Below are 72,089 nucleotides of genomic sequence, written 5' to 3'. Positions count from 1 at the left end.
AGCTAAAATATTGGTGTCAACAATAATATGATCAATTTCTCAAACACTGTATACTAAAACTCCATTATTCCAGGCATTATTAGCTGGAACTGTTGATGACAATGTCAAATATTGCACTTTTTAAAAAATATAAAGTATGTGGTAACGCTCCTATCCCTGTTCATTTTTCTTTCAATATCTTCATCATTTTGGAAGGATCACGCTTTGAACAAGCAGCAGATGTTAATATGGGAATATAGAACATCTCAATTTTCTCACTGCTAACTCAGCTTACTGAGCCAATTTCACAGTTCTCACATTCCTGAGTCCTAGGAGAAAATGCTAATTTAGATTGTTAAAATTGACATGGGTTAGGGTATAAAGGGTAATTAGCATAAAATCCCACACAAAGTGTTCTTAGCACCATTAATCAACACCCACCTAGGCATACACTTTTTTAGTCAGTGCTGATGTTTAACGGAGCTGAAGAATATCTAAAATATTCTCTTCTAGTTAAGTAATAAGAAATGCAGAGTTTGTCCTCGAATTGAGTGTGAGGGTTTTTAGGGAAAAAATACCTAACATGCAGTTCAAGCATAACTTGCATTTCACACTTAAGAATTATTTAAAGCATATAAAAGGATTCTCTTGAGGAATACGCCTCTTAAACACTTGTGTTTCTGACATACTTATCTCTGCGCTGTGCTATACATGTGTTGTTATTGCTAAAGATGCTGATCTGTTTTCTTTTTCCTCCCTCGCCACTTGCAAAGACTGTTGCCTTTGGCAACATTGTTCCCACTCTCAGCACAGGACCCTGGAGGTGTCAATGCTGCTTTCTTTCACCACCCCTAAACCCAGATAAGCCATGCAGGTCTAAATCTGCTCAAGACAGAGGTGTTCTTAGTACCTACTGTATTAAAGCTTCTTTTTGTTTTATCCTCTCCTTGCTAATGAACTAGAGGCAAGACATCTGTCTTCTACTTAGATGAATGATTCAAAGTCACTCAACTTTTTGTCTGGCCCTTAGTTTCCTCATTGGCAAAAGAGAAAAATGGCACAAATAACAAAGATGATAAGTATAACAAAAATAATGTTTAAATCACAGGGGCGTAAGGGTCATACATTCCTAGGAGCCCGTCCATATATGTCTCTGGGGAGACTATCTTTGGAAAATCTATCTTGGAAGCCTTATGGAGGGAACAAGATGGAAAACATGTTATATTACCCCTGGAGGCCATTTATTCTGCATAAGAGAATGCTGCTTCGTATAAGACAGGGGTTAGTCACAGGAGATAGAAGCTGAGCAGAACAGTCTCAAGAGAGAGATTGTTTTAAAAAAAATCCATAACCACAAGATAAGTGTTGTAATAAATGCTGGTGCTATGAGAACATACAGCAGGACACCTAATTAAAATAGGGAAAAGGAACTAAGGGGAAGGACGTGTAGGCTTTGCCTGGGTAAGGAGGAAAGAAAAGAGAATGTTCCTGACACAGCATGTTTGGGAAGAAAAAGCAGCATGGCAAATTCTAGAAGCAGAAATTTCAGTACAGTGGAGGCAGGCAGAATAAAGTGGAGGTGACCTGAGTTGAACCTGGGATGGTAGGCAAGAGCCATGAGCTGAAGATTCTTTTGCACCGTGGTAAGGAACTGCATGGATCTGAAAACCAATAAGAAGTCACTGAAGGGTAGGAAGTTTGGAAGAGCACATTATCTTTCCATTTTTGAAAGGACCACTTCAACTGCAGTGAGAGGACAGATTGGATCTCGGAGGAGACTCAAGGCAGGAGATCAATGGGAAGGCTCTTACAGTGACCCCGTGAGAAAAGCCTGCAGATGGAGGGAAAGACTGGGGTAGGATGGAGAATAGGAATTAGTCATAAGAATAGCTCGCATGTATGTTTTCCGTGTAGGGTCTTGTTATGCATACAAAATTCTATAAATATAAGTATTATTTTATTATGTAAAAAATGAGGAAATGCAAGTTTAAAGAGAAGAGCAGCTCAAACTCAGGAGTTCCAAAAAGGCAAAAAGCTGGGATTTAAAGCCAGGAAGTTCTAAGAGCTCCAGAGCTCTGTCTTGGATCTGCTTTACAGATAAACTTAGGAGGAAGAGTTGACGGTGGTCTGTGATCTACCGGTAGAACTGGTAAAAGGTAAAGGAGAAGGAGGTCACCTGTGTTGTGAGGCAGTGAGGGAGGCTGTTCACTTGGATACTGCATCCAAGAATAAATGCATGATTGGGGAAGGGCAGAAAAGAGGAGCAATTTGACCAGATTAGTGGACACCTTGAGTTTGAGGTGGCTGCAGGATATCAGAGTGGATGAGCAGCTGGTAGGGTGGATCTAAGTCTGGAGAAATGGAGTGCACTGGCCGCTGAGGCTTTGGGGTTAGCAGCCTATCAGTATATTCCTTGGGTGTGAAGTTGTAGAGAAAGAATCCATGGAGAAAGAGGATACAAAGCATGAGAAGGAGCAGTCATAGAGTTAGGAGCAAAATCGGGAGACTGTGTTGTCAGAAAAGCCAAGGAAATTGATGCTTCCTGACAGGGGGCAAATAAAAACATCAAGCACTGCTGGGAGGTTAATAGGATATGGACTGAAAAAGAAGCTAGTTCATTTTGTAACAAAAGGGCTTTTTCCCGAAGATTCAGGACTTGGTGAAAACACGGTACAGTGCCCATACAGAGGCCTTCAATGCCACTATTCTTCTAGAGATGATACAATGACATCATTCTACAGATTACACATGCAGACAAGGGGACTGCTACTGGGTGTATTAATCTGTCCTCACCCCAGGATTGCATAATTTATAAAGGAAAGATGTTTAATGGATTCCCAGTTCCACATGGCTGGGGAGGCCTCACAATCATGGTGGAAGGTGAAGGAAGATCAAAGTCATGTCTTACATGGTGGCAGGCAAGAGACTTTGTGCAGGGAAACTCCCAATTACAAAACCATCAGATCCTGTGAAACTCATTGACTACCATGAGAACAGTATGGAAGAAACTGCCCCCCATGATTCAATTATCTCCCATTGGGTCCCTCCCATAACATGTGAGAAATATGGGAGCTACAATTCAAGATGAGATTTGGGTGGGGACACAGCCAAACCATATCACTAGGCTATCTACTGCTTCTGTGGTCTCTCATGTTCTCCTTATTTGTGCATCTGATTTGACTTAGCTAAACAAATTCCAGTGCCCTTGAACTTGAGCTTAAATAGTTGGTGAAGTCATGTCCTAAATCCTTTATGATTTACCAAAGTTGAACACTTAAGGTTAGAAATTTATTATAAAAGTGATGCCTCCTGTCCTATCCAACAGCATGCTTTTTCTAAAGGAGAAATTGTGACTAGAAGCTTTCTTTAATGGAGAACCCCTCCCAAGATTACTAATTTCATTTCTAGAAACCATGATAAGCTTTTGTTTTATAATCATACCATATTTAGAAATGGATATTAAGAAGGTTTTTTGCTTATTGTGTACCTTATATTTTTCACGTTTTCACACTGCTAATGTCTTGCTCTAAGATGGTCCATAGGGCAGAATCTTGAGGTGGAGGAAAGAAACAGTAAGGAAAAACCATGATTTATACAAAACACTACTGTGAAATAGTCTGATTTTTTTTAAATATCTGATTTTTTAAAAATTGATTATAAGACAAATAAAACTCTATAGCAGCCTTCATGTACTTGGCTCTCAATAATTAATAACTTATACAAAGTTCCGTGAGGTTCATTAGTAATATTTACTTACTAACGGGAAATTATGCATTTGTATGACTTACTTCAGGTCACTTAAAACGTCAGTAGCATAGCCAGAAAGGAAATCAGGATGAATGTATTTCCAGCCACTGGAATTACAGTTTCTCTCAGTCTGAATCTTTCCATTTAACTCTGTTGCACAGAGGATTAACCATTTTACTTCTCTCAGAATAGGGAAGATAAGATTCATCTTATTTCTGCTGTATTTGAAATTACACAACCAAATTCAGTTTCACAGAATATTATTAGGAAGGAAACCAACCCTATTTGCTATATAAGGAAGTCTCTCTGCTTGCAAATGTTCACAAGATGAATGTACAGATGAAAGACAAGCAATTTATTTGTATTTGATACTGAGAATGGCAATTTAAACTTCAGTGAATTTGTCCTTTGAAGAAAATGCAAAATATAGGTCAAATATCTTTAGAACTGTATCCACATAAATAAGTAAATTGTGATCAGACCAATTTTGAGTTATGGGACAAGTGTAGTAATCACACATTTCATCGTAATGTTAGTATTAGTGTGTGTAGTATATACGTGCATATATACATATAAGATTCAGAAACTGCCTTTCAGTTTCCATTATTGATTGAATGAGTTATACCTGGAATACCATTATACTGCAAATCAGTCAGGCCTTAATCCTTCTAAATGGAGCATGAACAAGCTGAAACTCTAGATTTGGAACTATCCACCACACTATTTTATATCATAAGTGAATAAAAGCAATAGTTTTTTTTAAGGGTAGAAAGAAAAAGAAATAAGTATCGTATTATTTTTGAGCTGGAAGGGAACTTAGATAAAACATAATCAAAATCCTCCATTTTACAGACAAGTCAAAGAGGTCCCCAAGTAGTGATTTCCTGTATTTACCATTTACTGTTTACTACACATTGGGTACAATGTACACTGCTCAGGTGACGGGTGCACCAAAATCTCAGAAATCACCACATCAGTGTTCCCCCAAAACTATTGAAACAAAAATTTAAAAAAGAAACAGATAGAAAAAAGACGACTTCCCAAGTAGCGTTTTCCTGTATTTACCACTTACTATTTACTACACATTGGATACAGTGTATGCCGCTCAGGTACGCTCAAATCTCAGAAATCACCACGAAAGCACTTTCCTATGCAATCAAACATCACCTGTTCCCCCTAAAACTCTGGCAACAAACAAACAAAAAAATTAAAAGAGAAATTATAAAAGAAAGAAACAGACATCCTCAAGTAGTGGTTTCCTACAAATATGATGATTCCTAAGTGTCATGGAAATTCCAATAAAGGAAAACAACTATGGAAAGCACACTGAATCGAAACAAATAATCAGTAAAGAAATATAGGGCAAATAAAGTAATGTGTTATTGAATGATGCTAAAAAAAACAAAGTATGCAGTTTTTCAAAATTCAGGACTCCATTTCCAACTTGGAAACCTGAGAAGAAGAGAGACGCGAATGTGTGGTTGAGACAGTTTTGATAATACCACAATGAGGTGCACAGCCTGAAGCACTGCTCTTTACTACTAATCAACTAGATATATCTTGTAACAGCTAACCTCAGAAGCTTTTTGCTATAATTATCATACTTTACAGTCTAATTTATTACAGCGGTATTTAAAACAATTTTTCGATTTCCATTTTAGACAGGATATATTTTAAAACATCTTCTGTTTTTCAAGTGCTTGGCAAAAAACTGTTAGTCTGCATCTCCATCCCATCCAAGTATCTCAATTACTTTATTCACTAAAGACCCTCTCCCTAAATATCATAACTACCAACGTGGGGAGGTGTGGACCCTGTGTAGAATTGAAAGCCATCTGTTTGCTTTTCAACTTTGGCCTCCATCAAGGATAATAAACACATTTTTTAGAAGAAATTATCATATTCTAGCTTTCCTTGTTGGAAAAAAAATGTTGCTGTATCCCTTACCCCATTTTATTTTATTTTTCTTTATAATTAATGTACTTAGAGTAAAACAAGTCCCCTCCCTCAATTTCTTTATCTCCTCCTCCTTCTCTTCTTTCTCCTCTTTGCCTTCTCTTTCTCCTCTTCTCTTCCTCCTTCATAGTGGAAATCACAATCTCCATTTTCCAATAATTTTGAACAGCAGAAGAATTTTACATGGAAAAACACATGATAAAAATTTTTATATTAACTTTCCTCTGATATTTGCATATTAACCTAACCTGGTGATATATGTACATTTATCTTATGATTTTAGGATCCATAGAACAAACACATTCCCTTCTACTGCTTAATTTCATAGTCCACTCTCATAGATGTCCCCATTACTTGAGCTTGTGTCCGCTAGAACCTTTCCTTCAAGTTGAATATGAGAATTTACCCAATCTACTGTGCAAAAATAGTCTTTAATATCAAAAGAAAAATAATGAAAGGAAAAGAGAGGATTCTTACCAGAATTAAATTACTATCTATCTATTTTGGTTTTTTTTTTTTGTTTTTTTGTTTTTTTGAGATGGAGTCTTGCTCTTGTCACCCAGGCTGGAGGGCAATGGCACAATCTTGGCTCACTGCAACCTCCGCCTCCCAGGTTCAGGCGATTCTCCTGTCTCAGCCTCCTGAGTAGCTGGGATTACAGGCGCCTGCTCCAACGCCTGGCTAATATTTTGTACTTTTAGTAGAGACAGGGTTTCACAGGCTGGTCTTGAACTCCTGACCTCAGGTGATCACCTCGGCCTCCCAAAGTGTAGGGATTACAGGCATGAGCCACAGCACCTGGCCTCATGTACCATCTTAAAAGAATGTGTGATGCATAGTAAGTACTAACTAAATATTAGCAATTTACCGTTTTCAGAGAGTAAAGATTTATACCGTGGTTCAACTAAAACCAATTTCAGAGGCGTATATGGGCTAAACGATAATAAATGTGGGTAATCACTTAGGCTTGCTTAGTTCCTCAGGGAAGAAACATTAGTAGACTGTGCAAACTTAGCCATGCACTGATTTGGCAATAACATTCCCATGATTATATAACCCTATATTTAGAAAAAAAAAATAGAACAACTTTTAACCTAGCAATTGCACTTCCAGAAATGTGGCTCAGGGACATAATCATATTCATAAAGACATGGCTGCAGGGGTGGTCATTATGAGATTGTTTATAGTAGCAAAAATGTTAGAATGGCCAGCAATAGGAAATACATTTAATAAACTATGGTATAACTCTGCTAGAAAAATATTTAACAACATGGAAGTATCTTCACAAGTTTACTGTAAAATGGAAAAGCAAATTATAAAACTTTATGAATATAAGATATCAGGTTATTCTTCAGATGTCTCAATCTTTCTCCTACCTGACTTATACCACCTTATTCAACAGGCAGGTCACCTTCAGTCCTCATCTTACCTGATTTCATAGTAGCAACTGACACTATGAACTGTCTCTTGAATATCACTTACTTATGTTGGTTGTCTAAACACATGTTCCTGTCCTTGTCTCCTACTATTCTGAGCACTCTTTCTTCTTACCTTTGTCAAGCTTTGCCTTCACCACCCACATAAAATGCTTGCATGCTCCCAGTCATAGTACTGGGCTCTCCTAGTTTCTGATTTCATTTCCCACCTTTCAGTGTTACCTTTTACATCATTGGTTTTCATTTCTATCTATATATACAGATGATATTTATATATAAACTTCATTTCAGACATTCTGTTGAAGCTTAGATCATATGTCCAACAATGCAGCTGTGTTACTTTGATTATTTAAAAAGCAAATCAAACTCAAACTCAGCACATCTAAAATGAGACACATTATTACTCCTGGAATCACCCACTTCAACCTGGTTGTGACCTGGTCCCCTTTCAAAGATTCCTAAAGGGAACTGCTCTAAATGGAACTGCTATTTATTAACTTATGCAAGACACAATAATTGACGCTGTTTTTAATATCACCCTTACCTCCAATAATAAGGTAGCACAAGTCCTATCTATTTTCTCTTCTGACAATCTATCCAGTGAGTCCATCTCTTTCCAGCATTGTCTTCTCCCTTGTCTAGGTAACCACAAATCTCACCTGAACTGCAATCAGAGATTCTTAAATGTCTTCACAATTTCTGCTCCTCCTTATCTCCAACTCATTTGTACAGAGGTCATTAAGTCAGTTCCTCCTTAATTACTACAGTGACTTTTTATTGCACTTAGCTAAAGACAAATTATTGATTCGTAGTGTACTAAGTGCAGCCCCGGTCCCATGTTCTCCCTCTTTCTTTTCCAGCGACTCTGGCCTTCTTTTACCCTCCTATATTCACCAATTCTACAGAACTTTTGAACAGGGGACAATTATAATACCCAGAGATGCAATACTAGAGCCATAATCTCAAAGGTTGAAATCCTGAAAGAACAAAATCCTGAAAATATAATTCTGGAAAAAATAATAAAAGAATTCTTTAAAATATACTTATTTGTACTTGTGTAGGGGGATTTGAGAAACATATAAAAACATGGGCCACTTTGCACAGTAGAATAGGTGATAATAACATAGACAGTTTTTCGTGTATAAGTACTCAGGTCAACAATAGTCACATGAGTATAACAGGTATGAACAGATTAATCATATCCATAAAGAAATAGGCCAAAAAGGAAAATGTATAAATACATGTCACTATGGCTGGTAGTTGGGTGCATCCAGCTTTATAACTGCGGTCATCTAAAATACCATGAGGAACAACTTGCTTTTTGATGAGATCAATCAAAAAGCGTGATAGATCATCATCACATATGCAGTCATCCAAAAAGCTGAGATCTTGAGAAATCTTATTTTTCACAAATGCTGATGTACAAAAAGGACATCTCTTTATTTATTGAGGAAGTTTCAACATTTTTAGATACATGCACAAGGCTTACACCCAAAGTAAATGTTGTAAGAATGCACTTTTATGGAGTCAGATTTGCAAAAAAATGCACAAAACAAATTAGAACGCACTAAAAGTCTCTACACAATTGATATCTCCAGTAATAGAAATGATGTGAACATGAAATACACAGGATAGGACGATGGAATACACAGCAAAAATTAATAATGACAATTAAAAATACTGTGGAAAAATACTGAAAAAAGAAAAGAAAAAAGGAAAATTTTACATATGAAGAAGCGTATTACAGGGATTAAAACAGACTATGAATAATTGCACAGAGGTACTGACGTGGATGATCATTAATAAGATTTTGAATTCTTGCATCTTGATGAATATCTCCTTTTTTTTTTTTTTTAATTTTAGGGCATGGCTCTCCTCAGAGGATATGTTCACATCATTTTCTATATGGCACAGCTCATTCTGAACTTCTGTAATTTGAGATACACGGACGTGAGCAATCAGTACTACATGTTACCATTTTTTCTGCCATACTTTCATGCTGTTTGGGCACATGGAAATCCATTTTTCATGCCCTCACATAGAGGCCACCAATTTGGCAGAAACAGTAACGTCTTCTTATCCTGCCATGCACATAGTTATTTCTGAACCACTCAGTAACTTTTCTGGCTTCTTCAGGTAAATTTGTCTCTAATTTACTAAAACTTCTGGAATTCCATCAGCTGAGAGAAATGCCAGTGCAGGCAAATGACACATTTTTAAACTGAAGCTTTCATTGTTACTGTACAGTGTGGTCAATCTGCTCATCTGAATTTTCCATCAGATGCATTGGGTTGAATGGAAAAAGCAAACTTTATTGGTAACAGCTTGAAATTCAGTTCGTGAAGCCTTGATCTCACTTGATTCCAAATCTATCATTATGGCTTAGCGATTCAATTAAAATCCATTTTTCTTCTGCAAAGTCCACCAAACCTTCAAATAAGCTTCTAAAAAGTTCTTCACTTTTTCCAGTCATTAAAACATAAAGGAGGGGAGCTTTATAAGATTTTTTGATCCATTAGGATCATGAACTCTACATAGTTGAGAAGAAACAGTGGGGATGGTTTTGAAAGTACCAATCCATTAGGCAAAGTGAAGCATATGCTAATTTTGTTGTTGTTGTTGTTGTTGTTGTTTTTGAGATGGAGTCTCGCTCTGTCACCCAGGCTGGAGTGCAATAGCATGATCTCTGCTCACTGTAGCCTTCGCCTCCCAGTTTCAAGTGATTCTCCTGCCTCAGCCTCCTGAGTAGCTGGGATTACAGGCATCCACTACCATGCCCAGCTAATTTAGTTTTGTATTTTTAGTAGAGACAGGGTTGCACCATGTTGTCCAGACTGGTCTCGAACTCCTAAGCTCAGGTGATCTGCCCACCTCGGCCTCCCAAAGTGCTGTGATTATAGGCGTGAGTCACTGTGCCCAGCCAGCATGTGCTAGTTTTTTAACATTAGCTTTAGTGGTAAATACAAGAAGTTTATCTTCTTCGACAGTTACATTCCTAATCAAGAAGAGTTCACCATTTAATGTGTTTTGCAATCCTGAAGAAACCTCAATATCAGTAAGTGTCTTTGGTTCAGAAGATCACTGAGTATATCTAATTATTTCTATTCTCTGGGGGAGGTATTTTTTGAAGGCAAGCATGGTGCCCTGTGTGGAGGGTCAGAAGTTGTATGTGATTAAATAATTTGGCAGGAGAGATATCTTATGTTTTTCACCTGCATTTTTTTCCTCTTCCCATGGTCTTCAAAACACCCAAGGCACTTGTGTTTGGAGAGTGGTTACAATCCAGAAATTTTGTAAGCATATGCTGTCCATTTCAAGGTATGATTATTGCTAGGTCATCACAATGAAGAGATTTTTTGTTTTCACAGCATCAGGCATAACTAACTTTTAAACTTTTATCTTTCACCATTAAGTAGCCTTGTACACTTAACTTACCACAGCCTTCTTACAGGAGACTAATTTCACAGATCTCTTCCATTGTGTTGTAAGAAATACAGTAAGAAAGAATGCTATTCCACTTCCCCAATACCAAGTCTGTATAGTCAGGTGTCTCCAGGAAGACAGAACCAATAAGCTGTTGAAGCGGCGTTATTGTCTGGGATAAATAACTGAGGTTTAACTTCTCATACCAAGGAAATCGAGGACCCAGACATACAAGAAGTGAGTTTAAGAATGGAGGTTTGGCTGGGCGTGATGGCTCATGCTTGTAATCCCAGCACTTTGGGACGCTGAGTAGGGTGGATCACAAGGTCAGGAGTTCGACACCGGCCTGGCTAACATACTGAAACCCCATCTCTACTAAAAATACAAAAATTAGCTGGGCGTGGAGGCAGGCGCCTGTAATCCCAGCTACTCAGGAGGCTGAGGCAGGAGAATCGCTTGAGCCAGGGAGGTGGAGTCTGCAGTGATCGGAGCTCATGCCACTGCACTCCAGCCCAGGCCACAGGGCAAGACTGTGTCTCAAAAAAAAAAAAAAAAAAAAAAAAAGGGTGGAGATTTAATAGGCAAGAGAAAGAGATGGGCTCTCTCTCATGCAGAGAGAGAGGGGGGCTCTCTCATGGGGTTTCTAGTTCCCTGGTGAATTGCAGGGGGTTTTACAGAAGAGCTTGAGGAGGTGGTGCCTGATTTACCTAGGGCTCAAAAAATTGGTTGGACCAGGAGTGTCATTTACATAGCACTTGAAGAAGCTGGCCACTCCACCCTAATCGTTTATTATGCAAATAGATCCTCTACCCGGCCTGCACCGTGTTGCCTGTTTCTTTGTGGTTGACAAAGAAAAGGGAAGAGAAAACCTCCTTGAACATGCCTGACCCCCAGGTAGCCTCTTCCTATTGGCTCAGCTGCTGGCATTCACCCATGCAAGCTTCCAGCTGACTTTACAGGCTGCTGTTGGTTAGAAAAGAATTTGGGAGCTGCTTATGTTAATAGGGAAACCTTACCAAGGACTCTCTTACCCTGACGAGCTACCCAAATAATTTCTTTCTAGCTCCTGTTTCACTATGTGTACAAAAAAATATGAGAGAGGATTTATTAAAGGAGTTGGCTCATGAAATTACAGTGGCTGAGAAGTCCCACAGCAGGCCATCCGCCAGCTGGAGACCCTGGGATGCCAAAAGCTGCAGGACCCTGGGGGCTCCTGGTGCAAGTCCTAGACTTCAAAGGGTGGTGAGCCTGGAGTTCTGATGTCCAAGTTAGCAGAAGAAATGTCTGCCCCACCTCTCAGGGACAGACCAGTTCACCTTCTGTATTTGTTCTCTCCCAGCCAACAGCCAGTAGGATGGTACCCAAGAACACTGAGGGGACACCTTCCCGACTTAATCCACTTGGATCCATGCACTGATCTCCCCTGGAAACACCCTGTGATGGTGAATATTGAGTGTCAACTTGATTGGATTGAAGGATGCAAAATATCCTTCCTGGGTGTGTCTGTGAGGGTGCTGCCAAATGAGATTGACATATGAGTCAGTGGACTGGGCGAAGCAGACCTACCCTAAATCTAGGTGGGCACCATCTACTCAGCTGCCAGTGAGGCTAGAATAAAGCAGGCAGGAGAAGATGGAAGAGCAGACTTCTGGCCTTCATCCTTTTCTCCCGTGCTGGATGCTTCCTCCCTCGAACATCAGACTCCAAGTTCTTCAGCTTTTGGACTCTTGGACTTACACCAGTAGTTTGTCAGGGGCTTTCAGGCTTTTGGCCACAAGCTGAAGGCTGCACTGTTGGCTTCCCTACTTTTGAGGTTTTGGGACTCGGACTGATCTGCCACTGGCTTTGTTGTTCCTCAACTTGCAGACAGCCAATGGTGGGATGTTACCTTGTGATTGCGTGAGTCAATTCTTCTTAATAAACTCCCTTTCATATATGCAGATACCCTGTTAGTTGTGTCCCTCTAAGAGAACTCTGACTAATACACACCTTCACAGACACTCCAAACAATGCTTTCTGAGGTTACTAGACATTTCTTAATCCAGTCAAGTTGACACCTCAAATTAAGTCCACAAGTCTACACCCTGTCAACTTGGCACCCAGAGGCATCTTTTTAAACCATACTTAATTTACGTAAATAATAACCAAAGGAATAATTCCACGTAACATGATGCAACTATTCTGTGCTTGTGATTTTTGAGATTTTAGATGTTAGGAATTTTAGACTTTAGGGATTTAGATCTTTTGGGATTTCAACATTTAGGATTACAGAGTTTGAGACTGTGTATTTTAGCATGATGATCCAAACCTCATGTCCTGAACCCCATCAGTCATGAGATAAAATAAAACATTTATAAAAAGTTTAAAGTTTCTATCAGATAATGACTACTTAATAGCTATTTTTAATAGTTGAATATTATTTTGAAATTATTTTTATGCATTCTACCAATTTAGATGTTTGTAGTCATTTGGCATATTTTTATTAGAAATCTAATAAAATTAACATATTATATTTTTTTAAATTTTAAAGACAGATTATGTGTAATCATATTAAATAACAGAATCTGGTCATTTCCAATATTAATAATTATTTTTTTATGTGGGCCAAAGATGTGATTTGGTTGTCAGAGGTCTTAGTGGGAGTTATCGTGAGGAAAATGGGACCGAAAAAAAGAGGAGTAAATCAGCTCAATTTCAAATGTTCCTGGGGCACAAAATTGATCATTAGATCATAAATTCAAAGTGAAAGAAAATAATGACAAGATCAATCATATTGGACATATTGCCAGGCGGCTCAAAAACAGAAGACATTCAAAATCCCAGTACATAAGGTTGAATGAGTAATTGTGCCAAGTGTCATATGAGTGAGATTCCCAGAGGAACAAATAAATAAATCCAAAAAATCAATATGCCATGAGGTTGACATTTCACATACTGATTTCCCTTGCTCCCTTTCCCCATCTTTGCTACATAGAAAGGGATAAAAAATGTTCTCCAACAGATGTCCACATAAGTAGGGATGGACTCTCTGCCAGTCGAATTGGAGACACCAGATACTGTCAGTGTGGCTGGACTAACTAGATGCCAACCACATGCATACAATTGGAAAGAGGGGACATGGGAAGACATCTGGTTAATAAGAAACAGAAACCCAACTGAATAAATGTTAGTATTTTTTAATGAAGAACAGTGGTAAGAATATTTAAAAACTCTCAATTTTCCAAGACTCTATGTATTCACTTCTTAACATTCAGGTTGTCTCAACAGCTCTCAATCTGATTGGTCTCGCCCACTTTTATTCTCTACAAAAGAACGCCCTCCTTTCCTAAAATAGCTGCGGTATTTCTCAGTGGCTGCATGACTCTAAAAATTCTCTTTTCATGTTTCATAACTACTCTGGATGTTTTCTTCTGCATTTTGTTTCCTCTAACAGCCCTCTTTGGTAGCATCTTCTCCTCTCCTCACCCTGTCCCCTCGAACCTCTCTATCCATTCCATCTCATGATAGAATGTCAGTATGACCCAGGGGTGCTGGGCCAGTGTGGTGACTTGGGTGGCAAAGGGAAAAACACATAAAGAGATTATTCCCTATTTTATTTTCCCTCTTTACCCTCAGTATAGAAATCCTTGATAATAGTAACTAGTAATTGGGATGTGTGTCCCCGCTCAAATCTCATATTGAAATGCAATCCCCAGCATTGGAGGTAGAGCCTGGTAGAAGATGATTGGATAATGGCGAATGGATTTCTCATAAATAGTTAGCCCCATGTCCCTTGGTACTGTCTTTGTGATAGTGAGTTCTTTGGAGATCTGGTAGTTTAAGAGTGTGTGGCACCTTCCCCCTTGCTTTCTCTGGCTCCTGCTCCCACCGTGTGAGCCAGCTGCTCCCCACTGGCCTTCTGCCATAATTGGAAGCTTCCTGAAGCCTCTCCAGAAGCCAAGCAGATGTCAGCACCACGCTTCCTGTAAAGCCTCCAGAATCATGAGCGAGTTAAATCTCTTTTCTTTGTAAATTCATCAGCTTCAGGTCTTTCTTCATAGCAATGGGAGAAAGGACTAATAGAGAAACACCACCCCCTCTACCACCTTCCTCCTCTTTATTTGAAAGCTTTTGCTGACACTTCCTTGCCAGCATTTGGTATTCATGATAAAATGCTAATGAATCTTATCTTAATCCTTTGTGTGACCTAAGTCCATTTTTAGGGAGAACAAACATTCTTTTCCACCTAGGGTTGTTCTGGTTTACGTCCATTGGCCCAGTGCAAGTATGTAGCCCCTCCTTTAAGTTTAAAAAGTGACCTGTTTTGGAAGATAAGTCATATGGACTTTGTGCTTATAGGGGAGAAGGGAAAAAAATTCACAGGGAGGAATGAGCATAGGAAAAAATGATCATTTGTATCCGTTGTCTGATTTGCATTGTTAGCAGGAAACAACTCCACCACTTAAAAAAGGCAAGAAGGGCCAGGCATGGTGGCTCATGCCTGCAATCCTAGCACTTTGGGAGGCTGAGGCCAGTGGATTTTTGCCTGAGCTCAGGAGTTCGAGATCAGCCTGGGCAACACAGTGAAACCCCGTCTCTATTAAAATATAAAAAATTAGCCGGGCAGGGTGGGGGGCACCTGTAATCCCAGCTACTCAGGGGGCTGAGACAGGAGAATCACTTGAACCTGGGAGGTGGATGGTGCAGTGAGCTGAGATCACACCACTTCACTCCATCATGGGTGACAGAGCGAGACTCTGTCTCAAAAAACAAACAAACAAAAAAAGGCAAGAAGGAAGATTAGAGTAGAAAACAAACAAACAACTCCCCCACCACCCATCCACCATACACATTAAGAGAATTAGGTGCTATGTCTGTATCCAGACAAGGAAGGGACTCCTGTCCAGTAGTAATAGTTGCAGCAGTGGAATGAAGCCTGGCAAGTTAATTTCTACCTGGTGGGGGAAAAGCAGGGGCACTGGAAAAACACTATTCAGGACCCTCAAATCCCTTAGATGACTACAAGGAGAGGCAGATGTGTGTGGTGGTGGTAGGGGCACAATAGAGGGAATAGGAGAGCAGCAATTTTTGGCTGGGCTGTAGGCAGTGATCCTTTTTCTATTCTTCCCTCTCGCCATTAGAATTCTGGGTCTGCTGTTGCAGAAACATTGTTATACATGGTGATTATGTTCTATAATTCCATTAGCAGAGTACTAAGCTTCAGATACATTGGGCTTAATTAAGCTTTTATGGAAAGGCCTGGGGAATTAAACACCATGTATAACATTGTTCATTTGAAAAAATGTATTCCCAAATGTAAACAACTGCTCAACAAAGAAACTTCTGGAATATGATTTCTTTGAAAGTTATAGATTAGAAAAAGCCTGATCAATTGTTTTCAAACCAAGCTGCACATTAGAACTATCAAAGAGTTTTTAAAAAAATGCTGTGACATGGGCTCCACACCTGGAGATTCTAATTTAATTTGCCTCGGGTGAGGTCTGCAGATAAGTAATTTTACAGAGTTCCATGCAGAAGGGTTGAGAACCACTGGACTAATAAATGGGTCTTGGATTTAAATTTAAATAAGTAGGTCAGGAGGATTTGTTTTCATTACAAAGGGGCATTTTTTTCCTAATGTAATTCACTTTTAGTTCCTTAAATATTATTCAACCTAAGCAACCATTTTAGTTAGGCCTTTTCAAAAAAGACACACACGGTGTAAAAATAAATACACCTCCAAAAGAACAAACAAATAAATAAATACACCCTCTTACCAAACATACAGTTACCACTGACTCTTTTAGAAACTTACTGTACACTGTTAAAAAGGAAATAATTCTCAACATATTGACAACAGAAAATTTCATAAGAAATTATTTCCATATATTTGAAAGATTTCATGCTTTCTCAGTCCCATCCTGCAGGATCCTAGCAAAATTTTAGTGTAGATTTGAGTCATAAAACCCTCCCTGAAGGTCCCCTGAGCAAGGTTTTGCTGCTCCATTGGAGATCAGTGTTGTGGAGATGAAGTTTATTAAGCATATGAACTCCTCCAAGTTCAAAATGAAGGGCCAATTATAAGAGCCAGACTTTTGCATAGACAGGATTAACGGTGTTATCTCCATTGGTAACATTCAGGCAATTCACGAAATCCTGTGGTCTCCCCTAGTCCTCTACTTGCCATAAATGTGGGGCTACTAGAGCAGTCTCACAACCCTACAGGGAAGCCCTCCAGCCCACTGCTCTTGTTACACTGTCATGCAGTCTTCTTCTGTCTTCCTTGTTGGCTCACTCTCTCATTCTTCACCAAACAAGTGTATTTGAATATCTTTTGAAAATTTTGCCAAGAAAGTAAAATTTCATGTAATGAAGCCTATGTTCCTTCCCCATCTCCACTGACTTCCATTCAGTGAATGCAAAAGTATGTATGTACATTTTTGAGGACTGTAAAATAAGAGGAATGTGTCACCACTATGAATAGTAAAAATCTTGATCAGATTTCTTTATCCTCCACACTTAGCCCTAGGCAAGGTAGGGAATAAGTGAACACATTCATTTTCCTTGTGTATAAACAACCACGGTATGTATGCACATTTTATATATCAAGTTATGAAATTTATTACCTTTACATACATAAATTATATTTTAACCAAACTCTAAGAAAAAATGCTATGTGCTCAGTGGTCCTTATTTGCAGTTCATTATTAATATGACTATAAATTATAAATAATACATAGATAATACACAGAAAAATAGTTTAATTTCTATTACCCCTAAAACAAAGCAATAGTTACTTAGTGGTATTTTCAAAGACATAATAAACTGAAACTCATGTATGCAATATTTTGGTTTCAGTTAGGCAGGTGATTAAGAAAAATGATTCATTCATTTACAAATTTCTGGCCAGGCACAGTGACTCATGCCTATAATCCTCGCACTTTGGGAGGCCAAGGTGGGTGGATCAATTGAGACCAGACCAGCCTGGCCATATGGTGAAATCCCGTCTCTACTGAAAATACAAAATTAGCCGGGTGTGATGGCACATGTCTGTAATCCCAACTACTCAGGTGGCTGAGACACAAGAATTGTTTGAACCCAGGAGGCAGAGGTTGCAGTGAGCCAAGAGCATACCACTGCACTCCGGCCTGGGCAACAGAGTGAGACTCTGTCTCAAAAAAATAAAATAAAATAAGAAATAAATACAAAACTTTCTATTGCACAACTACTATGTGGAAGGCAAGATTTCATGAATTGAGAGTAGAGAGGTGAATAAATCAGACAAAAATCTTTGCCCTCTCAGAGCTTATATTCTAGTGGGAACTTACAATTTTGTGTGTGACATATAATGTACTCTTGAAAAACTATGTCTAAATTTTTTTTCTTGAACATTTTCTTCAACATTCATCCAAGCTAAATTTGTATCCTTTCAACTGTAGATATTGAAAAGAATGAGATGGCAGTAAAGGGTTTGGTCAATGAAAATAGAGGAATTTATATGGGATGGAACATTAGAAGGAGTAGAAAGTCAATGGATTAAGAAACCATTCTCACTATACAAAATTCTCTGATCTGAAGAGTTGCCGGGATCAAAGTTGTCTGCTCAGAATTAAAACAATTAAAATCCTGCATATTTTTAAAGTGTGTTTGCTCATTTTTTATCCATGTGCATGCTTTTAAGAGTTCTACAGTACAAGTACCAGTGCCGCACTCTGCCTTGCATGCTAAATTATAACAAGAATAATGGGATGGGGAGAATAAATCCTTCCAAACAGACGAATCTAGGCTGGAACAGTGAATATGAAGAAGGCTTTGAAGGGGAAACAAATGGAAAATTAGATGGGAAGGAACCTGCAGAGAGTAGCACACAGCAGTCAAAGATGAACTGAAATAACCTTGCCTAAAAGATCAAAGGGTAAGAGCTGACTGCTGCCAAGGGCCAGGCTGAGGTGAAAGTACTGCCAGACAGAACCAAAGACAGCGGAGCCATCAAGCCAAGGAGAATAAAATGGTTTTGTGTGATTCTGAAGGAGAGAGGAAGGTGGTGATTATGAAATGCAAACCCTAATGAGATTTCCAAATGTAATTGTATTTCCATAACTTTAAACTTGCCACCACCTGCCAATATCAGCCTTGAAGACATCAACCAAGAAGCTAAGAGAGACCATCATCCCCCAATTTTAAGCCATGTGTGACTTACCATTCATTATGATAACCCTACTCCTGGAAAGTGACATCTATATAAAATAAAATAGACTTTTTGAGTTTCCTAGCAAAAATGGAGAGATATATGTATATATATTTTTCATGCTTCTCAGTAGCTTAAAAAGTTTAAATTGTAAAACATATCAAAGTTTGTGAGAGGCCTTCAGTAGAGCGAGTAAAACTTTCTCAGAGATAAAACACCTTTCTCCCCAAGACACTTAATACTGGTTTCCTAGTCAAAAGGGATAGAAAATATATTTAAGATTCCACTAGTATATGTAATTAATACTACCTGTATTTGATTGTTGGGATATCATGGACCTGGATGTTTTAAACAAGTGGGTAGTTCGACACCATTGAGGAGAACAAACTGATTATGTCCTCTATTGGTTCTCAGTATTTCCTATGGGCCCATATCTCCTACTGAAATAGAATAGTCGGACTTGCAGGCCCAGGGTGGTGGCTCACATTTGTAATCCCAGCACTTTGAGAGACTGAGATGGGTGAATCATCTGAGGTCAGGAATTCGAGACCAGTCTGGACAACATGATGTAATGCCCTCTCTACTAAAAATAGAAAAAAATCAGTCAGGTCTGGTGGCAGGCACCTGTAATCCCAGCTACTCAGGAGGCTGAGGCAGGAGAATCACTTGAACCCAGGAGGTGGAGGTTGCAGTGAGCTGAGATTGCACCACTGCACTCCAGCATGGGCAACAAGAGAAAAACTCCACCTCAAAATAAATAAATAAATAAATAAATAAATAAGAAAGGCATTCAATGAGATTTTAGCCAAAGAGTCAACATTGTTCTCAATGACAAAGAGATGGAAGAAACATTTCCATGTATCAAATAGAAACTTAGAAAGATCTGTGGGGTTTTCTCAAAGATATGTCAGTAACAGTGTGATGGGAACTTCCTCACAAGGTCATGATTTGCCTTCACTTGTTCAATTTTTTTCTCTATGACTTCCAAGGTGTTCCAATGTGAGTTATGTATTCCTTTTATAACCCTGATCTCATTAGCTATGGCTCCTTAGGAGCTGGGACTGCCAGCCATTTCAGACTCAAAGAGTCCTGGATTCACTCTCCCACTTACTACTTTCGTAAAATTGAGCCATGTCCTTTAAGCTCTCAAAATCGTACTTTCACCTTCTGTGAAATGGAGATAATCATAGTTACTAACTCAAAGTATTGTTACAAATATTCACTGAATGTGGCCTGCACAGTGCTTGGGATACTCAATAAACTTTAGCAATAATAATTAATAATAATAATACTCATTATTCTTATTGGTTGCCTCAGCACTTGTTATAATATCTTGCACTGAAAGTTAATGTGTAAAATGGTGGTATCTCCAGCAGTTCACAGGTTTCCTACTGCCCATAGAAAACCTAGAATAGATATATTAATAAAATGATAAACCAAATAGTTGGATCCTTGGTTGATTTTCTTCCAGAGGATTCTTTCCCAACCCTCTTCTTCATAAATTAATAACTGGGCTCAAGCTTACTCAGTGTATTGCATTTGCTACTAAATATATACACAATAAATGCATTTCAAATAAATCTATTCTGTTGAGCACAAGACTAAAATTATATTGCATCAATCTACTAAAATAAAAAAAAAAATCACAAATGACTCCATAATTAAACAAAGCAAAAACTACTTTAGTGTTAATGGTGCATCAAACATTCATTTTTGTGATAAATAATAGAACCCTGTTTATACTCAGTTAATCTAGACATCTATATTGACGCAAAACTATTTGCAATTTCTTTTTTTTTTTTTTTTTTTTTTTTTTTTTTTTTGAGACGGAGTCTCACGCTGTTGCCCAGGCTGGAGTGCAGTGGCGCGATCTCGGCTCACTGCAAGCTCCGCCTCCCGGGTTCCCGCCATTCTCCTGCCTCAGCCTCCCGAGTAGCTGGGACTACAGGCGCCCGCCACCGCGCCCGGCTAATTTTTTGTATTTTTAGTAGAGACGGGGTTTCACTGTGGTCTCGATCTCCTGACCTTGTGATCCGCCCGCCTCGGCCTCCCAAAGTGCTGGGATTACAGGCTTGAGCCACCGCGCCCGGCCTATTTGCAATTTCTTGATTAATTTTGACCTCTCAGAATCTGTGATTCCTAGTTCCTGATTTGGATGTGAATAAAGCCTAACTAAAAAGTCTAAAGAAATATCTTTTGTCTCCCAGCATAGCTGAGTATTAGAGCTATTTGCAACTGAGCTGCTTATTGCAAAATTTTGACATAGTTCATTTTCTTAATCTTTGTAGTTTGGCTGCTCCCCAAAATTATGCTCCTTATTAACCATCTCTGCACATGTTATAGTTTTTAAAAGCATATCATGTTTTTATTCCTTGCTTTCCATAGTTGAATGTGGTGTTATATACCCTCTAAAATATAGTTTTCCTTCAGTTAGGGTAGGAATGTTTACTAACATACTTTGATGGTCAGGAAACTGAAACACAGTTTCTTCCAACACATAATGATTTGAGGAACAGAACATGTGAAGATTAGTACCACTATAGAGACATATTTTTTCAAATTAAATGGCAAGGATTACATATTAATTACATTGATGGAAGTAATTTTCTGCTCTATGTTAATTTGCTGTGACTCTACAGTTTATAAGGAATATATGGTTATCTTATATATTGCCATAGTTAAAGTCTCTCAATAGAATATGGAAATATAATAAATATTTAGATTTTATTTTTTATTCTGCTGGCAAGATCATGTCACATTATTAACTTTTTTTCTCCAGTCAAATAAATGCACAGAAATTGCACAAGGTTCTTACCCACTTACCCTTCCTGATTTTTACACCCAAGACTCATTTCATGATGATTAAGTTCTTGAAAGACAGATTGACTCTTTATAGAGTAGAGGCAGCTGTGGCAAATATAGGCTGTAGCACTTTAAAGCTTATAGATTTAACAATGGACTACTCAATCAAGAAGAAGGAATTTCACGTATGAAGGTCTGACTGCATCACAGATCTCTTAATTGGGCCAATTCTTGTCCTATGGAAAATACACCTTCATATGAAGATTAGTTCGAAGCTACCAAGGTCATCAAATAATGATGCTTGGCTGGATTTTCTTGTGATTAAATACTACGTTAAACAAATGCAAAATAACCTTGAATCCTTCTCAGCTGATGAAGAGTGATAGATGGTTTTGAAGGTGTCAGGTTCAAGACTGTGGTGATAGGTTCATTCCTCCAAAGTGTTGATTTGGTTCTTTTCTCTCGTTAGATGTATAGAATGATAACCCAGCTGTGCCCTAACCATATGTTCAGACTCACACAAAAGTCAAATCAGCTTTCTTTTTCTAAATTACTTCCTCCCTTGATGTATGGACCTTATTTATAACCTCCCTTTGTGTAGTCATAACACTATCACATAGGGCTTAGTTTCTGAAAACCATAGCAATTGCCTGAAAATTGATTTGATGTCTTTTGCCCATCCCTCCCTTAGGTCCCTGAAGACATTTTAATATGAGCCATGACATTATGATGGATGAAATCTGGCATTTTACTGTAGCAATGCTACTCCCATGTGGAAAATAACAGCTTGTTCAAAAGCTGGTCTTTCAGTCAGATTTAGAATATACAGTAAGCCACATTTCCAATCTTTTCTCTTTTCTTTGCCTTCAAAATTTCTTTCCTAAGCCTCTTTGTGTTGATTATCAAATTATCCAAGTATCACAGGTTGAAGCTAACTGAAGTTCACATAATAATAACAATAAACGTCACCGAAAGACAAGGTTAATTGTGAATAAGAAGTAACCTGAATATTTGAACATAGAGTAAAATAATTATTCAATACAAATGCCCATCTGCAAAATCACCAACCTTCTGTTGATTTGTGAAGCAATTTTATATTTTTAAGAGATAATGTAAGACTTACAAGAAACTGCCTCCCTAATGCCAGGTAGGACAGATGGAAAAAAAGAAAAATCATTAAGTTTATTCTTTAACAAACCCTATGTCCTTATTTGTAAATTATAACTTTTTTTTCTAAATTTATATTAACTACCACAGTCAGCTCTTTAAAAGCTAATAAATACAAATGTATTTACCGATTTCCTAATTCAAAGGGAAAGAAAATACATTTAAGATTCCTCTAATGTATGCAATTAATATTACTTATATTTGATTGTTGGGATATCATGGACCCGGATGTTTTAAATATAGTGAGTAGTTCTGACACCGTTGAGGGGAACCAACTGTGACTATGTTCTTTATTTGTTCTCAGTATTTCCTATGGGCCCATATCTCCTGCTGAAATAGAATAGTTGGACTTGCAGGCCTGGGGTGGTGGCTCATGCCTGTAATCCCAGCACTTGGGGAGGCCAAGGTGAGCAGATCATCTGAGGTCAGAAGTTCGACCCCAGCCTGGTCAACATGGTGAAACCCATCTCTACCAAAAAATACAAAAATTAGCTGGTTGTGGTGGTGTCGTGGCGAGCACCTGTAATCCCAGCTATACAGGAGGTTGAGGCAGGAGAATCGCTTGAACACAGTAGGTGGAGGTTGCAGTGAGCCGAGATCGTGCCACTGAGCTCCAGCCTGGGTGACAGAGCGAGACTCCGTCTCCTAAAAAAGAGAACAGTTGGACTTGCAGAAAAGATAGAAATATATCGTAATAAAAACATTAGTATTTGGATACAGGTAATCAATGTTGATGCACTTCACCCATATAACTCAATATTTATTTAATGACCTACTAGAAGCAGGTGATTGATTATTAATGTGAAGAAAGTGATACTGGTTAATGAGTATTGAATTCAGAGATCCAAACTTCCAGAGTGCAGCCCTGTTGTAGATCTGTTTCATGTCAACAGAGGATAGAATAGCATTTACATTCCCCACACTCATTCATGATTAAATGATAAAATGAGGCAAGCATTGTCAATAAACATATACCTTGTGAATTATTTAGCCACCTGCATAATTTCAACATTCAGAGGAGATTGAACTGAAGGTGAAATGTGGCTCATGCCATGGGCATTTTGTATTGGTCCAGTTTACTTTGTGTGCATTAATTTGACTTAATTTACTTTTCAGTTTTACTTTTATTTTGTTCACTTTTTGTAGCTACCTCCTTCAAATTCCTTTGACAACCTGAGAATGTCTTGCAGTTGAACGTAATATTAATTACATTTCAAAGCAAACCTTTATTCATTTGGGGGCAATCTGTGAAACAGAAATCTGTGACTGAAGCTGCTGCCAAGCCAATTACTGCAAAATAACTCAAATATGTCTTGACAGATTGCATTCTTCCTATTGTTAGATTGTTTATTTTGTAGACCAAAAGGCTACATTCACTTTAATTAAAATGATCTTACTCACATAGTTAAATATATCAGCCCTTTCCTGGGTCTATATATGGGTTTACGTATAGACAGGGTGTGCAAATGAAAATCTCTGGGATTTTATTTTAACTGCATAATTCTGGTTTTTTTTTTTTTTTTTCTATGTGTTTCTAGGCTTTCTTTATGTCAAGGCATCCTTTGTATGAACAAGTTGAAGGAGAAAGAACTAATCAGCACTGAAGACCAAAGTGCAAAGAAATTATTCAGTGCTCAAATAAATCCACCCTAGGCACAATCACATTGCATCGCACAGGCAGAAGAGAGTCGTGAATTGCAACAAGTTAAGTTGGAATAAGCACTTGATATTCAGATGCTTATCAGAACGATTCAGATTTCTTAGTACAACAAGACTGAGAATTTTTATTTTTATTTTATTTTTTTCTGAAGTTCCTGAAACACTGTTGTATGAGGTTTCATAAATATCCTTTTCTCTTCAGTATGAAATAACATCGGTCAATATATTGATTTACAGAAGAAAGAAGAAATGTTAACCGCTGTGAGCTGTATCTTTTGAACATATAATGAAGCGTCATCACATATTTGTGTTTTTGTAGTTTTGCGATTCAAAATAAAAAAGATGGTTTTGGCCAGGCGCTGTGGCTCACGCCTGTAATCCCAGCACTTTGGAAGGCTGAGGCAGGTGGATCACCAGGTCAGGAGATCGAGACCATCCTGGCCAAGACGGTGAAACCCTGTCCCTACTAAAAACAGAAACATTAGCTGGGTGTGGTGGCAGGCACCTGTAATCCCAGCTACTCAGGAGGCTGAGGCAGGAGAATCACTTGAATCCGGGAGGCAGAGGTTGCAGTGAACCGAGATCATGCCACTGCACACCAGCCTGGAGACAGAGGAAGACTCTGTCTCAAAAAACAAAACAAAAAAGGTCTCATAGCCCCAAGTATCACCATCTTTTAAGTTTTTCTAAGAATATATTTAGCTTTAAACATATGAAAAACACATTTAAACACATAAAGAGTCTGTAAAAAAAAAATTACTTTATGCCAAAAGACCCCCTTTGTCTTTAATAGCTACTAAATGATTATTTAATCTTTCACTTCAGGGGGTTTTGATAACATTTAAGGAGAAATTCTGCACAGTTAATTTGGCAGGGAAAGGAATCTCAATGGTACATGTTCAGGGAAGTTCGAGTTTTAAACAAGTGTGATACCAGTCAGGGGAAGCATGATGGCAAATGTGTGAATAACACAAAGCAGCCAAGAAAAACATGAACTCAGCAAACTTTTCCCACTCCAGTTACACTTGCTGGAACCTTCGCTCATAGTCAGGCTCCCCTTTTTTTCAGTAGAGTGGGTGAGAAGTCTCAATGCACATTGCCAGGGCTTTCAGCACTGTTGACCAATGCAGTCCCCAAGTTCCCCGCCTTGAGTGAATTTTGACAACGCTGCATCTGCTTGCTACATGCTATGGTTTGAATATTTGTCCCCTCCAAAATTCGTGGTGAAACTGAATCCCCAACATGGCAGTATGCAGAGTCTTTAAGAGGCGATTGGGTCAGGAAGGCTTTGTCTCATGAATGGATTAATACATTTGTCAATCAGTGGATGAATGGGTTATCATGGGAGTGGGACTGGTGGCTTTATATAAAGAAGAGAGACCTGAGCCAGCATACCAGCATGTCCAGTCCCCTTGCCGTGTGATACCCTGTGTTTCCTTGGGATGTCCAGGGAGTCCCTACCAGCAAGAAGGCTCTTAGCACAGACGCCTTTAGACCTTGGACTTCTCAGGCTCCAGAACTGTAAGAAGTAAATTTTGTTTCCTTATAAATTACCCAGTTTCACATCTTCTGTTACAAGCAACAGAAAACACACTAAGATAGTAAATTGTCTATCCGTCTTCCATTGCTATAGATTTGGGTGGTGTTACTGGTCTACAAAGCCTTGGGGTTCTACGACATTTTTCTGCTCTGGGCTTTTTCCCACTCCTGGCAGAGTGTCAGACTCAGGGAGCTTATGTATCTCCATTTCTGCAGGAGATGAGGTGAATCACTCACAAAGAGAAATGACTGACATTTCATTCCCTCCCTTGCTTTTATCACATGGGGCCAGGGTTGCGGGGAAGGTATTAGTCAGCTGGGGCTACCTTAAGAAAATAACACAGATTGGGTGGCTTAATAACAAATACTGATTTTTCACAGTTCTGGAAGCTGGAAATCCATGATCAAGGAGCCCACCAATTTGGTTTCTGGAGAGAGTTCCCTTCCTAGCTTGCAGAAAGCTGCTGTTTTCAGTGTGTCCTCATGTTGTGGACAGCATGCCAGCTCCAGTATCTTTCCTTTCTTTTTTCTTTTTCGAGATGGAGTCTCACTCTGTCACCCAGGCTGGAGTGCAGTGGCACTATCTTTGCTCACTGCAGCCTCCGCCTTCTGGGCTCAAGCAATTCTCCTGCCTCAGCGCCCTGAGTAGCTGGGATTACAGGCACCCACCACGATGCCCAGTTCATTTTTGTATTTTTAGTAGAGATGGGGTTTCACCATGTTGGCCAGGCTGGTTTCGAACTCCTGACCTCAACTGATCTGCCAGCGTCAGCCTCCCAGAGTGCCGGGATTACAGGTGTGAGCCACCTCGCCAGGCAGTCTAGTGTCTTTCTCTCCATATCAGCACACTAATCTCATCATGGGGGCCCCACCCTCATGAAATAATTTAGACCTAATTATCTACCAAAGGTCTCACCTTCAAATACCAGTATACTGGGAACTGGGGCTTCAACATAATGTATTTGTGGGAGGGCACAAGATTTAGTCCGTAACAAGCACAGTTTTTATCCTGCTTCCTTCTGCCTCTTCATGTAAAGCTATCCCGCAAGGGATGTGCATATCTTAGATCTGACACTAGACAAATTTATCTGCTGGTTCTCTCTTTGGAGCTAGAGAATTGGAGGGAAGCTTTGAATCGCAAGTAAGTCACTTGGATTTTTGAAATCTATAACTGTGATCTAAGCCTTTCTGACCACAGGCCCCCAAGAGCGCACCTTTGTGTTTCTGGTGGTCAGTGGAATAAAAGCAACATTCAGTCATATAAAACAGGATTCCAAAAATAATCCCTCTATGTGGCAAAAGAAATGTTGGAACTACCAGCCAACTTGGAAATAGGTCTTATATACTAAATAAAACAACCCCTATTTTATACACATTGCTGAAGAATGTGAGGTATTTATAGCTATACCTAGCATCTCCCTTCAAAATGTATGGCACTCTTTGAAAATCCATGTAATCATTTCAGAATCCCAGGGAAGAAGTACAAAAATTGGGAGGGTCATAAATAATCAATCTTCGCTTCAGAATGACGGAGCAATGACTAATCTAAAATATATCTATTTACATATGCATGTGCATGGCAGCCTTGAGCTTGCAAGATTCAAATGTCCTTTCAGGAGAGGACCAGCTGCAAGGGTGGACTTAGCAGACAGCATCCAGCAGCCGCACCTGTAGAAACCACCACAGGGTTAGGGCCAAAGCCTCAGCCATCACAAGGACTGGACATAGAAGGAATAGTAGAATCAGCCATGCAGAACTCTTGCCATTGTTACTCTGGGGCTCACCATCAGCCTGGCTGACAAATCCTCAGAACTGCAACATAGTCTGAGATTATTTTACCCTCTCCACTCTGTCCTTCTCTCTCTTCGTTCTGATGTCACACTAGCATTGCAGAGGGAAGGTTCTCTCTTGCCTATTCCTGCTTTTTCTTCCTTTTATTATTTATAGATGTTTATTTACCCTGAAGAATTTCTTACATTGCCAATTCCACCTAGGCAAAGGTTTCCCAGAGGACCAGAATTGACAGTGCATATTGCACCCACATATAGAGAGATACACGTATGTATACATATGTTATGTGCATTTTGTAGACATACATATGCATGTGCACATATGTTCACAAACACACCCACAAACACACACTTATTCAACCCAGAATCCTTGGGAGGAATGACATTCTGAAAGTTGGAACAACTAACCTTCTCACAGAGATATGTATGTTAAAGAAAACACAATATTTTTTTCACTGTCTTGATAAATACTATTATTGATAGATAAGAACACAAGTACTTATGTGTGGGATGGCATACCATGACATTTATTAATGACATTGTTATTTAAAGCCATTATTAAAAAGGTAAAGTGAAAATGAAACTAAAACCCAATAGGTAAATAACCAATAGATCTAGTTTATTCCATTATATGAAAGAGTCTTATTTGGGGTTTAGTGGGTAGGACTTCCTGGAGTATATGAATTTTTCAGTTTTTTCATTGACATTTGTTGATGTTACTTGGATTCAACTTCTACAAATAATCTCTTCTAAGTAGGTAACCAAGGATTAAGCCTGACCTAGAATAAGAATGACTATCTTTACTCAAATAGAAGTTCACATTTATCAAATTATTTTAAGAATCTTTTGATACATTGTCCTTGAACATGGCTAGATTTCAGGCTAGTCATGACATTTACAGTAAGTTTTGTCTGATGGTATGTTGATGACCATCAACCTTTTGATTAAAAGTTTATTATTTTGAAATTATATTATGTTGAAAACTCCTGAAACCACACAAAAACATTTTGCCCAAACAGGATATTTGGGGGATGGTCTTTAAATATAACATAATTCCATATAATATTTATCTCTGCATTTTGGAGTGAAGTTTATTCTCATCCTAATCTAAAATAGTCTTATAAATTGAGTATTAATGTGAGAAACAATTTTGATAATATTTTTAAAGGTACCCTTGTAGAAATGCAATGAGTTGATACTTCTCATATTTTTACATCAATTACTTTTTATATAAAATATGTTTACTTTTTATCTTATGCAAATATATTTTATATACATTTAATTAATATCAAATCTTGCAGTTTTTTCTTTGAAGATATCCAATTTACCTTTTTCTCTTTAACTGGTTACGTGGAAGTCCAGCCACAATTATACGATTAAAATAATTTCTATGAAGTTTGATTTTGCAGTGAATGGGTACATTAGACAGAAGCCCTTTTAAAATCTGAATTTCTCAGGGTTTTTCTCAAGCATTCTTGATTCCACGTGCATGACTTGAACTTGGAAATTTCTATTACCCTTAATCAGAAAAGATGTAGCCCCTATGTTGATTGGGAAACATACTCTCTGAACAGTGTACTTTTACAAACAGAAAGAAAAACATGTTTCATGTAATTTCAAACTTTTTAAATGCCAAAACATGAAAGAAAAAAAAAAGCCAGGGATTTTTTTCAATACCCATTGAGCGTAAATTAAAAGTTTTTGTAAAATATTTACACAAAAGCAAATTTGTTATTTTTAGGCCAAACTGATCCTGCTATGAGAGAAAAATATTATGTGTTTTTCTCATTGTATTCTATTGAAAACTAATAAAATTTAGTTTATGTCTGCACACTAGTAGATGCTAAGTTATTTTAAAGAGAAAGGAATATAAGACAGGGGATAGTATAGTGAGAACTGTGCCTTCTTTCCTTGTCTCATCACTGGCCCTCAGGATTCCAACATTCTCTTTATTAGCTTTGCGAGATAGCATGGTTCAGGTTGGTTGTTCAAGGGGTAAAATAGTACATGTACATCATAAAACATTTGCAATATTTTTTTTGAGAGAGAAAGAGCATATTTTAAAAGCTGATAAAACCCTCAAACTCTCTCTTATCCTGGACTTCAAACAGTTCTTCAAAAATCCAAATGCAAAGAATGTCTAAATGAAACATAGGGCTATCACTTTTCTAAAATTTGGGGGTTTTTGAAGTTATTGATGCATAATATGTGAGCCAATCATGGAATGAATATTTGAAAAGTTTTGGGAAAAATAATCTCACCAGTTTCCTCTTCCATGATTGAAACTTCTGCCCTCTGTAGCTGAGTATACTTAGACAAATATGCTACCAGCAAGATATATTCTCTGAAAGTCTATGGATCGAAGGGCTGCAAACAGCTAAAAAAAAGTATTTGAAAAAATGGGACTGGGAACCCAGTAGCTTGGGCACAGTTTCAAAAATAATTGTTTCATGCTGTTAAACATCAGAATCACTCAAACACCCACAGTAACTTGGATAATTATCTCATGATGATCTGAGAGGTCATATCTGAGGGGTTAAGCAAACATATCTGTGAATCTCTGCCTCTGCTTCAGCACTAAAAGAAGCCTGGGGTCTTCTATCAAATGGTATTTTAATGATGTTAGGGATTGAATGTCTGTGTTTCCTTCAAATATATATGTTGAAGTCCTGACCCCTAATATGGTATTTGGAGATGGGAATATTGAGATGATTAGGATTAAAGTCATGAGGATGGGGCACTCATGATAGGATTAGTGCCCTTAAAAGAAGCGACTTTAAAAGAAGAGCTTTTTATTCTTTCTCTCCATTCACACATAGCAAGGAAAGAACATGTGAGGACAGAGCAAGAAGGCCACCATCTACAAGCCAGAAAGAGAGCCCTCCTTGGGAGCCCAAATGATTGGCACTTTGATCCTGTGCTTCCCAGTCTCCAGAACTATGAGAAATACATTTCTGCTTAAACCACTCAGTCTATGGTATTTTGTTATGGCAGCCCCAGCTAACTAACATAAACGCTTTTTTTCCCCTTTGGTTCACCAGTGTATTATTTTTATTATTTAAATTAAAAAAGAAAATTATATAAGCTCCATATTTATATTAACTTTTACTGAAGTAAAACCTAAAATAATAACCAATCTGATTTTAGGGGTTTGACAGAACTTTGATTAACGTAAGTCTTTTTCTAAGAAGGAGCAGAGAATAGAGGAAAGACCAGAAAGAGTGATCATGTATATTAGTGTACAAATAATCTAGATTAGTGTCAATGGCATGAAGGATATTTTAGCCAGCTCTCCCTCACAACCAAGGGCTACTTCCTGGAAGGCCTCCTGACTCTAACAGTCAATAATATATATGCTTGTCCACAAGCCTTCTCCACTGGTTATGTCTCTGTTATTTGCTATTCACACGCTAACGTTCCTTTGACTTCTGTTCTTACCAGAGCCTATTGCTATTTGTAGCCCCACGTAAAATGCATAAAATGCTTAAGCAGGTCGGGGGGATGTGGAACATTCAGGGATAATATATGCTAGAGAAACCTGAAATAAGGGACTTCTACGCAAGGTGAAGGGACACTTTTCCCTATCATTATCAATCTGGAAAATATTTGTACTTTTATTTATTTATCTGTTCATATTTTTCTTGTCAAAGCCTAAGTTGAGTATTTTTTTTTAAGATTCTTCATATAAAAGAGAGTCAATATAATCAGAACTGGCTGAAGAAAGAGACGATTGATAGTTTCACGTGCTGAGTACATTTGGGGTAGGGTAGGTTCACACATAATTGAACTCATGGCTTAAATGAGGTATTCAGAACTCTGCTTCTTTCTTCCGTGGTAGCTTCAAACTCATGCTCCATGATCTAGCAAGATGGCAGCAGTAGTGCTTAGTTTCACTTGTGAGCTTCCCATTCATACAGAGATGCAATTTGCCACTGTTTCAGAGCATTCAGCAAAACTCTCATGATGACTTTTAATCTCTGAAATGATAATGTATGCAGCTGTGAACCAATCACTGTGTCCTGGGGGCTAGGGGGAATCTAATTCACCAAGCTTGAGTGACTTGCTTTCCTCAGGTTCACCGCAATCATATTGACTGAGGGCGGGGGCGGGGGGGCCTTCTAAATGAAAACCATCTATTAGCAAAGCCCAGTAAGTGGATTCCTGTTGATTCATACACAAACATCTCCCATAGCCCAATGATCCTGGCTCCCTTTTAACACATATATTTCTCCCTTCATATTCCATAGAAACAAATACTTTTATCTTCTGAGATTCACCCATTTCCTCCAAAAATGAGATGAGGTGGTTTCCCAGTTCTAAGTTTAGAATCTTTGAGTAATATGCAATTCTTTCCATCAAGTATAGATGTAGCCCAAGACACTTCATGAAAGAGAGAAGGGAGAAAATGCACTATTTCCTATGTGAGATGGAGAGAAGGAGTTTTGGACCGTCTTGCCTCTTGAATCCTCTGGACACAGAGTGAGAACCCACTGGCAGTGGAGGGTGTTTGTTAGGTGAGCCCAAGACTTGGCCTAGGTGCTCTCTTTCAGGGGACAGCTTCCTGATTTATTATCTTTCCTTCTCATATCTAAGATAGAATGTGGTGATAAGGTATTTTGACATACAATAGAAAACCTAAAAATTACCTTGGTGGCATTAAAACATTCATTGATATGGTAGACAAACAAATCTGTGATGCAGGAAAACAAACTTGAGGATAGAATACTGAAGATGGTAAACAAATACTACAGAGCTATAACACTGTGAGAGAAAAAGGAGAGAGGAAACATTCAGTCTGGGAATTGCACAGTTTCTATGAAACTCTTGGAATGAAAAATATTAAAAACCAATTGATAAAATCAATTACCAATTAAATAATTAAAGAAAACTTTTTTAGGTTGAAAAAGATTAATATGTAAAGACAACCTTTTGTGAATTGGGCAAAAATGATGAAAAAATAAAAGATACATCTATCCATTCATACTGGTAAAATGTTGAATAACAGGGATTAAGAATTGTATACCTAGGAATTAAACAAATACATATGTTTTTATGTATATACAAATTAAACATTAAAAACAGATAATCTGTTCTTCCTAAAAAATTGAAAACTATACATTAAGCTGCCTCAAACATCATCTCTGAAATATAAAGTATGAAGCTATACTACGGAGCAGGTTCTCTTTCTTTCTTTCTTTCTCTCTCTCTCTCTCTCTCTCTCTTTCTTTTTCTATGGAGGCTCATCCAGTCACCCAGGTTGGAGTGCAATGGCATGATCTTGGCTCACTGCAACCTCTGCCTCCCATGTTCAAGTGATTCTCCCACCTCAGCCTCCCGAGTAGGGAGGACTACAGGTGTGCGCCACCACGCCCGGCTAATTTTTGTAGTTTTAGTAGAGACAGGGTTTCATTATGGCGGCCAGGCTGGTCTCAAAGGGCTGACCTTGTGATCCGCCCACCTCAGGCTACCAAAGTGTTGGGATTACAGGCGTGAGCCACCGCGCCCAACTGGTTCAGTTTCAATGGTGGAGAAATAGATCGTGATCAGAGGCTTTTACTCTATGCTAAAGGGTCATGCATGCTTAAAACTAACTAAAAGTAATAAAACAAGAGCTATAATCATCATAATGCAAAAACAAAAACCAACACTTAGAGCTCAGTATACATTAGTCTCTGTTCTAAAACGTTTACATGTATCATTGACTTGTTTAATACTACACGTAAGTATTATTTTTATACTAATTTAACCAATGAGTTCAATTCCAAGAAAAGCTAAAGAACCAAGGTCACACTGCTAATGTATGAAGGGACTGACACTTAATACAAGCTTTCTGGCTCCAGAATGCTATGTATGCTAAAATAAGGAGTTCAAATGTTGGTTTTGGAAAAAACACCTAAAGATGCACTCTACACGAATGGAAGTTGAATTGAATTTAGTAACTTAACACTGTAAATTTTGGAAATACTAAAGGACTTCTACATCTGGCCTAACCATTAACAATGGATTTTGTGGCCCAGGGGTAATATACGTACAATGAAAAATAGAAAGAGTGAAAAATCTGGAAAGAATTACAACCAAGTATTAACATAGATTGCCATTGAGTATAGAAATGATTATCTTCCTCTCTTAATTTTCTGTATTTTTCTTTTTTTATTGGTTAGCCATGAGTGCCTTTATAACAGCAAGAAGAAACTATTTTATAACTTTCATAACATGACAGTTAAACTCTTTCGATGTGCTTCACTATTTGTGTGATTTGTCTTGTACAGTTGTCTTTTGCACTGTAATCATAGGATATGTTTGATCATTAGCTGTAAGCCTATGCCAGAGAACCACTGGTTGGTCCCATTGTACCATTGTCTTGGGTTATCTATGTTAAGGAAATGTAGCCATATTTCCTCTGCTGAACAGATATTAAGGGAATAAAAAGCCCAGCATAGGTGGATATGTGTGGAAGAACAAATATCTTGGTTTGTGTTTGCTTCTCTGATGTTTCATTTAATTGCTTATTTTATTTTGACTTGCCTTTGATATATCCAATGAAGAGCAAAGTCTTCCTGAAGGGCAAAATACGGTTCTTGTTTTTGTTTTTTTGTTTTTTTTCACAGAGGTAGATACATTGATGTTTTTGATATTGTCTCTCTCTTCAGAAAATTAATAGACGTTTCTAAAATAAGCCTACACTCATTTTCTTTACAAAAGTAATAATGTAAGATCACATATGAAAATATATGAAATCACAGCATGGTTTATAGTCTGGCCCATTCTAGTGAGAATCTTATCATTAGCCTCAAAAGATTTCTACAGAAATTAGGCCTTATTTCTTGATACTTTCCTAAAACAAATTGCTATAGGGTCCCAACATGGTAAAATTCCATTCAAAGACCTATTCACGGGTGAAAAGGGGTTCCTGGGAAATCCACTGTTTCTAGAATTATTGACTGGTGGAGAAGGACAGCTTCTACGTAACACATTCTATCTTAACAGGATTGTGCTTTTAGTTAGAGATTCTGTTTAAAATAATAAATATCTAGAGTGCCAAATTTAGTAATTTTATGTGGATTAGTAAGAGAACAAGAAAATATATCAGGTGATGAAAGGTTTAAGCTTGCATTAGTACATCAGGTCTCAATTGAACCTTTCCAATATACGTAGAAGCAAGATAAAATGGAGATCTTGCATTTCTTTGTGCATGAATGATTCATTCCTGATCTTCAACTCTGCTTATTTTACTGCTTGAAGTGGCTTCCTTTGCTGTTTCCTTTTTGGAAATCCTAGTTCAGCTAGAATAGAACAATGAGGAACATCTTTTCTGATGAGATTGTTTTTCCTCAAATCTAAAATATGGTGATAGTGCATATGCGAATTGGATTGTCATTGCACTATAAGTAAATTTGCTTGCAACCTTTTGTCAAAGTCTAGAGAGGAATTTAAATATGTCTTTATATATTTCTATATATAACTCTATGGAGTATTGTGTCATTTTAAACAAAATTTCATGGAGGATATAAAAACTTTAGATAATGTACATAATAAAAAATTACATATACATTTCTATATATATATGATTAATCTCCTCTGAACTATAATACTACATTACAGAAAAAAGACATACTCTGCAACAGCACAAAAAGAAGTCACCCCACTAACAAGAAACTATCTTGGTACTTAAGAAGCTTACTAATGTCAAGGTGTATTGTGCTAATTAGAGACAGGAGCATATTATATAGACAGGATAAGAAAATTTCAGGTAGACACCTAATGACATCATATCTAAATAGAATGCATGTTTTTGCCTTATGCCTTGCACTGCATAGGTGGGGAATATAATTATGTGGTTTTAATACATGAAAACAAACATCAATGGTCAGGAAACTAACCATACATAACCTCAGTCTAAGAAGCTGGGAGATGGTATACAGAAAGCATCCTCCCCAGAGAGGCACAAATAATATGAAAACAAAGCAAAACAAAACATTTTTGAAGAGCAGGTGGAAGACTGGTTGCAACTGGGGCCCAAATAAAACACACGCATTGTTGCACTGCAGAGCTGGGAGGAAGAAGTGGAGCTCTCTAAGGTTCTAAAATGCAAACAAAACAACAGCATAGGAAAGAAAAATAAAATAAAATTCGTGAAATAAAACAAGAACAAAACCCAACAATATGTTGTTTAAAATAAACAGAACTAAAATATAAGAATATGTAAGGATTCAATTTAAAAGACCAAAACAAATAAAACAAAACTACAGTCATACCAACCTAAAGCAAGCTGATATAATGATATTACTAGGAAACAAAAATTAAATTTAACTACAAAATCCATTATTAGGAACAAAAGCTCATGTTGACCATATGAACTATTGCAAGTTTCATGCATCTAAAACATTTTAAAAATAAATAAAGCAAAACTGATACAAATATAAGAAAAAAAGGACAAAACTATCATCGTGGTAGGATGTTTCAACATTCTTTGAATAATTATTTGTAAGTAAAGCAAACAAAAAGTTAGTGAAGCTGTAGAGGATTTATTTGAACACCATAACTAACATGAGTGATCATATGCACACACTTATAAGCCTGTATGAAATGATACATACTTGCATACATCAATTCGTTGCATGTCACTTTACTATGCTTTGCAGGTACTGCTTTTTTCACAAGTTGAAGGTTTGTGGCAATCCTGCACTGAGCAATTCTATCAGCACCATTTTTCCAACAGTATGTGCTCAGTTTGCGTAGAATTCTGGTGATTCTCACAATATTCAAACTCTTTCATTATTATTATATATGCTACGATGATCTGTGATCAGTGATCTTTGATGTTACTATTGTAATTATTTTGGGGCTCCAGGGACTGCACCCACATGAGCAGTAATCTTAATTAATAAATATTATGTGTGTTCTGACTGCCCCAATGACCTAAAATTCTTCCAACTCTTACCCTCTCCTTGGGCCTCCCTATTTCCTGAAGCATACTAATATTGAAATTAGGCCAATTAGGGGGATGGGGGAGCTAGGGGAGGGGTGGCATTAGGAGAAATACCTAATGTAGATGACGGGTTGATGAGTGCAGCAAACCACCATGGCACGTGTATACCTATGAAACAAACCTGCCCGTTCTGCACACGTACCCCAGAACTTAAAGTAAAATTTTAAAAAATAAATTTGATCCTTTTTCATATATAAAAAAAGAAATTAGGCCAATTCATAACCCTACAGTGGCCTCTAGGTGTTCAAGTGAAGTGGAGTTATATATTTCTCACTTTAAATAAAAAAGCTAGAAAGAAGTAAGTATACTGAGGAAAGTATGTTAAAAGCTGAGATAGGCTGAAAGTTACACCTCTTGCACCAAACATTTAGCCAAGTTACGATGCAAAGAAAAAGTTGCTGAAGAAAATTGAAAGTGCTGCTCTGCTGAACACATGAATGATAACAAAGTGAAATAGGCTTATTGCTGATACGGAGAAAGTTTGAGTGGTCTGGATAGAAGATCAAACCAGCCACAGCCATTTCCTTAGATCAAAGCCTCATCCAGAGCAATGCTCTAACTCTCTTCAATTCTATAAAGGCTGATGGAGGTGAGGAAGTTGCAGAACAGAAATGGGAAGTTAGAAGAGGTTGATTTATGAGGTTTTTTTAAAGCCATCTCTATAACATAAAAGTGCAAGGTGAAGCAGTGAATGCTGATGGAGAAGCTGCAGTTGGACAGAAGATCTAGCTAAGGTAATTGAAGGTGGTTACACCAAACGGCAGATTCTACTCAGTTTAGACAACAGAGCCTTCTATTGTTAGAAGATGTCACCTAGGACTTCTGTAGCTAGAGAGGGGAAGCCAAAGCCTGGCTTCAAAGTTTCAAAGAACAAGGTAACTTTTTATTAGGGGCTAATGCAGCTGGTGACTTTAAGTTGAAACCAATGCTCATTTACCATTCTGAAAATTTTATGGCCCTTAAGAATTATGCTAAATTTACTCTACCTGTGCTCTATAAATAGAAGACAGGACAACTGCTTAAATCATGATTTACTGAATATTTTAAGCTGACTGTTGACAACAATATTCCATTCAAAAATTACTATTTATTGACAATGCACCTGGTCATTCAAGAGCTCTGATGGAGATATGCGAAGAGATAAATATTGTTTTCATGTCTGCTAACCATGAAGTCCTTGGATCAAGGGGTCATTTTGACTTTTAAGTCTCATTATGTAAGAAATATATTTTGTAAGGCCATGGCTGCCTTAGATAGCACTTCTTCTGATGTATTTGGACAAAATAAATTAAAAATCTTCTGAAAAGGATTCACCATTCTAGATGCCATTAAACACATTCATGATTCATGGGACTCCTCCCATGGTCAAACACCAACATTAACAGGAGTTTGAACAAAGTGGATGCCCACCCTCATGTATGATTTTGAGGGGCTCAATACTTCAATGGAGGAAGTAAATAGAGTTTCAGAAATAGCAGGAGAACTAGAATTTGAAGTGGAGCCTGAAGATGTGACTGAATTGCTATAATTCCAGAATAAAACTTAAGCAGCTGAGGAGCTACGTTTTATGGATGAGCAAGGAAAGTCGTTTCTTAAGATGGATCGTATGCCTGGTGAAGACGCTGGGCACATTGTTGAAATGACAGCAAAGGATTTTGAATATTCCATAAACTTAGTTGATAAAGCAGCCCCAGGGTTTGAGAGGATTAACTCTCAATTTTGAAAGAGGTTCTACTGTGCGTAAAATGCTATGAAGCACCATCTCATGCTACAGAGAAATTCTTCAAGAAAAAAAGTCAGTCAATGCAGCAAAATTCATTGCTGTCTTATTTTTAAAAATTGCCACAGCTACCTCAACCTTCAGTAATCACCACCCTGATCAGTCATAACTCCAGCAGCAAAAAGGTAATGACTCACCAAAGGCTCAGATTACTTTTCACATTTTTCAGCCATAACACATTTTTAAATTCAGCTATGTATTTTGTTTTTTGGACATAATGCTATTGCACATTTCATGGACTAGAATAAAGTGTAAACATAACTTTGATATGCACTAAGAAATGAAAAAACCTTGTATATTTGCTTTGCTGAGGTAGTCTGAAACTGAACCCACATCTCTGATGTATGCCTGTGTTCTTCTCAAGCACAGATGGATATTTTTTCAAATGACCGTTGACATAGAATAAGTCAATATATTTTTAAAAATGTGTATACAATGACCATATTGCAATTTAAGTAAAAATTAGTACCAAATGTAACATTTAAAAAATCATAAGTTGATAATTTGGAATACACAAATAAATAACTTGTGGTAGGAAAAATTATCATATCAATTTTAAAATACTTTCATCTTTATTAATAAATATAGTTTAGATTAAATTTGTGAAATAAAGACAGAAAAGGATTCCTATCACTATGTGTATAGTGAGTGTTAATGATAGCTCAAAATGAATTAGCTGTGAAATTAGTATTTTCTACAGAATAAATTCAAAGAAGTGGAAAGGCGGAGAAAATAAACATAAGAACAGGAATTAAAGAATAGAAAACAAACTCACAATAGAGAAACAGAGTAAACAGTTGGTATTTTATGAAGCCTAATATGATAGACAAGCCTCTGTTGAGATTGATAAAGAAAAAAGAAGAAAGGGATGAGTAAACAGTATTCAGCATGGAAAGAGAGGCTGTGACTAGTTACACACCAGGGTTTGGAAAGATATCCAAGGTATTTCCAGGTTCTTGATAAAGGATTATTAAGTAGTAGTACAAGTGACTCTCTTGCGACAAGCAACAACAACAAAAACCTGGAGGGAACAGAAAATAAAAACTACTCTATAGTGTTCATGGCCGAACAAAATATTGACAGATTCCTAGGCAGGAATTTATAAAAGAGCCCGGACAGGTGATACTGAGAGGTTTCAGTCCTAGGAGTACATAGGCCAGGCAAAGCAGTTAAGTGTCACAGACCTTTCTTGTTAATGACTTGATGCAATGGGGCAGGTGTCAGAGTCCAGGGTTGTTAGGAGATAGGAACCTGTAAACCTGAATATGGCTCTTCTCTGAATGGTATGCTTCATTCACCTTACATGCAACCAAGATTTGCAGTTTTTCACAACAGGACATATATTTATCACAGGAGACATCTAAAAGGTTAATCTACTTGGTGGATGACATGTGCTGAAAGAGTTGGGTTAGAGTTTTCCACCCTCTCAAAGCACAAACCCTAGAATACAATCCCCACTCCATATCAGGACTTACATGGCTCTCCAGGCTGTACTCAGCATTGTTTTGCCAACATAGAAAAAAATCCAGCCTTGGTCCTGGCAGAAGGAAACAAAAAAATTCTTTCTGTAGGAGACTAATATTATCTGACATCTCAAATTATATATAAAAGTAATTTAAGATGTATTTTCTGTTAGCTGCTATTTTACAGAAAATCTCTTATTTATATGTGTGTGTGTGTATACTAATCTTACACCAACCATTTTCTAAGAACTGCCATTAATTCTAAAATTTTCTGTATATAATTTGGAGTTTTTCAAATATACAATATTATATTCAAATAATAGTTGATATATTTGTTCTTTTCAAATTCTTACACATGTATTTATTTTTCTTGCCTTATTGCATTTGCTGAAGCTTCAAGTAAAAGATTGAATAGAAGTAGTAGTCTCTTTTTTATATCAAATGAAACCCTTTGTGTACCTTTTAAAATACATAGTCTGTGGGTTTTTTTGAGGGATATGCTTTACAAGATTAAGAAATGTCCCTTAACTCCTAACTTTTATTATTATTAGTTGCATCTATTGAGATGAACATACATACTTTACTCCTTTACTTTGAAAATGAGGTGAGTTATTTTACAAAGCCATGTTCTTATCCACCATGCTCTACTGCCTATACATCCTGAAAAGGATGTATAATATGTTTACAAGGTGGGGTTTTGGCATAACTATTTTTTACTTAGATTCAATCAGGGAATTAACCCTTCTAGCAAAATGTATGATATGTAAAATCTCCCCTCCCATTTTATCAGCAGAATCACAGCATACTCAGGCTTTACATGGAGATATTACAGACCACAAAAGGCAGAACACAAATCATTCATAATAAAGTGCACAGAAAGAGAGTGGATCTATAGTGCCACTCACACATCCAGAGAAACTATTTATGTGTAATAGTAATTAGAGGAAAACTATTGACATGGCATAATCAGAGAGAAAGAGAGAGAGAGAGAGAGAGAGAGAGAGAGAGAGAGAGATCCTCCCCTAGCTATAAAATAAAGCAGGATATAGTGTTACATTTTAGAAATTCTTTACTCATTAACATAATATATGAACTTATTGCCTTACAGAGCCTTTTGTAACAACACTAGTACATTCTAGTCTCCTCTCAGAGGTTATCAATGATGTTAGCTTTGTATATGTCCTTAGATAAATCTTATGTATAATGACAAACATATATGAATGTTAAAAGGTATTATATTTGTGGATTTCAAAAATATGGACATAATATTGTACTTGGTTTACGTTTTAAACTTAAGAATATGTTTTGGAGACCTCCAGGTATTTTTACAGCTGCATAGTAACCTACAATATGTGTATTCTGTAGTTTATTACATTGTTCTTTCAGTGATGGTCTCATTGAAGTTGTTTTCAAGTTTCCACTATTGTAATGGTCAATGAATTTTTTTGGACATACCTCTGTGTTCATGAACAATTCTTTTAGGATAGATACCTGAAAGTAGACTTGTTGGACTATGGAATTAGGACACTTAACATTTAATAGATAATCCCAAATTCACAGTAACATAAGATAATCCACTTATGTACAGTCTCACCTACAGTTGTTATTATTTGATTTTTAAAATTTGGTATAACTCTCATCTCATTGTTTTGATTTGTACTTTCTTGATTACCGTAAGGTTGAGCATATGGTGTTTACGGTTATTTTTCTTTTATTTTCTCTGAATTGTCTGAACATGTCAAATATTTGTTACGACTTTTACATTTTATATTATATCTTATGGGTTTTTCCTATCCCAAGTTTGTAAACATTGGTGGTGAGCATAGCTGCCTTCCAGGTTTGTAAACATAATTTTGTTAACACAAGTTTAATTGTTTTAAAGACTTTTTTGAAGCACGTTTTTAAAAATATGCTTTAAAATATTAATATAATATTTTAGAGTATTTTAAAATAACAATTGAACTTTGTTTTATTTTTCCAACAGTCACTTCGGCTAATGTCATTAATTCAGTTATCCGTCCCATCACCAGGGACTTGAAAGTGCTGTTTCTATCACACACTAAATTATCTCACATACACCGAACACACACAGAAAACATGTTGGTCTATGTTGTAGACTCTACTCAGTTCCATTGGTCAATTACTATATTTGTGTCCTAATACCAAATTTTTTTAGTTACAATTGTTTTATAATATGTTTTTCCCACAGAATGTTTATAAAATCTGGTGAATATCCATAATATCATCAAGGAAATCAGATAGATGATAGCCAGATAGACAGATAGGTATGCAGACAGACAGACATGGACAGACAGATAGATAAATGGACAGACAGATGGATAGAAAGGTAGAAAGACAGACAGATAGATACATAGATAGATAAACAGACACATAGATAGGGGGATAGACAGACCGACAGACAGATACATAGATACATAGATAGATACATAGAGAGAGATAGAAAGATAGATACATACATACATAGATACATAGACAGACAGATGGATAGTTAGATAGACAGGCAGACACAGATAGACACACACAGTCAGATAGATAAATTGATAGGCAGACAGACAGACAGATAAACAGAAAGACAGGTAGATAGATTGATAGGCAGGCAGACAGATAAATAGATAGGTAGATAGCAAGCTAACAGACAGATAGACATATAGACAGACAGAAAGCTGTATAATTAGATAGATGGACAGATAGGTAGATAGATGGACAGATGAGAGAGAGAGAGAGATAATCAGACAGACTGATAGACAGATAAATAAATAGAAAGGTAGATAGATAACAGAAAGATGAATGTACAGACAGATAGATGTATAATTAGGTCAATAGATGGACAAATAGGTAGATAGATGGATGAACGAATAGACAGATACCTATACAGATAGACAGACAGATGAATAGTTATGTAGATATATGGATGGATAGATAGATAGATAGATAGATAGATAGATAGATAGATAGGTAGATAGATAGAATGTTCCTCAATTTTAATGGCTTCATGGTTACAGCGTAGCAGGGAAAGTTGCTCATTTGTTATTCTTTTCAAAAATTGTTTTCGGCTGAGGTAGGAGAATTGCTTAAACCCGGGAGGCGGAGGTTACAGTGAGCAGAGATTGCACCATTGCACTCTGGCCTGGGCAACAGAGCGAAACACTGTCTCAAAAAAATATTGTTTTGGATATTTTTTACATTTATAATTCCACATGGTTTTTAAATTTAAAGTTCTTGATATTTTCTATTTTTTATAAGATGGCCAATCAGGTGTGGGTACAAGAAGAGACAGATGAGAGGCTCAGGAAAACAAATTTTATTATACTCACAGTTCCTAGGGACAGGAGGCATGTTGCATTCACATGGAAAAACTCCAGGATTGTCAGGAGGCACAAGACAGGAGCCCAGGGAAGGTTAAAGCCAAAATCTTTATTGGAGTTTCCACTGGAAAGGCAAGGCAGGGCAGTGTAAACCATTTAGGATTGGCCAGTTTGATCAATTTCAGCAGGCTCTAATCAATAGGGGTGACCCCTAGTTGTCTGGTTCCTGACCCTGGGGTGATTAAGGCGAGGAACATTACCTCCTGGGGCGTAGGGGCCAGATAGAGGAGGTATAGATAGCTCTGGACTGGTTAGTTTGTAGACCAAAGGTGTATTCCTCCCTGAGACCTTCCTATCTCTAAATATTAAATAGCCCTGGGAGGGACATTGTCTCCCCAGCCAGAAAGGTCTTATAAGATGTCAAAACATCAGTATAGACAAAAAATAAAAGTATATGTATACAGTGTATATAGAATGCACTTGAAAATTTCTGCAGCAAATGTATTGGACTTTCACTGAAATTACACAGTACTGTAGACTGAGAATCAACATTATGATTTTCATCTTCTTCAGTTAAAAATTATGCATTATTTTGTTTAAACTAGTCTTATTTTAATGATGAAATTATATATTGCACATTTGCGGTTTTGCTTATTCCTACTGGTTAATTGTATCGTGAAAGAAACCTATTTTCTCCTTAAAATTTGTGTTTAATTATACAGATGTGCTACTTAGCTACTGATGCTTTCCTCCCGCTTTAATGAGAAATGAATTACATACAATAAAACTCAGTTGTTTAGATTTGCCATTGTTTAGTCATGTGACAGATACAGCAGCGGTTACAAAGATATTAAATACATATCTGTTTTTTAAAATGAAGTATTTTTGGACTAACTCATACCATGGCCAGCAAAAATAAATACATAAATAAATAAAAATTTGAAAGAAATAAGAGCACTAAATGATATTCGTTGTAGATTAATAAGATTTAAAAATACTAGGATTATTCTGGATAAGAACACTGTCAGTTACATGTGTTGCAAATACAGCAGGTCGTTGAATTAATGTTGTTTCATTCCATGTCATTTTGTTATAATGCTGCCGCGGCTGGGGCCACAATGTGGAGTTAGAACCTTCTCCCACGCCGCCACGGGTTTTCTCCAGGCACTCTGCTATTCCCCACATCCCAGAGATGTGCACCTTAGGTGAACTGGAGAGACTGAACAGTCCAGTCTGAGTGAGTGTGGGTGTGTGGGCGGTGGCAGAGATCTGAGTTACCCCATTACTGGTATGGGCGGTGGCAGAGATCTGAGTTACCCCATTACTGGCATGCATCCGTAGCAACTTCAGTCCTTGTCTCCTCAGAAGGAAGAATTGGAACGAGGCGCCTAAGTCAGAGTGAATGAGGCAAGTTTCAGAGTAGGAGTGGAAGTTTACTAAAAAGCCTTTAGAACAGGAAGGAAAGGAAAGACCGCTTGGAAGGGATCCAAGTGGGCGGTTGAAGGTGAAGGAGAGAAAAGAGAGGAAAGACGTGGTCTTTAACCTTGATCCTGAGACTTTATAAACTCGCCTCTTTCCCAAGACAGTACCCTTAAGATGGGCTTTCCGCATGCGCGGTGCCCACCTCGCCCCTGGGAACTGAGCATGCGCAGTGTTTTTAGGGCAATTACCCGGACGCCCATCTGAGGCTTTTTCCCGCTATTCCGACGGAATGTGTCCCCGGAAGCTGATCCTTCGCCATTTTTTTTTTTTTTGGTCTCTTAACAGAAGGGCTGAGGAAGTTACCTCTCCCTGGCGCCTGCATTCAATGAACGTTTGTAATGTTAGCAGGTGTGGACCATCAGGAGATTATCTCTCCCTGGCTGCCCAATTATCATTTTTAGAGAGGCAATGCGATAATTGCTGAACGATGTCACCTGACATTCCTAGCGGGCGGGAGAGAGTCCCCTTCTACCCCACTCATTGCCTAACTACCTGTAACAGGTGTATGGGTGCGTGCTCCCTGTAATGGAACGGTGTCCTCTTCAGGACTGGGTCCCATCTGGCACTTTGAGCTACCAGGACCGGCTTTGGCTACTCGCGGTCGTAAACTAGAATAAATGGGTAAATATCTTACTTGATTTTTAAAATATTTCTTTAATATATGAATACCTCATATTTATTCCAGTGTTTAATATCAGAAGTGTTTTGGGTCTTTATTTAAAAGTTTGGTGATGTTTTTGCAACCAGAAATATGCTGTAGGAACTAACTCTGATAGCGATTAGCCTATGGGCAAATGATTTGTTTTTATTTTTGGAGACGGAGTCTCGCTCTGTCGCCCAGGCTGGGGTGAGTGGCGTGATCTCGGCTCACTGCAAGCTCCGCCTCCCGGGTTCCCGCCATTCTCCTGCCTCAGCCTCCCGAGTAGCTGGAACTACAGGCGCCGCCACCGCGCCCGGCTAGTTTTTTGCATTTTTAGTAGAGATGGGGTTTCACCGTGTTAGCCAGGAAGGTCTCGATCTCCTGAGCTCGTGATCCGCCCGCCTCGGCCTCCCAAAGTGCTGGGATTACAGGCGTGAGCCGCCGCGCCCGGCCAAATGGTTTCTTTATACCTAGTTTCACTTAAAATTCCAGTTACCAAGAACCTGGTACCTAAGTGAGGACTTACTGTATCGTCTTCCATTCTGCAGCTTATTATTATTATTATTACTGAGACGAAGTCTCACTCTGTCGCCCGGGCTGGAGTGCAGTGGCGCGATCTCGGCTCACTGCAACTTCCACCTCCCGGGTTCCCGCCATTCTCCTGCCTCAGCCTCCTGAGTAGCTGGGACTACAGGCGCCCGCCACCACACCCGGCTAATTTTTGTATTTTTAGTAGAGACGGGGTTTACCTATATTGGCCAGGCTGGTCTAGAACCCCTGACCACAGGTGATCCACCCGCCTCGGCCTCCCAAAATGCTGGGATTACAGGAGTGAGCCACTGCGCCCAGCCTTTGTTTACTTTTTTAGTGGTATCATTTGATAAATGGACATTCTTGCTTTTTGTTGTTCAATTTATAAATATTTTTATGACTATTGCATTTTGTACCTTATTTAGCAATTATTTTCTTACTGGATATAGAGAAATTTTCTGTATTCTAATTCTAGAAATTTTGTTATTTTGCCTCAGCTTTTGATTTAGAAATCACTTGTAATTAATTTCTGTATATGGTGTGATGTGAGAATTAAGGTCCATTTTTCCCCCTCACTGGACCAACCTTACTTATTAAAACTTGTTCAGCGGCGCCCTCTTGATCAAAAATTAAATGATTTATGTATGCTTGGATCTGGTGTTTTATCTTATAGGTGTATTTATATATTTTTAAAAATACCATATGATTTTAATAAGTTTAACTTTAAAACAAATTTTAATATTTATGCCTTTCCCCCTACATTTTTGGCTTTTTCACCTTTTTTAGTATTATTTCATAGATTTACACACATACGTCAACATACACACTTGGATTTTGATTGAAATCACATTAAAAATGTATATTGATTTGGCAAAAATAGGCATGTCTTGCATTATTGAGTTCTCCAATATATAAATATGATACGTACTATTATTGATTTAGGTCTTCTTTGATTACTCTCAATAATGTTGTGTAAATTGTAATGTAAATTGCTATGTCTAAGTCTTCTATATATTTTATTGTATTTTATCTTACATATTTGATTTTTTGGATGCAATGATAAATATCTTTAAAATTTTTCATAGCCTATATATTTCTGAAATATGAAATACAAGTGATTTTTATACTACCTTTGTATTTAGCAAAACTGCTAAACTAACATTTTTAATGAGTAGTCGACTGATTATTTTTGATACAATCATATCAATCTGCAGATATGAATATTTTAATATCGTACTTTCAAATCTCCATAACTTTGATTTGTCGTCATTGACTTATTGCAGTGGCAACAGTGATAGCTAAATGTTGAAAAGAATGTTTGCTTATACAACCCCTCTAGGTTTTTTTCTAGATCCAAGTGAAGAAATTTAATCTTAATTGTAGTTTTTCTTTTAAATCGATAACTGATATTGAATTTTATCAAAGGCCTTTTCAGCAGTTGAGATAATAAAATTATTATTCCTCCTTAACCTGTAAATGTAGTGAATTATCTTGAGATTACAGTGAACTTGAAACTTCGCATTCTTTGATAAATCTGCTGATTATATATTACGTGTTGTTACTGCTTTAATTTGGTAATTTTTTAAAGGATATTTAAATCCATATTCAATATTAGGATTAAACTTTACCTTCCTTTTCTCATTTGTCCTTATATTTTTATACCACAGACTGATAGTGATGGTTGACTTGGGGTGTAAACTCGAGTGAATTAGGAGACACTCAGATAGCTAGTAAAGTACTATTTATTGGTGGGTTTCTCTTTTACCAAAAAGGAAACCCAGGTGGTTTGATATTTGATTAGAATAAGTGGGCTGCCCCAGGTGTGTCTGAGAGCCTGTTTCCAGAGTAGATTGGCATTAAGTCCCGGGAGTGAATTAGGGAAGATCTGCTGTCAATGTGGGCAGACCCCAACCAATCTGTGCACAGAGTAAGTGAAAAATCCGCCCTCGGTACGGGCAGGCACCTTCCAATTGGCTGACAGCGTTAGGGAAAATCCGCCTTCAACGTAGGCAGGTGCCATCCAATCAGCTGTGGCCTAGATGGAAGGACAAGGCAGAGGAGGGTGAGTTCGCTCTCTCCTGGTGCCAGGCTATACTTCTGCTCTTGAACCCCAGAGCTCCAGTTCCTTCTGCCTTTGATCTGAGGGAATGGGCACCGTGACCCTGGGCTCTAGGGCCTGAGGCCTGGAGATGAGAACCATACCATTGGCTTAGAGGTTGCCTGAGGCCTTGGACCTAGCCTGAACCCGCTTCCTTGAGTATTCAGTTAGCAGAATGGCTATGCCGAGCTTTCTTGGTTTATGCTGAGATTTGTCGGCATACAGAAGCTAGTGAGCCACTTCTTAACAATCCTGTCTCATCATTCTCTGTAACTTTGTGGTCCTGTCTCTCTGGAGAGCCATCACTGAAACGCTGAAGTTTTCTTTTATGAAATGTTGTAGTTAGAGGTCTAATGCATTTAATATTAATACTTATAGCAGTGTTTAGGTTTTCTAATTACTTTTGCCAGTTTTAGTAAGTCGTGTTTTCTAGAAGTTTTATGATTTGAAATAATTTTCAAGTTTATTGGTATCGTGTGTTCTTCATATCCATTGATAGTTGTTTAAATTCCTGGCTTCTAGTGACTGGCCTTTTTAAATTTCCTTTTTTTGGTAACTTCTCACGATCTTAATCAACTTTTCAGAGAATTATAAATTATCAGGCATTTCTGTAAACCATTTTAAACTTTGCTCGTCTTTATTGTGTGTGCTTTATAGTTTATTCATTTTCGATTTTTATATTTTATTTCCTCCACAATTTAATTTTAAATTTGTCATTCATCTGTACCTTCCTAATTTAAGAGTGTTGGATAAATAATAACAGCATTCTTTCCTTCTTAATACAGACATTTAAGGTTGTGTATTTCACTCACAGCAAAGCTTTGTTACACACAAAATCTTTTTATTAATGTCAATTATATTCATTTGAAAACCTTGTTTGATTTTCATTTCTTCCTGAACCATGAGTAATTCAGAAGTTTGATTTTTGTTTTTCTGTTTCCAAAGGGGGGGGGGCATTTTAAAGTGATCTTTTTGTGGTTGAATTCTATCTTAATTGTACTATACCTAGAAGATGTACTCTAAATATTTTTAATCATTTGAAATTTGCTGCCCTTAGCTTTGTGACCTAGCATATAGTCAGCTACTTTAAAAATGTTTTATGTACACTTGAATAGAACTTGTATTCTATGGATGATGGATGTAGTGCTCTACGTTTTCCCGTGGGTCAAACTTGTTCACTGTGTTGCTGAAGGATTCTACATCATGTCTGATTTATTTTGTCTGTCCTGTCTGTACAAAGAGGAGTGTATTAAAACCCTTCCTTATCATATTGAATTAGTCTGAGTCTCCTAGGCATTAATCTTTACTTTATATTTTATGCCATATTGCTAGGTATATGAAAATCTAGACTGATAACTTGTTGACAAAACTTTAATGTTTGTGAAATATCTCTTTCTCTGGAGTAATGATTTCTGCCTTAAATCTAGTTTGTCTGATATTAATATACTTCTACCAATATCTATCATTTTTTTCATGTTTTTGCTTGGTCTCTGTTGTTACTTGTAGCTGTTTTACTTCCAAAACATATATGATGGGTTTTGATTTTTTTTTAATCCAGCCTGACAATCTTTATCTTTTCATTATTGCAGTCCTTCATTGAGAGATTTGTAAGTCCTGATATATTTGGGCTTAAATCTGCAATAGCATTTGTGTTTGCCCTACTTGTTTTCTCTTATCTTTTCTTCCTAATAATTAACTGTGTATTTCTTTTAATATTCATTTTTCCCTGATACTAGGTTGGTAGACATATTTTACTATTTATTTAGTGATTACCCTAAAATAGTAACTATTCATCTTTTACTTTCAAAGTTTAATGTAAACATCCTTTCACCTTTTGCCAGGTAATACAAGAATATTAGAACACTTTACCTTCCATACTCTTACAAATTCCTATTTTTGTTTCACATTTAGTTTGTATTTTTGATATTTGAAAACCTCATTACTATTATTGCTTGCTATGCTCAATATGCATTTAGGTTCACCTACCTATGCAATTTGTTGTTGCTCTTTATTTTTTCTTACATCTCTGAACATCTATCTGGGATCATTTCTTTCTCTCTGAAGAATCCTCTTCAGTAAAGGTTTACTGGTGGAAAATTCTCTCAGTTTTGGTTTGTCTAAATATTTCTTTATTTTACCCTGATTTACTTTTGGATATATTTTTCATGGTATAGACTTCTTATTTGGCAGTAGTTTTATTTCAGGGTTATTGTTCTGCTGTCTTTTGACTTCCATCTTTTCATTTGAGAAATTAGTTATCAATGTTTGTGTTGTTCTTTGAAGGTGATGTGTAGCCATATTCCTGGTTGCTCTGAGATGCTCAGTTTGTCTAGTTCTCAGAAATTTAAATATGCATATATATAATTTTTAAAATTTTGCTAGCTATATACATACACTTCCTGAATCTGTGGCTTGATACCTTTTGTCAGTTTTGGAAAAGTTAACAACATAATTTCTGAATACATTGTTTCTCCTCATTCTCTTTCTTTGGGAATTCGAATTATCAATTGTTAGATATTCTCTGTTGCTGTATCTCTGATACTTCTTTGTTTTCCCTCCATAAGTTTCTCTGTGCTCTATCTTTAGATATTTTATTTAACTTATCTTAACTAATTCTTTAGTTATTTCTAAGTGTTACTAAATCTACGCTTAAACTCTTAATATTGGTTATTTTGTTCTTTAAATTCCCTTTTAGTTATTTTTTTTTCTTTTCCAGTTCTCTGCTAGAAGTGTTAATCCTATGCCTTATTTTCTTGAATATATGTTATATATAGTTCTTTCAAAGTATAATCTTTTCAGGGAACTGTTTTTAGTGCCCATGAGTTTTTTCTTGCTTTTCTGTCACAATGTCTTTTTTTCACGTGCACTCTTAGTTTTGGTTGGGTACTAGATATAGCGTATGAGTAACTGAAGAAACATTTTTGGTCCTAGAATGATATATTTCTCTGTAGATACAGATGTATATTTATGCTTCTGGCAGGCATTTGGGGACATTGGTTATCCTATATCAACTTAATTCTATGTTTGGGACTAAAATTATTCAAAGGTTTCAGTGCCTCTCCAGGGTTTATATATTTCTGGATTATTTTTATTTCTATTACATAGCCTTTTGCTATGCCACTCCAGGTCACTGCAGGCCTACGCACAAATTCCTGTCCTCCTCTTTCAGTTTTGCTTGTGGCATGTCTGTTCCAGTTACTGTAGTGGTGGGTTCTTCTTGGAACCCATGTTCATATGGTTTGGAAGCTGACCCTGGTTGCATATATACCTCCAAACCGATTCTCATGCCTTCCCTGAGATATGTACCACCTGATATCATTAATGAATTCTTTTTCCATTTATATTTGTCAGTTATGTTTCATGGCTTGTAACTACCTGTTTCTTAATGTCAAAACATCTTCCATTTCTAGAAAACTCTATTTGGTCATGATATGTTGATATATTTGGTAAATTGATTTGTTCAAATTTTATTTAGAAGTTTCATATTTATATTAATGAAATTATTTTTTGTATATATTTGATATGGCTAGAATTTAGGAACATGAACATTTTGAAAAAGGAGTTGGAATGCTGTCATATTTTTGTAGCCACACAACCAAAAATATATTGAAAAATAAATAGAATTATCTGACACTGTCATTCATTTTGTTCAAATTATTCTGTAAAATTCTCACTTACATTCTAATGTGTAAACTTTAAAATCATTCTGTTCAGTTAAATCACAATTTGAGTTTCTGACTGAAATTGTTAATTTGTGTAGGATTGGCATTTTTAATGAAATTTGTTCTCCTTTTCAGAAAGATGATGTTTCTCTGTAATTACTCAGCCTTTTCTCATTCTTTATTAAAGTCTGATGATTATCTTCATATTAGATCTTATACCTTTCTTTTCTTTTATTTCTTTTTTATTTTTGGTTTTGATCTTACTGAGTTAAGTTCTTTTTTTTCCATTTACATTTCAAAGTGCTACTTGCTGCTACAGAAAGTGTATAGACTTTTACATATTTATTATGTATGTAGATACTTTTTCAAAATGTCTTAGAATTCTAAAAGGTGACTGCTTGTTAGTTTTTAATTATGTATCTTGTGATTTCTAGGTCTTCTCTTTTTCATTACTAATTTGAACAGAAATAGTCAAGTATGTGCTATTTTATATGGTAATTTACACATTTTTAAAAAAGCCATTGTCATATAGAGAAATAGCCATTTCCTTCTTATTTTACTTGGAAAACCTAAGAATGGTAGCTAAGTTTTACATTTTTTGTAACATATTCTCTTTATTTTGATATAATAATTTAATAAACTATAACTGAAAACATAACTTAGAAACATCTTTCATTTCTAGAAAACTCTACTTGGTCATGGTATATTGATTTATTAAACTTGATTTGTTAAAATCTTATGAGAAATATTTTATTTATAATTGCACTTATAAATATGTATATTTAAAATAGCTAGAATTTAGACATGTGAAAGTTTTTAAAAATGAGTTTGGAATCTACTATATTTTGATATCTTCCAGTAGTTTAAAAGACATAGATAGATTAATGTTATTTAAATTGAAATAGGAATAACCCGCACAACTTAATGCTGGACCTCTCTATTTTTGTTAGATATTTAAAGAAAATTTTCCAATTTCTGCCATCACTGCCTTATTAGATTTTCTGACATTTTTTGGGTCAAATTTGCAAATAAAATTTTTCAATAAAATTTAGCATTTCTTCTGGATTTTCAAACTTAATGCCATCAAATTGCATGGAATATTCTTCTCTGATACTTGGAACACTTTCTGGGTTTACATATCTATATTCCTAAAGCTGTTTATTTGGATTTTTCTTTTTGCTATATCAGGCTAGTCAGAGATTTTTTTTCGCTAAAAAGCTAGGATTTGTTTTACTTATTTTTGGACGACATTTTTATTCTTTTCCATTTCATCTGAAAACACTTTCCTAATGTTCTGTTTCTTCTTTTGTTTATCTTTACATAATAATGTTCTCATGTTACATACATAATTCCTTATCAGTCTTTCTTTTTGAATAAAATAATGTCTGGCTTTAAAGTTCTTTTTTATACATCTTTCTTTGTATACCATATAATTTGATGTGGTTTAGGTTTTTAGTTAATTGTTGAATGATTTATAGTTGTGTTTTTATTTTCCCTGTGCTTCAAGAATTATTTAGGAAGCAAAGCTAATGTTGGTTTTTGGGACCAAGCCAAAGCCACCAAAATTAATATTACTTCAATCTTTTTCTAGTAACTCTACTGATAAAAGGTGGTGAGAATTGAAATCTCCCTTCCAGTTTTGGCTCCCAGGCCCCAGGCCTCTCTGGTTAAAGGAGTGGGGGTGTGGGGTGGACCGTGAAGGGCGGACTTCTCTTGTGGAGACTGGCAGGGCACTCTTCCTCCGAGACCACAGGTGCCAGCAAGCCCAAGCTGCTCCCTTGTTCTCTAACAGGCTTCCAGAATCGGAAGGTTTTTCCTGTTCTCTCCTTTCAAGAATTTAAGGCCTCAGAAATGCTCTCACTTATTTCTGGGTCTAACATTAAGTTTCTGTTCTTCAAGCTGTTCTAGCATGGAGTTGGGAGGAAAAAAAGTGTCATGGAAAGCATTCAGCGAGCTGTCCTCAGTCATCCATATTTTTCTCTTGAAATATTTTTGGAAACTCAGCTAATTATCATCTCTTTCACTACCGTTGTCTTAACTGAAGCCCTTATTAGCCCTATCTTGTCCTACTGAAATTATTTCACCGCCGAAGTGTCTCCTGCTTGTGTCACCTTAAAACCCATCTGTCCCCCATACTGTCAGTGTTATTTTTTAAAACAAAAAAGTTATGTTAAAAACTTCCTTCACCACAACTTTCAGGAGTTTTTACTGCTTATGCAATCAGAATAAAGTCCAAATTCCTCAGGATGGCATGCAAGCCCCTTCAAGCTTGGGTGGCCTCTCATAAAAATATGATCTGATACTCCCCCATGTCACTTCCTCCTCTAGGGCGTGTGTCTGCACCGCTTTCTCTAGCTGGTGCACTCACTCCATCACAGCCCACATGTGAAAAGCTCCAGATTAGTTACTCTTTTCTTGGGCTAACATTTCGGATTTTTATAATTGGTTTATTCTAACATGAGGTTCAGCTATGGCCATCACGTATTTTTGGTAATAATGTGTTTCTGCATTCTTTCTTTTTAAAACTAGCCTGGATGATCCTTCATATAAAAGACAGTGTCTGTCCTTCACACCAAAAAGTATGGAAGTTTAGAGGAGTACATTAATTTTGAAATAAGTTAATAACAGATGTCCATTTCGTTACACATTTTCTCTACTTTGTATTTAATTCATTACTTCGAAAGCATGGCAAAAATTAAGGGGCACATATACAATAAATAATAGAGTATAAAATGGATAAAGCACTAGGATTATTCAACAAAATAAATCTTTCCAATTAAAATCAATCTGCAAGAAGCCCATCGTCAAAAATAATCAGAAGTGATAATCAGCCATTTAGCACAAACGTAAGTTTGCGGCTGCCACAAAATACAGCAACTGGGGCTAGTGAGAAGCTTGACTTGTTTGTAGCCAAGAAATTAGGCACTTGTTTCCATATTGCTCTTGTTGGAAAAAAAGATAAACGTGAGAGCCCAGCATCTGTGGTTCAGAGTTGCCAAGCACATCCACTGAGTGACCATTCTCTTGGCTTAAATAATTAAACATATTGAAAGGGGGTGCAGAAGTAGCCCAACTCCTGCATTGCCAGCAGGAGGAGAGGTGTGGGCCAAGCATGTATCACACTGCAATGTAACAGCCAATTAGTTGTGTAATTGCATTTTGCCAATAAAAAGGCAACATTGTGTTTGGAATTCTGCAAATTTCATGTGTCTCCAACAGCATTGATTACAGTGTATAAAAAGGTGAGAATATCAACTTTTTGTTGTTTTGTTAATAAATAATTGATGACTTTAGAAGATAACAATTTAAATATAAAACAGAACGAACCACTATGATTAGCTTTAGTACAAGGAAATGAAATGGCAAAAAACTTTTTGCTGGTCGATAGGATGTTAGGAAGTTAGGAGAAGGGTGGTCTTGTGACTCTTGTAAGTAAAATATATTGCTTCATTTATGAGGAGGAGAGGAGTGATCTTTTTGTGTAAAAGAATAATTATACCTGTACACCACATAAGTATCCAGGATAAAGTAAGGCAGCATATTTATTTTCAAGCAGAATTACCTCCACTTCTCTTGTCTCACTCGGGAATCATTAAGGCCAAAGAAGAATGTGGAAAAAAGGGAGAAAGGTGACAAGAAGTGTAACATGTGGAGACTCACACCAGAAGAGCAATCTCTCTAAATTTTGAGCTGTTTTGCGTTGTCTTTGTAATTGTAACTGAATTATTAGGCCAGAAACAAAATTGAACAGTAATTTACAGAAATATTTGCATATCATCTAGTGAGAAAATTTTGACACTAGACACGTTAAAAAATCTTAAGTTATTTTTCAGATGATCTGGATGGTGGCATATCTGATTTATAGCCCTTTATTCCCTTAGGCCATCATTTCTTAAGTGTAGCCTTCAGAACACTGGTTTACATGATGTTAATATACCCCAGGCATAAATAGTTCTTTGCACAAATAGATTTTTTAAATTTCAAGATGGACAAAAGTCAATAAAGTTATTAATGTAATACAGCTAACATTATGCTCAATGGTGAAAAATGGAAGGCCTTCCCTCTGAGATCTAAAACAAGACAAGGATGCCCACTCCTGCCACTTCTGTCCAATATAGTACTAGAAGTCCTTGCCAGAGCAATTAGGTAAGAGAAAGAAAGAAAAGGCATTTATTTAGGAGAGGAGGAATTGCAACTGTCAGTTTGCTGATGGCAAGTTCTTATTTACAGAAAACCTTAAAGAGATCACAAAAAACTATTAGAATTAATAAATAAATACAGTAAAGTTGCAGGCTACAAAATGAACACACACGTTTGTAGTTTTTATACAGTATCAAAATATACAAAAGAAATAAAGACATTAATCCCATTTACAATAGCTACAAATACAACTTAGGAATAAATTTACCCAACGAGGTAAAATACCTGGACACTGAAATTGAAAACACAGCTAAGTAGAAAGATAATTCATGTTGATGGATTGAAAGAATTCATATTGTTAAAAATTCCATTCTACCCAAAGAGACCTACAGATTCAGTGCATCCTTATCAAAATTCCATGTCATATAATAGAACTAGAAAGAAAACCCTAAAATGTAGCTAGAACTACAAAAGACCCCAAATAGCTAATGTAGTCATGAGAAAAAGAACAAAGCTGGAGGCATTATATTCCCTGATTTCAAAATATACTACAAAGCTGTAGCAACTAAATGTGACAGCAGTGGCATAAAAATTGACCAGTGGAATAGAAAATAGAGCTCAGAAGTGAGCCACACATGACAGTCAGTTGATTTTTTTTCAGAAAAATGGCCAAGCACATAGAACAGGCAGACCATCTCTTCAATTTTTTTCCATCTTCACAGCCACCACTATATCCAAAGCTATAATCAGCTGTCACTAGATTAGAGCAAAAGTTTCCTTACTGTTTTCTGTTTCTTTTGAAACACAAATGTGACTCCTGTTGTGCAATGGCTTCTCTTTGCCCTGAGGATAGAACAAAATTCTCATCTCAGTTACAAGGTCGTGCGTGGCTTTGCTCCTCCCTTTCTTTCCTTAATCTGTCTCTTTCCTCCCATGCTTCCTTGCATCCAGTTATGATGGCACCCTTTCAGAACTTTCTCAAATTCACTATGCTCTCTCCTTCCCTGGGCTCTTTATACTTGTCATTACCTCTATCTAGAATGTTCTCCCTGTTAGCTCTCTTTTCCTATTTAACAGTTGCTCATACCTCCAAGCTCAGGTGGTGGCCTTTTGTTGGAGAAGCTTTGCTTGATCTCTAGACTAGTTTAGTGTCTTCTGTAATCTTAAAGAACCAGATTCCTTTCTATTATGATACATAGGTCACATATTACAAAAAAATCTCTGTTTTTTTTTTGTTTGTTTGTTTTTGTTTTTTTAAAATATTCATCTCATGCAATAAATTGCAACCTCCATGAGAAGAGTCTCACTGGACATTGCATTCTAGGAACCTAGCCCTAGGGCTGAAAAATGATGGGTTTACAACAGATATATTTAGATAAAACAATATGTAAATATATGGATAACTTTAATGTGAAAGCAGAGATACCTGATAGATTGAAATCTTTATACAGTTGACATTAGAGCTACACAGGTCTGAGCTGTGGGGATCCACTTTCTTGGATATGAAAATCCACACGTGCTCAAGTTTCTTGTTTTAAGTGGCATAGTATTTATGTGTAGCCTGTGCTTATCTTGTATACATTAAATCATCTCTAGATTACTAATAGTACTCAATATAATGTAAATGCTGTGTCCATAGTTGTTATACTGTATTGTTTAAGGGATAATGACAAGAAAAAGTTTGTACATGTTTAGTGCAGACACAGTTACCTATTTTTTCCAAGTATTTTTGATGCTCAGTTGGTGGAGTTGATGGATGTAGAACCCATGAATATGGAGGGCTGACTGTATTGTTGGTGGTGAAGTTATATTAGATGACCCGTTCCTTACAATTGCTATGCAGATATATATTGATATAAAAATCTGATACTTTTAAGTAGGATTCTGGTCAATAAAAATATATTAAAATAGCTATCTCCATAGCTGACCATCTTGCAAACATTTGACTACAAATTATAATATTTTATTATTGCAAGTTTTCTTATTTTCAATATATAAACTGTCATGCCATTTATATATGTAGGCATACACATACATAATGCACATTGTCCTATTAGCCGGAAGTTTGAGTTCAAATTTAGTGAATAATTTAATTTATCTTATATTTTAGTGATAATCTGAAATGTTGGCAATATTCGGTTCTTTCATGGTAGAAAAAACAAACATTTTATATATAAAAACAGACAGTAAACAAAATTCTTAATTATGTTTATTACTCTTCATAAAGAAATACATGAAAAATTCATCAAATAATTTAAAAGATATTAGATCATTAGTTTTATATTAGATTCAAAATATGTCTCCCCTATGATCTCTTTTCCATCTTGAAGGAGAAAGAGAGAGAGAGAGAGAGAAAGAGAAAGAGACAAATATGTCTTTACATAGTAAAAAACTAAGAAACTTTTATAAATATGGTTTAAAATTACTTGAAAATATGGAATTAGTATGTATAAGAATTAAAGAATTTCAATAATATATAATAATTTTGAGGGAACATAACTTGGATATATAATACTTTCAGTCAATATTTTTAAGTTATTTTATAATTATATTATGTGGAATATTAAACCAATTTTGGTAAGCTAAGAGAATGTATATTTTAATGGTTTCCCCATGCAATATGTAGTAAATCAGATTTTGTACCATTTTTTTGCTCTTTTTGCAATGTTTTCTTTTTTGAAGGAAATCTTAGATTTTTCCCTCCTTTATTCGCACCTATTATCCTTATGGAATATTTCAGATATTATGGTGAGAGACAACTACACTGCTGAAACACTAGTATAGTTAACACAGACCAAAGAGGTTTTTGTAATTCCAAAATAAAGGGTAGAAATTATTCACACTTTTGGAGTGACCAGAATAGCTTTTGAATATCTTTGTGAAGAATGACTTGTTGAAAGATATCATAGCAGAAAAGGAGAAAAATTGAGCTCCTGAGGACACTTCAAGACCTTTGGTTGGATGTATACAAGGAAGAGACTTTAAAGAGTTTCACAAAAGGTCTTGAGCATTAGCAATGTCAGTTTTGAAGGGGATGCCACGGGAGCTTTCCCTTTGTACTTGAAAAACCTGTCTCTAGGCCTATTGTCATATCCTATAACTGTATTTCATAATTTGTAAGGTTATGGGAATAAATGTTATAATTATTTAATGTTTATTAGACATCTAGATAGAATACACTAAACTCCACCCCTTTCCAAATCTCATACTGTAACTTGAATGCAGTGGACCCACGTCAGAGAAAGAATGAGCTTTCGACTTGGAAAAAGATCTAGAGGAAGGCTTTCTAGCAGTTTGCAAGTTGTCAAGTTTCTGCTTTTTTCCTGCCTGGAATGTGCTTTGCTAGCTACAGCCTCAACAGCTACCTTGAGACCTTGGGATGAAAAGTTCACCTTGAACGTGAAAATCAATTAGTAGAGACAGTGAAAGCAGAAAAGATGAAAGAGCTTGATCTCAAGCCACGAGGCTAGCCCCAAACTACTATACCAGCTTCCGGAATGCAAGTTATGTGAGTGGAAAATAATGTGTGTGGTGTGTTCCTTTGCTAGGACGGCCAACAAAGTACCACAGACTGGGTGGCTTAAACAACAGAAATTTATTGACTGACAGTTCTGTAGGCTGGGAGTTGAAGACCAGGGGGCCAGCAGGGTTGGGTTCGTTTGAAGCCTCTCTCCTTGGCTTGCAGGCGGCCACCCTCCTGCTGCCTCTTCACATCGTCTTTCCTCTGTGCGTGCGCAGCTCTCGTGTCCCTCTCCATGTCTTAATCGCTTCTCAAAAGGACACCAGTCATACCTCAGTTTACCTCAGTCACCTCACCTTATCTCCAAGTACAGTCACATTCTCAGGTCCTGAGAGTGAGGATTTCAGCATGTAAATTTTGTGGAGACACAAGTCAGCTCATAACGCCGAGTATAGATGCTACAGGTTTTTGGGGGTTTTAGAGGCTTTTTTTGAGACAGAGTCGTGTTCTGTTGTTGCCCAGTGGAGGCTGGAGTGCAGTGGTGCAATCTCAGCCCAATGCAACCTCTGCCTCCTGGGTCAAGCAATTCTCCTGCCTCAGCCTCCCAACAAGCAGGTGTGTGCTACCACGCCCGGCTAGTTTTTGAATTTTTAGTAAACACAGGGTTTCACCATGTTGGAAAGGCTAGTCTCGAATGCTTGACCTCCAGTCATCTGTCTGCCTTGGTCTCCCAAACTGCTGGGATTATAGGCATAAGCCATTGTGCCTGGCCCACATTTCTCAGTTGTTTAAGTTACTGTTGTTTTGGTTTTTCGTTCTTAGCAGTCACGTATAATTACCAACCCACACAAAGAATACATCTAGACATTTATTTATAGATGGGAAGGTAATCAACCCCAGAGAGTCTTCAAACAGATATAGCAGAGGTTTCTTCTGGGGGATTAGGCTTTTTGCTTGCAGTACAAAACTTGGTATTTTATTTGTTTAAAACCAGATGTATGTATTATTTTGATTTAAAATCTAAAGCAAATTTAAAAATAACTGACTAAAACTTACCCATAAAATCAGTGAAACTGTTATGTTCTGTTTCAACAGCTTATTTTTAGGAAACATGGTTGAGTAGGCATGATGTCATGATAAGGGACGTGACAGTCATGATACTGTTGTCCTTGCTGTTAAGACCAGCATACCATTTTAGTATCCTGAAGAAAAAACAAACCCATGTCACTTATATCTGATTTTAATATAGTGCCAATGAGTAAATAAACAGCCTGTGAAGGACCAGATTATACAATTAAACCAAACTGTAAAAAGAGTGCAAATATCATAATTTATCAGGAGTAATGCTAAAAGCAAACATAAATATATAATAGTGTATAATTAATATAATATACCATTGGTAATTATATACTATTAATTATATACTATTAATTATAGACTAAAATGTTGGCAAATAGTATATTAATTTTTTTCCACTGACGTGATCAATCTATGAATTATCTAGTGATCAAGTTATATTATTTATAGCTTTTTTGTTTTTAATTTTTGCCTTGATTAAATTTGATATCTTTTTTCCTTTACGAATCAAAAATTGAATCCATTCATATTATTTTTATATATTTTTTTATTAAAAAAACTTGTTTCTTCTATTTTGCTGGATTAAAAAGTTAAAAGTCTACAAAAGTACTTAGGTTAGATAACATGTCTTTGATGAAAGACATAGAAATGTTACTACACAGGGTACACCTAACCTTTTCCCTTCACTCTCTCTCCTGCCCCTACACATTCGCCATTCATGGGTTAAAAAGCCTATTTGGAAATTACTTTTATTAAAACAAAGAGCCCTCATACTCTCTGTGATTGGTCATTTCCTCTTGTTTCCAAATTTTATCCTCATTTCTCTACCATTTCTACAGATAAGAAAACTGTGGTTCAGAGAGATTAAGAAGTTTTAGGTCATATAATTTGCAGATAATGGGAATCAAGATTCAGAATCTGAGGTTTTGGTTCCAAAACACAAAAAATAATAGAAACCGTCAAAGAATTTGCAATCTAATGAAGGAGACAGGAAAGTATAATCAATTGTGGTAAACATCAGTATGATAAAAATAGTAGGAGTAGACAGAGAGCAGGTGATCTGAGTTGATTTGGTAGGTGAAAGAAATTGCAAGGAAAAATTTCCTGAGGGTGTACGGGTGGGTGACAGGGAAGTGATTTGAGTTAAGGGCAGCCGCATGAACAGATTAAAGGTAGGAAAGTAAATGCCATTTTGGACAAAAGCCAGTAATTCGGCACAGCTGAGGCATCCTGTTGCGAGGGAAGAGGAATAGAAGCTGCTGAGGTGAGAGCCATAGGTTGAAGTTCTATCATGAGGAATCATACATGCTGTACTAAGGAAATGGAACTTTCTTATTTAAACAAGAAACAGCATATGAGTGTTCTTTTCTTAAAAAAAAAAAATGTGACTTGATTAGATCTGAATTACAAAGAGATACATATTATAGCATTATGGAATATAGATTCCAGAGGGGAGAAAATAATGCAGCCAAGGAGTCCAGGCAGTAGAATGTAGTAAGACTCAATATGAGATACTGAAGTCATAAACTGGGACACTGATTAGGAGAGATGGAGGAGACTGGAAACATTTTAGGGTTAAAATGGACAGGACTTTCTGATTAATGAAGAGAGAAGAAAAAGCTATATGTGATCTACAGTGAAGCCATCAGGTCTTTAATGGCAGAAGGTTCGGGATATGTTGAATTTGGATGCCCTCATGATCGTTAGGCTGCAAAGTCCAGTACGAAGGAGAAAGTTGCAGAAGGTAACAGCTTTGGGACTAATCTTATTTAAAAATTGCGAACTCACGAAAGTCCTTGACTGCATTTTTAATCCATTGTAATGTATTTCATTCATTTTAAGCTATACTTTTTCACATGTGAGCAGCTCTGAAATTGAGATGTGCCTTACAGTCTATAGAATATTGCAGTTCAATTGTTCATAAGATGCATAAAACTGTGATGTATCTAATAGCCAATGGGATCTTATCTTTGATGAAATGCCCCATATCCTCTCCTTTCCTTATTTATTTATTTTTAACTTCCTTCACTAGAATGTAACCTCCATGAGGGCAGCCTTTATGTTTTGCTTTCTTTTCTTTTCTTCTTCCATTTTGTTTTGTTCTCTATCTCCAGTGTCTAGAACAGCCCTGATACATAGTAGGAGTTCAAGAAATATCTGTGGAGTGAATGAATGTCTTGGGCTATTTTCCTTGGTTGAAAGTGGGTGATTTCATCAAGGGAGAGATAAAATACATGTAGGAAAATGGAGAGAACCAAATGGAAGTAACTTTTGACAAATTCAGGAATTAGAAGAACTTGCCTATGTCATGAAGATTTGCACAAGATGACTTGGGTTGGGGAGCACCCCCCCCTCAGAAAGTAGATGAAGAGTCAGGTGCTTTGGTCAGGAGAGAGGCATATCACACACCTCAGTCATTTTGAATTTAAGAATCGCTAAGCAACAGTTTAAGGAGTTTCCTTTTTTATTGTTTGAGAGATTTGTGAGACAAATTTTAGCGTCAACTTAAGCAAGAAGTTATCCTAAGCACAGTTTTAGACAAATTGTAACAGACTAGGTAGTAATGTCATTCAACACTGCTTTATATCCAACCTAAAGCTATGAAACACATTCAAAAGATACAGACACACACACACAGAGAAGTTAACACATGTGAGAAAGAAGTTCAACTCAAATAATCAAATCTTTCTTAAGAGAAAAGGATGGTGTATTTTGTGCTACTGCAGAGGATGTACTTAAAACCAACAGTCATGTGGGAAACATTTTGGCTCAAAAGAGCCCTGATAGCTAGAGTTGTTGATCATTGGCAAGGGCTCACAAAAATGGCTGTGAAATGTTTAAGCAGAGGCTGAAGAGTACTTGTAAGGGATGCTCTAGGGCTCTCTATGTAGCCTCATTGCCTATAATATGTTTAATACAAGTTAGGACAGTACATGCTCAATTCCCCCTTAATTTCAAGGAAATGGTGTCATTACATATAAAAACTGAATGTGATTTTTCCAAGGATGTTAATTGGTGTTGCCTCCAAGCAGTGAAAAGCACACCTGAGACAGTGAACCCATAGGCCACAGAAGAATGCAGCAGGTCAGCTGTTTACCCGTGGCCTTTCCCTCATATCACTGGCTTCATGTTCTTCTGCTTTTGTCTTCCTGATCTTTGTAGATTTTTCCCTGTCTCCATTACTCAGCAGCCTCTGCCTTATTTGGGTTCGAGCAGTCTCTCTAGCCCCTTTTTACCCCAATACCATTTTAATGTGTGCTTTTGCAGAACGGAAGGTTTTGGGGAATGTGTCTGTCACATTTACAGCATTGGGTAGGAGGCTGGAGAGATGGACTCTAACGTTATCTCCAACTTGGAGCTTCCACGATTACAAAAGTGTCTGCCTAACCAGACTGAATGAACACCAATCATTAATTTGTGAAGAATAGAAATCAGGGCTGACTGATACTCATTTTTCATCCGTAAACATCTGAAAGTTAGTAGTTAATAACTAGTTTGAAGTTTGCTACATTTTATCATTAAGACCATTTATAAATGAAATCTGTCAGCATTCATTAATGATAAAGTTTGCCAAACAAGCTAGGGACATCTCTAGGAGTTTGGGCTGTCAGACAGACATTGGTACATCTGGAAATGAGCTCAAGTATGTGGGTTTGTTCTGTAAGATATTGAGCTTGGTTCTTTTAATTCTCTGAGAAAAACTGCTGTTTTACTGAGAACGTTGGGAAGAGAGCACATACACTTCACTGTAAGAATGTATTCATTTTAAGAACTTCAGTGTTCCACTATCGGTCCCTTTCATGTCCCTCTAGTAATGCAGGTATGTATATTGTCTTCACCTATAATATTATTACGAGAAAAGAAAAATGACTGGAACCTAACAGCAAATCAAATTCTCTAAATTAGCATTCAGGTATTACTTTATTAGTAGATTGTAACAGTTAATTTGTCCTGTGAGCCACAAGCCAGGATAATTATTCTTCTGGTGAGTCTGCAAATGCTGGCAGCCTTAGTACTCAATGACTTCTTTATAGACTCAAGAATTACTGTATTTCTTCAGCACGTGCTTGTTTTCCTATCTTAAAGCAACATGGGGAATTTCTGTCCTGGTCTTTCCATTTACTGATTTCTTCTAATACTGTTTATGGCAGAATATTTTCCTACTTGTGTTATTTTTGCCAGGTGAGAAATAACTACCCTATCAAACAAGCAAACATCATGGAAAAGGCTGCATGTGTAGGTCCACTTCTGAGCTTTAGGGTCAGAGTCTCTAGGGTTGGGGCCTGGTCATATGTATTTTTGTAATGCTCCCTGGGTTCTGCTGATAGGCAATGCTTACTAAGAAACCTAATTATTTTCAAAGGGCTTTTCTAGCGTTATTATTGTGTGATTCTATATATTGTACATTAACATTAGAATAAAGTATCAAATGAATTTAATAATTAACTTTTTAACAGGTGTAATAGGATTTTAAAATCCAATTATGTCTGAGTAATATGATAGCACCAATGTGATAGATACCAGTTACTAAAAGGAGCAGATGAAGGTTGAATTCACTGTTTGCATGACTGCTTGAGCTGAGACTTACACCATCGATGGTTTCTGATTCTCAGGCCTTCAGACTTGAACTGAATTACATCACTGACTTTGTGGGCTTCCATATGCAGATAGCAGACTATGGGACTTCCCAGCCTCCATAATCACATGAACAAATTCCTTACAATAGATTTCATTACACACACACATACACACACACACAAATATATATAATTATATATATATATACACACACACACACACACATGCATGAACACACACATATGTGTGTTCTTCATATAATACAATTACTTTTAAATGGCAAAAACCACAGTTACTATTGCACCAACCTACATGTGTGTAGATATATATATAATCTCCATATATGTAATATATATACATACATATATGTACGTATATATATAATCTCCATATATATAATATATATACATACATATATGTACGTATATCTCCATATATTTACATATATATTTATGTATGTATATCTCCATATATACATATATATAGAGACTATGGAGAATATATATGGAGAACCTACATATATACTATGTGTATATCTATACTATATATACTATATATACAGAGAACCTATATGTATCTATATACTATATATATGGAAAACCTACATATATATCTATATACTATATATATATATATATAGAGAGAGAGAGAGAGAGAGAGAGAATCTATCTTTCTATCTATCCCTCCTATTGGTCCTATTTATCTGGAGAGCCCTGCCTAACACAGCAGGCAGCCACCCAGAGCTGCCTCAGCCTGGGGAAGGAGGACTACCCTTAACATTTGTGGAACCAAGGCAAGACAAGAAAGACCTACTTGTCATAGGCCAAAATATTTAAAAGTTATTATACATCAAGTTAACTGTGAAATGAAGTGTTTTCTTCTTCTAGTTTGACAAATTCCATATGATGATTATACTTAACAAGTGTGCTTAAATCTGTGATTTTATTTATCTAGAAGATGGCACAAGATCAAAGAAGATAGAATTAACTACTGTTATTCATGATTGGATCCTCAGATGCTGGTCTAGCAATGTTAGGGTGAATAATTAAAAATAAAAACACTATCTACATATTACTTATATTTTTATATAATATTTATTTCCTCTATTTTGGTAACGTTAATTTTTTTTGCCATATTTAAGATTTATCACAGGCTGGGTACAATGGCTCATGCCTGTAATCCCAGCACTTTGGGAGGTCGAGGTGGGTGAATAACTTGAGGTCAAGACCAGCCTGGCCAACATAGTGAAACCCCGCCTTTACTAAAAATACAAAAAAAAAAAAAAAAAATTAGCAGGGCGTGGTGGCGGACACCTGTAGTCCAAGCTACTCAGGAAGCTGAGGCAGGAGAATTGCTTGAACCCAGGAGGTGGACGTTGCAGTGAACTGAGATTTGACGCTGCACTCGAGTCTAGGTGACAGTGACACTCCATTCCAAAAAAAAAAAAAAAATGTATTACATAAAACAGTGTATTCACAGTAATGTCAAATTAGACAACCTTTCTGGAATTATAATGGACAGATTTTTTTGTGTATTCAAATTATTACTTCAATTCAGGGAAACTTCACTTGGCTGACTGTAGCAACTTTAAGGTAATAAAATTATTAAAACAATATTTAAATAGGAATGAAATTATGATACTATGTCATGTTAAATACTGTAATGAGCCTAGTGTAATATATTGTCATTGTAGTGGAAAATTTATAAAATGTTTTTTGATTTTTTTTTCTCAAATATCCAGAGGTATACAATATTGTGAAGGGTTGGCATTACATTTCACAAATGCTAGATCCATTTTTATCTGTTCATTTCTTTATCATCTATCCATCAGTCAAACATTTAAGACTATTCTGAACTGTTTATTACTACAAAACACTCCTCATTCACTATGCATAACTGGCTTTTGCAGATGCCATTTAAATTCATGAATACTTCAACCAGCATTGATTGGAACATGAAGGAAGGCAAGAAAATAGAAATTTGGCACTACTGGAAAACAATAGCTCATTATGTTAAAAAAATCAATTATGTTAATAGTTTCTTGAGAGAAATATTTGACAAATTAATTGTATTTTCTCTTACTGGAAAAGAAGGGGTTAAGTGGTTGGCCTGAAATTTATTTTTTTCCGATTTTCAGATCTGAGGGTGGCTTTGGAGTAGAAAAGGTAAGTGACCCAAATATAATCTCCTGTAAATATGTAAATAACAGGTGTATGGTCACCAAATGAATAGTATTTGCTAGTAGGAGAAACTTTGTTTATCCAATGCTTCCAGGAAGATGTTTCTAATCTATGGTATCTATGGTATTAGTTGACTCAGGCATTTCTTTTTTCTTTTTTTTCGAGACAGAGTCTTGCTCTGTTGCCTGGGCTGGAGTGCAGTGGTGCAATCTTGGCTCACTGCAACCTCCACCTCCCCGGTTCAAGTAATACCTCTGCCTCAGCCTCCTGGGTAGCTGGGATTACAGGCACACACCACCAAGCCTGGCTACTTTTTTTGTATTTTTAGTAGAGATGGGGTTTCACCATGTTGGCTAGACTGGTCTCGAATTTCTGACCTGAGATAATCCACCCGCCTCAGCCTCCCAAAGTGCTGGGATTACAGGCATGAGCCACCATGACCAGCAACTCAAGCATTTCTATTGTGTAAACATTCCCTGCAATCCCAGGTAGTGTTCATCTCTGACATCAGTAATGATATAACTCTTAAATTGTCCTGACATTTGGATATAGTTTCTTTTGTTTGGAGAACATAAGAGAGTTGAAAAAATACTTCACTGGACCTGAATGGTATAATCACAAGAGTGGATGTTTAGGGCTATGGATCAAACTTTACCAGCACTGAGTGACAGATTGCATGACAGAGGCACACATACATTCTTTAATAAATGCATGAGGTCGTATGGTTTGAGGTGTATGAGGCCCAGTATCCAGGCAGGGGTCTCTCTTGTCTACATCTGAATGTAGCACCGGGACAGAGGAAGAAGTATGAACGTTGAATGAAGACTGAAATGTGTGTGAATGCACTAACTGGTCTCATTCTCATTAGTAGGTCATGCTACATTTTGTGATATTTTGTGATATAAAATTGCTATATGATATCTATTATTTAATAGTAAAAAGAAAAACTAAGGATTTTACCCAATTTAACATTCAGAGGCAAAAGAAGTTGTTGACTTAATTTAAATTTTTTATAAACTAGTGAGAGTAATAAGCAATAAAATTGCATTTATCGTATTTCATGGATTATGTGTTCAACATACCAGTTATGAAAACGTAGGTTTTTCCTATCAAGACCTATTATCTAAGAGAAGAGGGTATTCATTGAGGAATGAGTGAACAATGCAAAGGCCAATCGCCTCTGAGAGTTCAATGCTTCACAGGACTTAGCTGCATTCCCACATCCAGGAAGTCCTTATGCTACTAGCAGAATAACTTTGAAGACTGTTTTACAATTTTGTGATATATATAAAATTAAAGGGAAACAGCTTCATGAGCCTGGCCACCATCTTGTGAAGGCCTACTTCCAATCAATCACTTTTGAGAAATAAATGGAAAAACAGAATCACATTTCTGTATGTATCGAGTGTTTACTATGTGCCCAGCATTCTTCTAGGGATTGGGATAAGTCAGTGAACAAAAGAGATCCTATACTTGCATGGTGCTTTTACTGTTCAAAAAATAAATAAATAAATGCCAAAAAACTAAAAACTAAAGATGTTGGTAAAAGTAATGATTTTTTTTTTGCAGTAAAACTTTCCTATGTCTCATCATCTTTTGGATATAAAATAGGTTATATTGCCAGTAAAAACTAAAATTTCTGAGATATGAAATCTGAAACTCAAGAGCTTTAACACTTCTTCTTTTGAGATGTCATATACATTATTTATTTCTGAAAATCCCTAGAGTTGCTTTTCCAAATTTCATAGACAGAGGATCTCAGGTTTTCTACAACAAAACAATAATCATAAGAACTTACATCAACTAAAATTAATTACATCAACTTAAATTAATTGTATATATTTCAATTCTAATGTGCAAGCCACAAACTTCTTTTGCCTAAATAGAAGAAAGAAAATGCTGAGGAGAACAATCATGTAAATCTGGGGCCAAAAATAAGCTCATCCTATTGTGAAATCTGGACATACTAGCAAAAATTAAATGAGAATTCTATTTTCACCTTCTTACAAATTCATTGTGAAAATATTCTTTCAAACCATCAGATGGAATTTATTTAAGAGTTGTTTTATGGATATTTTTTAACCTTTTCAGTGTTTTGAAATTAGATGCATTTAAATATTGCAAGAGAGATTAGGCAGGATATTTCCAACACCCCCTTTACTGTTCTAGAAATGATTAAGGAGTGAGCCTGCTGAAATGGAAAATAGCCAGTGCATTTCTGGCCAGATCAGTGGGATGCAGTAGCAGCTGGTGAACAGACTGCATTTGGGGACCCAGCTGGACTCCGGGAGATATGGAAAAGGTTTCTGAGGGGTGGCAGTGGCATGCCTTTCCTGGAGGCCTCTAAAAATCAGATGGACACCCTTCTGTGTGAGTTGGGACGTCTGTTCTACTGGCTGATAGATAGAAGATAGTAGGAAGGCATTCCTGCCAGTCATTGAAATTTGTTGAAAATCTGCTATGCACCAGCCGATGGAGACACCCAATGGAAAAAATGGACATGACTGTCTGAGTGCTTATAATTCTCTGAAATTGACACTCAGTAAATAAATGGGTCTTTGGTAACAAGGACATCCCTCGGTAAAACACTGCTCTTCATTTTAGTGAGTAGTGGAGTGCTGAGTGCAGCTTGTGGTCTACTGTTTGCTTCTGTGAGTATCCTAAATCAAATTTCTGAAGTAATGAAGCTTGTTAATGGTGAGGAACCCCTTAAGAAAACGATTTTGATGTACACTTGGTTCTCAGTTAAGGGTATTGGGAGAAAAGTTTTACTCCATTAAGTTGCAGATCCTAAACTGTTATAAATCATCCTGTTGAAGTAATATGCCTAGGGCTGGCATATCTTTCTCTGGACATAAAGAGATTTGCTACACAGTGTTAAATGAACCTCACAGAGAACCAATGGAACAGCAAATACCTTTCCAGCAGGGAGAAGGCAATCTTGTGCAGGCATCACACTTAACTCCCACAGCAAATGTGAATGTTTTGTGGGGTTTTTTAACATGTTTTTAAGAGAAACAGAAATTGGAACCAGTGCACAGAACCAAGATGTATAGTCATTAATCCCACTTCTGTTTGGAGATGAAGGTAAAATATTGGATAACCTCAGCCACTTACACTCTCATAGGGGTTTAAGAATATCTGGATTGCTGATTACAAGTTTCATTTAAAATGTAACACACTGAGGTCAGTGCAGGTTTGCTGCGACTCATTTTGTTCTCTAAATGATATCTGAAGTTACCTAAATTTTTTTTAGTTACCTGAAAGTAGCCAATGTATTTGCTTACTGGGATAAGATGAAAAAAATCATCCCAGTATTCAAGTTTTTGCTAAATACAGTTTTTAATATCTGACAGTTTATATACTATAACCTGGCACCCAAGAAGACCAACAGCAAGAACAAAAAATGGCAAAACTAATAGAAAATAGAAATACATCTTCCAGATTTCTAGGTATAGAGTAGAGACTCAGACTTTAAATGATTATTCTACTGTGGTCAAAATGATACTAAGATGTTTTTCTTTCCATAGGAAAGGTAAAAATTATTTTTAAAATGACAAAATTGTAAATGAGTAATTAAATGAAGTATCAGTGGTTAGATAGTAACATTAGAAAATGTCAAAGAGAAAATAAGAAATTAAAAGGTAGTTTAGAAAAAATAATCAGAATAGAACATAAAGAGATAAAATGGTAAAAAATAATGTAGAATTGGAGATAAAGAGAATATTGTGAGAACCTCTAATATTTGTATAATTTGAGTTCTACAGTTAAGGGAAAATTATAAAAGTAATATTTACCAAAATCAGGGCTATCAACTTTCCACAAATGATGAAATACACTATATTACAAATTAAAGATGTTCTATGAGTTAAAATATGTTTACAAAAGAAAGGAAAGATGGAAGTAAGAATATTAGGAAGGAAGAGAGGAAGAGAGAACAAAGTTTACAGGGAAGTATATCATAGAAATTGCCCAGAGGTATAGACAAAGAAACTATCTTAAAAGCAGCCTGAAAACGATAGATTACTTTCAAATGAGCAACAAGTTTAGTTAACAGCTGACTTCTCAACAGAAATAATGAAAGGCATAGACAATGGAAATAAAGCAAATAACTTCCAAAGAATAATTCTCAGTAATAATTTCTGCAAGAATAAAGATGAAATAGGAAACTTTAGACAAAAAGTAAAGAGCTCATAAGCAGCAGACATTCAGTAAACATAATACAAAAGGTGGGGGTTTAAAGTATAGAAAAAATAGTGTGACATTTCAGAGATACTAGAAGCAATAAAGAGCAACAAAAATGCTACGTATGTTCATACATCTAAGTGAATTTAACTAATGTATCATTATTTTTTGGTATTTAAAATACACAATTAAAACACAGGAATACAGTAGTATAAAATCAAAGTGGGGAACAGGATGGTAGTAAATGGAGTTAAAGTGTTCTAAGTTTTTACATTTTCCGGTGATAGGATAAATGGCAGATTAAATTTAGATTTTGATAAGTGACAAATGAATGTTGTATTTTTTTAGGTAGCCACTAATATGGTTAAAATGTGTAATTTCCAAGTAAGTAGAGGAAAGAAAAGGAAAATAAAAATGCCTAATTATATAGAAGACCAGAAACAAGAGAAAAAATAACGTAGAACTTATGAGACAAATCAAGATCAAATCGGAAAAGAGGAAGTTTAAGCACTATATTCTGGTTACTATATGATAAGTAAAGGGGATAAATGTTACCTTTATTTATATCAGTATGTGATAAGATATGAAAGATAAAGACCATCAGGATGATTGCTTTCAAAGCTAACTTTATGGTATTTGCAAGTTATACATCTAAACATGAAGAATACATAAATTCGAATATAAGAAGATAGAGGACATAACACGCAAACAAAAATTAAAAGTAAACCACAAATAAATGTGTAAGGAGGAAATAATCTGTTATTACACAAAGTATACATGCTTGTTGAGTTTTGATGGGGTTACTTCCTGTTAAACCGATTGTAACGTTGAAA

The sequence above is a fragment of the Macaca thibetana genome, chromosome 9, assembly GCF_024542745.1.
Source record: "Macaca thibetana thibetana isolate TM-01 chromosome 9, ASM2454274v1, whole genome shotgun sequence".
NCBI lineage: Eukaryota > Metazoa > Chordata > Mammalia > Primates > Cercopithecidae > Macaca > Macaca thibetana.
The sequence above is the reverse complement of the archived record's forward strand: the minus strand, read 5'-3'. Positions refer to the sequence as shown.